Below are 72,089 nucleotides of genomic sequence, written 5' to 3' on the forward strand. Positions count from 1 at the left end.
AAATAAAGTCCAAAGCATGAAACCCAGCCTCGACATATTTTTGTTAGAGATCTGGATATAAATATTCAGCTCAACATAAAATAAATACCACTGCGTATTAATGGACAAAGTTTACATCGTCTTTGCTAAAAAGTCAATTAATTTATCCAATCCCTCTATTTTCAGGTTCTTCGTGTGATGACCCGGGATCGCCTGTGAATGGTCACCAAGTTGAAGATTACCAATTCCCAGTTGTCGCTGGCAGCCATGTTATTTTCTCATGTAACAGTGGTTACAGCATGATTGGGGGATCTTGGACATTTTGTGATGATGGAAGCTGGTCAAATAAGATACCAACTTGTATTGGTGAGATTTAGACGTGTCAGTACTTGTATCTGCTGCTGCTGCTGCTGCTGCTGTTGTTGTTGTTGTTGTTGTTGTTGTTGTTGTTGTTGTTGTTGTTGTTGTTGTTGTTGTTGATGATGATGATGATGCTGTTGTTGTTGTTGTTGTTGTTGTTTTTGTTTGTTTGTTTGTTTGTTTGTTTGTTTTTTGTTTTTTTGGTGTGTTTTTTTTGTCACTATCCTTTGTGTGTCCACAGAGGTGTTATCAACCTCCATGTTAAGACCTGCGTGTTATCAACCTCCGTGTTTAGAAGATCGTGAAGGCGACAATAAACTTGTGTAGTAGGCATAATACTAGCAACAATGGCATCTAAAGTTACATTTTTTGACTCTGTCGACCTAAAGACCGTCCACCAACACCAAGCACAGCAATTAGCAAGACACGGAGTTGCCTTGTATAGGCATATTGATTCATCATTTTTAAGGCTTGCCCAAATGTCTATTTCATGCTTTTTTACTTCGAATTTGTTGTTTTTCTTTTTCCCCATATACTTCAGTGGACTGTCAGGATCCGGGTGTACTCAACCACGGTAGTCGTCATGTTCAGGGACAACAATTTGCTTATGGCACTCTTGTGTCATATGAATGTGATGAGGGTTATTCTCTAGAGGGCGCTCACACCATAACCTGTCGTGGTGAGAAGTGGAGTCATGAGACAATACCACCTAAATGCAAAGGTAAAACCTCTTGTGATGAGTTGCTTGAGGTAAAGTGAAAAAAAAGCCCTCGTATGATAAACCTTAGAAATAGTGTATATCTGAAGGGGGGGGGGGCGCCGCCGGTGAGATTTGGGGAGTAGAAGTTAAACATTAACGTTTCGCTATTAGCCTAAATTTTATCACTGTGTTAAAATCATAGGAGTTGATAATGTTCATCATTAATTGAAATGGAGACGAACCTAAACAACTAGAAATAGACTAGTATAGACTAGTTATATATAAAGAGACACATCTGAAGAAAGAAAACACTCTGAAAGACAGTAAGTAGGGTGATATGTTATTATATTTTGTAAGAGCTGAGAAAAATATGATAAGCCGCCATGAAACATTATATTGTCACATGGCATTCACTTATCAAACATTAGAACAGACGAGGGGTCAAAATATGTTCCTTGAACTTCCTTGTCTGTGGTTTACCTTGTCATCAACCCAGGTCATGTACTACTACGGAAATGTACTATTGACAGGCCAAGACAACATAAAATAAAACTGAAAATATTACAATTGCATGTGGCGTAGTACATATGTGGGTTATAGCTCTGCCTTGTTTATTCGTAACATGTGGATAGAATAACCACTACTTGAGATGAAATGTTTTTATCACAAATGCCACCCTGCAATGTCTGATAGATCATATTAACATGTCACAATTAATTATCACAATTAATTATCATATTTTTTCTGTGTGTTGTTTTCGGATACTTAGTTGATCTACCAGTGTCGTATGACACTTCCACTTGCCAGTAAGATTGTCCTCACTGTTTGTGATAATTGTGTCTTTTCAACGGTTTATTACAGCGGGTTGTGAAGACCCGGGAGAACCAGAACACGGCTTTTCATACGGGAAAAGACAACATGGTGACACTGTACAATTTGGATGTGAGAAGACATTTCACCTCTTTGGTCCTGACGTCACAATATGTAACAATGGCAAATGGTCTAATAGCATTCCAAAATGTTTAAATGATCAAGAATTTTCAGACTTATCTAAAACTTATCTGTAATCTTCAATAAGTTTATGTAACATGATAGGCATGTAATGATGTACGATACTGATGTGTGGAACATACTTTTTAAAATTTTATTTTACATTTATTAACAATTGTTATTCGTACCACTGTGTACTACAACGCACGCACACAGACAGACAGACAGACAGACAGACAGACAGACAGACAGACAGACAAACAAACAAACATAATCACACAGAGAGACAGACAAACAAACAAACAAACAAACAAACAAACAAACACAATCATACACACACAAACAATCACACACACACAAACAAACAAACAAACAAACAAACAAAGACAACCATACACACAGAGACAAACACAATCATGAACACACACACACGCACAATACACATATTGCAATGATACATATACCAGTATTTATCAGTTCTGCCACATATATATATATGGTAACTAATTTGCATTTATATTATAGTAATAATTATAAGCCTTTCGTCAATGTCTAGATCTGATGATTATTATCTGGAGACTATATAAAGTAAGCATTATGTAGCACTTGAACAGATTTGTTAATCTATATAATATATTGAAATAAAATTTTGTCAATATGTGTTTACCACAGTCGAGTCACAATATTACTATTGCCTTGATATTAGGTTATATGCCTGAGGTGCCAAGGTTATGACCGAATCCTTACACCGAGGGCGTATAATCCAATACCAAGGCTATATTAAATATTTTTATTATATGTCACCTGGAAATTCATTTTCATGAAAGGAATTTCATGTCGGGAATAGAACTGAATTCTGTACTAGAACTGCGGTTTCAAAACAGAGTCGCGTGTCAATCATTTTGGTCGCCATCATTGTGTTCGGGATAACTTCAGAACACCGAGTTCACACGCTTATGTGAACAAAATAGCAGTGCTGCCATCAAAATAGATAGATCAGGTATAAAGTTTTATCACAGGGCACCCAGGTTTAGTTAGTTATGTTTACGAGACCAAACAAACAAACAAACAAACAAAATAAATAAATAAATAAATAAATAAATAAATAAATAAATAAATAAAACAGCAAACAATAAATAAATACTGGCAAGCATCAACAAGAGAGTAATTACAAATCATTATCAACCACAAGAATTACTATATATTTTCCTTTATGCGGAATGGTCACAATTATGGGTTTGTTTGTTTGCTTCTTGAAAAGCTTGCCGTTCTCCCAAACAAATCATGCACTGCAAACAGCGTGAAAAGTCACAGAGTGCGACGATCCCATTTACATGACATTCGAAAGTTTATACGAACTGACATTGTTGCAAAGTAGTATTCTGACGCCATTTTGATGCACAGAAATGGTCGTTTTTGTTTTTGTATGTCAAAATAGTTCCAGGTTGATTTCAGTCAATATGAAAAAAAAATTCCTGGTCGATTTCGGTCAGTACCGTAATATACGGACCGCTTCGTCATCATTTTATCCATTGATAGGATGGTCCAATATACTTGACATATAATAATAGTAAATCATGTATGTATGTATGTATGTATGTATGTATGTATGTATGTATGTATGTATGTATGTATGTATGTATGTATGTATGTATGTATGTATGTATGTATGTATGTATGTATGTATGTATGTATGTATGTATGTATGTATGTGTGTGTGTGTGTGTGTGTGTGTATGTATGTATGTATGTATGTATGTATGTATGTATGTATGTATGTATGTGTGTATGTGGGTGCGTGTGCGTGAGCGTGTGCGTGTGCGTACGCGTACGTGCGCTCCCGTTATTCGGTCGGTCTGTCATGTCTGTCCACAGGGAGGCCAGGCTGTTAGTTTTGTTTACAAATACAAACAAACTGTTGCGTGTTTGTTTGTTTGTTTACTTACTTACTTGTTTGTTTGTGTTTTGTTAGTTTGTTTACTTGTTTGTTTGTATTTGTAAACGAAACTAATGGTGACGATTGCGGGGGTAGTGTTTGTTCGTTCATTGGTTTGTTGTTGTTTACTCATGTATGTATCTTCTCATTTGTCGGTTTAATTGTTTTTGTTTGTTAGTTTGGTTGGTTGTTTGTTTGTTGTGAGTGTGTGTGTTTGTTTGTTTACTTACTTACTTACTTACTTACTTACTTACTTACTTACTTACTTACTTACTTACTTACTTACTTCTTTGTTTGTTTGTTTGTTTGTTTGTGTTTTGTTTTTTGTTCACTTGTTAGTTTTGTTTGTTTCCTTTTTGTTTGTTTGTTTGTTTGTTTGTTTGAGTTTGTGTTTGTTTGTCTGTCTGTTTGTTTGTTTGTTTGTTTGTTTGTTTACTTACTTACTTACTTACTTACTTACTTACTTACCTGTTTGTTTGTTTACTTGTTTGTTTGTATTTGTAAACAAAACTAACTAACTGAGCCTGAGCTCCCTGTGGTCTGTCTAGTAATATACTTAGCGGCCTAGTTCCAAACAGGACAATGTATTATGTATTAAAAACTTCAGTACACTTTTCCACTTTTGCCACTTTTTCTTTTGGAACTAGACTAGTCTATAGTATGATGTACATAATGTCCGATGCATCGATGGTGTGTATGCGTGTACGCATGTGTGTTATTTGTCTATTTATTCAGCTTTATTTATTCACTTTTACTGAATACAAACAGCTTATTTCCGAGGGAATTGCTGAAGGTGTAAAACTACAAAAAGAAGAAGTAGTAGTAGAAGAAGAAGAAGAAGAAGAAGAAGAAGAAGAAGAAGAAGAAGAAGAAGAAGAAGAAGAAGAAGAAGAAGAAGAAGAAGAAGAAGAAGAAGAAGAAGAAGAAGAAGAAGAAGAAGAAGAAGAAGAAGAAGAAGAAGAAGAAGAAGAACAACAACAACAACAACAACAACAACAACAACAACAACAACAACAACAACAACAACAACAACAACAAACATGAAACTTCAATTCATCAGAACAAACATGACATAGGGCTATGTACTTAATAATCCCATTCATGAAAATAATGTAGTAACTTTTCTGAGAATTCTTTGGCTATTTCTGGTAATTTGAGGAAACCACCTAATTCTGAAGAAATTATGCCATTTTCCTTATAAGGAAAGCAAGTTTGCCATATACGGATGCGCACCTGGAAGCCACAGCATTTATAAGACTAAGTGCGCCATTGGTCAATATAGATAAGGAATACATTAACTGCCGAAATGGACCAATGAAACGAAGCGTTTCTGTCTGCGTAAGCGGAAATTGCGTAGGCGTATATAGGGTATTCCCCGAATTCACCTCTTCCTGGTCTGCGAAGCGTCAGTTAAGAGATTGGAACGGCTCAAAAACGTAGTCTTACTACCAGTTTCTCAAGAATTTGGTCAGATCGTGGAATTTGTTACAACAAAATTGTAAGTAGAACAGTTTTGATCGTCTTGTGCTGCGATAAACACTAACAATAACGTCATCGATAATCAGTTCATGTCTGTCTGTCTGGGCAGTTTGTTTGATATCGATAGTATGATACTGTTTGAGAGATTCGTGCCAGCCATGTGCAGCTGAGACATGATGTGGATATTAACCACTTCGTGGCTGTTATCCAGAGTTAATATTACAAATTTGTAGATCAAGATCGTTACAGTTGAACGATTTGTAAAAGTTGGGTACATGACATTGCTAATAGTAATACGTGGTTATATTTGCATATAACTTGTTGCTGAAAAGAAAGGGGAGAGAACAGCCAAGGTGGTGGAACGACTTAACCAGCGCCATGTGGTACAGTTTGCTGCCATTGTTAGTTTCCTTTTTAACCATATCTAAAGAAGCCATGGCTGTTATTAGTGAATCTACCCATTATGAGAGTTGAGGAGGATGAAACTATATATGCCACTCAAAATGATAAGGTCAAAGTACTGCATTAACAAACAACCCACACATATACGCCATGATGAATACCTGTCATACACACACTTACACACAATAGCATTACATGAACATGCAACTCTATGTGCATAATATTTTAATAGCAGCTGTGTTTTGAACAGCTGAAATGTCAATTTTAATATCCTCCTTGGAGATATTAAAGATCATAAAAGAACAAGCAAAAACTATAATGATAATACAGGGAAAGAGTAATAAAAAAAATGGCAGCCAAAGTCTCAAAGTGACACTTACAAGATAGAGAGGGTGCACTCTACAAGTATATATTAGCAGTTATAAAAATATGCTCTTGAGCATAGGGGATTTCAGTTAATAAAACAAACCCTAGTGAGGTGACATGACAGTCAACAAAACACAGTAACTAAAGTTTGCAGTAATTTTCTACAACAATCTTCACAGAATAACGTTAAGTATACATTGTTTAAAAAATTTCTTTATTCAGACTTGAAAAATAAGTGTAACCTAAGGGGGCCTTGTGGCAGTCACTTCATTCCAAAACCAATCTGTCCCAAACTAACTAATCCCATACACTCGTCTCATGTACTCATCCCATGGTCACCTTGTCCCACCGTCATCTCATGCCATCTAGATCCCAAAACTTGTCCAACAATTATACCTCAAGTATATAATAGCCTTTTTGATAAATTGTAGCAAGTTGAACTTAAAAAGACTAAAAAAACCCTTACATTTCGGGTCCAGAAATGTGTAGTCAAATGTCCCAGAGCAGTGGACCAATGGCTAAATTACCACATTTTGAAGGCAATGAAATCATGACATATTATTGTCTTGGTAATATTTTGGGATGAGTTGATAGTGGGATAGTGGGATGAGTTGATTTGGTACAAGTTAGATGTGGGACAAGTTGGATGTGGGACAGTGTGCCATCTAAGCCAATTTGACTTGCCACTGACACAATTTCTAGTGACGCACCAAAATTTGGTGTTCCCCTATCTCTTACTATGTGATGACTCACAAGAAATGCCAGTTTTTATCATTTTGACTCGGAACAACAAAATTTGGCTATTATTAGTGGCCACACTGATGTGGGACGAATTGATTTGGTACAAGTTGGCTATGGGACGAGTTGGTTTGTACAAGTTGGATGTGGGACGATTGACTAGCATCCCTTGTTACTATGAGTCAAAAGGCAAGAAGTGAAAAATTCCTACAGTCGTGAGTGTATTCCAGATGAATGAACACAAATATTTGGGAATTATGATAAAATTATACCACATAATTTATGGAAAATTGTAAAAATACAAAAAATTTCACCAATATTCTGATCACTACAAAACCAGTTATGTAAATCATGTCATGATGTAGAAAGAGCAAGTTATAAATTCCATATTTTTAGTACAACTTGGCTTGTGTGAGATCTAATGGTAGTTACATCTTTGTACAAATGCTAAACGTGTGTGTGTGTTTTCTCTTTATTGCAGTGTGGCTTTGAAGACAGTGGTCAAGCGATCACAACCATGGCTCTGTGGTCAAGAGCACAGCATCTTCAAGGAGATAACTTGAAGCAGATACAGGCTATCTATGGCGTTCATTTTCCAATTGAAATCAGGCACCATTGTGCAGATTGGATAGAGTCTCAGGGTTGGTAAGTAAAATGCCACATCATTTTGTCAATATTCCATATTTCATTTACAAATAATTTGCCATTTCACAGCTAACCATCGCAAGACAACACTAGATTTAGCGTACTGAGGACTGAAATTTTCACCATGGCTGCAATAACTCCAGGAACATTACAGTAGTGGTTAGGCATGGTTTGACTACTGGTAGTTACTAAGAAAAACTTTTACACAGAACATGAGTGGTATCTTCGCGTCTGCTGCTACAATACTCAACTAATCTGGCCCCAAAACTGTCTAAAAACAGTGCTCCTAGTAACCAAACCATGAAATTTTCTGTCTTTATACAGCCCTTATATGTAAAAGTTTGATGTGTTTTTGAACATGTCAAAGCTAACAAAAACTAGATGATTCAAGGACTTGAGCTTTAAGAAGTTACATTTAATAAAACAGATCTAGTTTGACTAAGTAGTTAACAGTCCAAGACAGATCTAGTTTGACTAAGAACAGTCCTGGAATGTCCAAAACAGATCTAGTTTGACTAAGAACAGTCCTGGAATGTCCAAAACAGATCTAGTTTGACTAAGAACAGTCCTGGAATGTCCAAAACAGATCTAGTTTGACTAAGAACAGTCCTGGACTGCCCCCAAAAAATCTAGTTTGACTAAGAACAGTCCTGGACTGCCCCCAAAAAATCTAGTTTGACTAATTAGTTAACAGTTCTGGACTGTCCAAAACAGATCTAGTTTGACTAAGCAGTTAACAGTCCAAAACAGATCCACTTTAACAAATTAGTTGTCCAAAACAGATCTAGTTTGACTAATTAGTTAACAGTCCTGGAATGTCCAAAACAGATCTAGTTTGACTAAGTAGTTAACAGTCCTGGACTGTCCAAAACAGATCTAGTTTGACTAAGCAGTTAACAGTCCAAGACAGATCTAGTTTGACAAATTAGTTGTCCAAAACAGATCTAGTTTGACTAAGAACAGTCCTGGAATGTCCAAAACAGATCTAGTTTGACTAAGCAGTTAACAGTCCAAAACAGATCTAGTTTGACTAAGAACAGTCCTGGACTGCCCCCAAAAAATCTAGTTTGACTAAGAACAGTCCTGGACTGCCCCCAAAAAATCTAGTTTTGACTAATTAGTTAACAGTTCTGGAATGTCCAAAACAGATCTAGTTTGATTAAGTAGTTAACAGTCCAAAACAGATCTAGTTTGACTAAGAACAGTCCTGAAATGTCCAAAACAGATCTAGTTTGACTAAGAACAGTCCTGGAATGTCCAAAACAGATCTAGTTTGATTAAGTAGTTAACAGTCCAAAACAGATCTAGTTTGACTAAGAACAGTCCTGGAATGTCCAAAACAGATCTAGTTTGACTAAGAACAGTCCTGGAATGTCCAAAACAGATCTAGTTTTGACTAATTAGTTAACAGTCCTGGACTGTCCAAAACAGATCTAGTTTGACTAAGCAGTTAACAGTCCAAAACAGATCCACTTTAACAAATTAGTTAACAGTCCAAAACAGATCTAGTTTAACTAAGAACAGTCCTGGAATGTCCAAAACAGATCTAGTTTGACTAAGTAGTTAACAGTCCTGGACTGTCCAAAACAGATCTAGTTTGACTAAGCAGTTAACAGTCCTGGACTGTCCAAAACAGATCTAGTTTGACTAAGTAGTTAACAGTCCTGGAATGTCCAAAACAGATCTAGTTTGACTAATTAGTTAACAGTCCTGGACTGTCCAAAACAGATCTAGTTTGACTAAGCAGTTAACAGTCCTCGAGAATTCAACCCTCCCACAGCCATCAACCTACATTACCATCTATCAGGGTTAAATGTTTGACCTGTAAAATGTGTACAAATACTACTTCCTATTACATGTGGGTGTCAGTTAGGAAGTGTGCATTCTAGAAATTAAAGATCAAAATAAAACTGCACAGTACAGTTCTTGGAAATGAATAGACTCATCATGTGACTGGAATTAATGAGGTCCACATAACATCACTCAAGTTGATGAGGTTTGAGGACAACACACAACAATTAGATACTGTAAACCTGGAAATGTTCACGTAAGGTTTATTGTCAATTATTTTGCTGGACAACAAAAAACAAAACAAAAAGTAGTGACTAAAATATCTTCTTGTACTTTAAAATCAGTCTTTTAGAACTGGTTGAGGCTGAAGACTGCAAAAAAAGTGGTGAAAATATCTGGGTTTACTCTACATAACAAACATGTGAGGAACCATAGCAAGAACATGCATGTCAGGTTCATGTGTGTCAATCTTTAACTTCATTGATTCAGATATAAATGTAATGAATAATTACATGGCCTGTAGCTAAGATTTGGGTCGTAGTGCTATTATTTCCAACACAATCTACTATAATTGTGTGTTTGAGAACCCAGTAAAATGGCTGGAGAGCTCGATAGATTTTACTTACTTACTGCCCTTACCAGAATCCCTGGTGCAACAATTGTTGCCATGACGAGGACCACAATGGAAATAAGTTTTAATTGCTTTGTTGTGTTATCCTCGGCAATACTTTTAAATGTATGTTTTTACTTTATTTTATTGCCAAATCAATTCAAATCAATTCAAATCAAATCAGACTATTTTTGTCAGCAGGACTAAACCAGTGTAAATCAATCTACCACCAATCTTATAAAGATGATGAAACAGCCAACACTCAACACTGAAGAATGTTGTCAGTATTTGAATTGTGTCCATTTATATATTCATGGTTTATTAGCATAAGTTAGCTTTTGTCCTTGAAGACAGTGTTATTTCTGTTGTCCATTTTATGAACATGAGAGTGTGAGAGTCAACCCTGAGGAATGTTGTCAGTTTTTGAGTTATATACATGGTTGTTAACGATGTCATCTTTGGTTTTTAACAACAGTGATATTTCTTTCCTCACTTCATTCTCTAGGCATAATGTAGATGTAAACAACCCAAATGATGAAGCAGAGGCCAAACGTCTGTTGGAAGGGTTACTCAACTGTATCAGTCAGAAGAGCACTGATGTTGATTTCATAACAAACATGAAATTAAATGACTTATATCTGCAAATGAAGGTAACGACATAAATCCATGTAAAAATTTCTGTGCGGTTTTATAGGGTATAGTCAAGTACAGTGGATTGCCATGCCATGAAGCTGTAACACTTACTAACAGGCCAAAATCTGACTTTATAGTACAATAAATGAGTATAAACACATCTTTAAAAAGTTTTAACGTCCAATCACATTTCACATTAAGTTGAAGTATGCTTTAAAACACAATAAAATGCAATACTTATGACCAAACACTGTCATAAGGGCTCACAAAACATTACAGAGACATACATTTACATTCATAAAACATTTATTTCTGAGTTTTAAACAACTCATTGGCATGAAAAATTTGAATGTTGTACTTTTTTTGTTTCTATAGCAACAGTATGATGCAAATCCATTTAATTTGGTCAGAATTGTGCAGCATTGTTTGGATAATGAGAGACACCTTGTTGATATGGAAGAAGGGGTAGGTTCATTCTTTCTCATCTCATTTATTGGCTCCCTCTGGTGTAGTGGTTAGACTCGAGCCTAGAATTAGCAGTCAGGACAAGGATGTTTCTGTGACCAACCCAAAGCCAGAGTGAGTGTTCTACAGACTTGATGGGTAGACTGTGTATCACTCAGTCGTGTCTCACTCACAAGACTCAGTGTCAATTTGAGGGGACTCCCGGAGTAATTATTCACATGCAACCCACAGGTGCTATATTTTGGGCCTGGGTGACTCCAGGTTGCAACTGAGATTGCGACTTAGACAACAAACTAGTTAGTAATGACTACAGAAATCAAGCTATAGGCAAGTGTATACAAAATAAAGCTATTGTTGCAACATGTTGATATAAGTGAGCATATTTTGCTGATAGCCTGATTTCCATAGTAGTAATGATAATAATGGGAGGTTGTTTTATGTAGTGTTTTTCTACCATGTGCTGCAAGCACTTTACAATGAATATTCCTGGCATGGACCAATAATAACACAATGAGCCACTTGGCCTCCTGACAAACTAATCAAGTGACCAAATCTGACATGCAATTTGTAAACATTAAAAAAACATAATTCCTTAATGTAATCATCAGATGGTGTGTTGTTTTAAATACTTGTGTAACATGTTTACTTATCAAAAACAAAACACTTCAAAATCAAGAAAAACACCAGGTCAACACAATATTGTTATGATTTACGTTTCGTTTTAACAGACACTTATACATGTAGTCAGTACTTTTGTATTTTCTATCCATATAACTTTGCTGTGTCACTTAACATTTCTTATTGTTCACAGGGTGTTCAGCAAGTGCAGTCCATGCAGGCAACTGGCCAGAACGACCTTTTCAGAGAACTAGCCACAGTATTTGATAAACTTCGCCAGATGACAACGGTTAGTATTCCTGGTCTGTTGTTAATAAATGTGGAATTATTGTCTACTTGAGAGATGTAGTGTTTCAGAAGAGTCTCCACAAATTTGAAATCTTTTTATTTATGGTTGTAGCTAATTTTGAAAGAAGCCGGTAAAATGTGAAAAGTAGGCAGTACTATCTAGGAAACAACACCCATAAATCTACCCACTGATGAAAATATACTGGTTGAAACAAGTAACATTTTAATAAAAACTTGAAAAAGTAGTTGGCAAAACATTGCAGCGTAGCCAGTTATTTTGGCTGGCTACTGCCCTTCAGTGTTAGACAACAAAAATGACAATCTCAATATATTTGACACAATGTGTATGTTTTCTTTGCGTAGAAAGTTTGTGATTATATTCTGTTCACTTAAAGACCCAATATTCATGCTCAAGTTCTCGCATTAATACTATTTTATCAATGGGAACCACTTATTCTTTGTTCTGGACCAACTCTTTGTAGTCTTGTAACAAGACCTCAGATCTGTGCTCTGAAGGTTACTGAACAAAAACTGAGGAGGACAGTACCTCTTGGGCAAGCCCGTGACAGCACCTTTGCCAATATGCTATGTGTAGTCAGTTTTAAAGTTAGCGGAATTGGCCAAGGGTCTAGGAACTAGACTATACTCTTTGTACCAGACAATTTTCACACCATAATTTTAATTCTTTAAACTCTATTTGTGTTTTATTTGTAAATCACATGGTTATTCTTTCAATCTTTTCAACGTGTACTGTTGTTTTCAGTCCAAATCTCGGGTTTTCTTGAAAAAGCCCAGGTAGATGAGAAACTTGTTTGAAATTCAGGTCATTTGTATACTTAATGATACAGATATAATTATTACATTGAAATTGTAAAATTGTACTTTTGAAAATTACAAACTTGATATGAATGAAACAGAAGTATAACTAGAATGCTTTCTGTCAACAGGAGACCGAGAGTGATTTGCAGAATATGCAACAGAAGCAAGAAATGTTTGTTTTTCAGTATCAAGAAAGTTTAAAACTTCAAAGTAAGTTGTATGAGAGATCCATATTCTCACAAACGTTAAAGTGATTACTTAGATCTTTGTGTTGTATCTCCTCAAACTATGGAAGGACAGTCAGTCGGTAACGTGTAAGGAGTGAAGAACACATGCAATTGAATAGCAGTGTAATTTCTTTTGTGTGCACTGGTTTGTTATGGTAAATGTCCAATATTGTTCTCCTTGATTTTATGGGACACTAATTGAACCATTTTGATTCTCGCAGCTGTTCTAAACATTGCAGATTTTAGTTTTAAATTTTTGTGCAGTTATTTCTTGTTTGAAATGGCAATGGCCATGGTGTAGGTATGTCAATTTTGTCATGTTGAAAACTTTTTTTGGTATAATCGTCATACCCAATCAAAACTCATTCTGTCTTTTTATTGGTCAACTCAAACAGCTACAGACTCAGTACCCAATCAAAACTCATTCTGTCATGTTGTTCAACTTTGATAGGTCAACTCAAACAACTACAGACTCAGTACCAAATCGAAACTCATTCTGTCATGTTGTTCAACTTTGATAGGTCAACTCAAACAACTACAGACTCAGTACCCAATCAATGATCCAACCAGACAAACAACAGAGAAACAATTAACAGCTAGGAAGAAAGAAGTTGATACAGTACTACAAACTGAGGCACAACAACTCTTGAAGAACAGAATTGTAAGTACATGTACTCTTGAACATAAACTTCTTGTAGAAGCTTCACTCTACCATGTCACATAGTGTATCCCAAGGACCAAGTTGGAATAATTTGTGTCATGTGAATAAGGCTTCATCAATGTGTTTGTTATCAGTGATAACTTGGTAAAGTGAACTTGAATGACCCAGTTGTCAGTTCCAAGGTGTATCATGCACCTCCCTAAACAGTGCCATGTATTTTTATGCACAAAGGATTGTGCACACACTACAGGAGGGGGGGGGGCATGGCTGTCACCTTACTGTATCCTGGATTTATGAGTGAAAACTGTAAAACTGTTTGTGTCATTAATGGCATTATGGCTTTTCTTGTATAAAATAACTCACCAATATACATGTCACGTGATGCAGACAAAATGAGCCAAAAATTAACCGAACAAGCAACTTCAGTGTTCTCCCAACTTTCGAGAACACATTGTGCTAGGCTGCTAGCACCTTGCCACCCAGGCCACCATGCTTGGCAAGTGTATGCCATGCTGCATTCTCCCTACTGTAGAGAAAGCATGATGCTAATGCCACCTTGCCACCCAGGCCACCATGCTTGGCAGGTAGACAAAACATGGTACTAACATAGTCATTGCCATCCAGGCTGCCATGCTTCAAGTGTTCTACCATGCTTCAAAAGTGTTCTGCCGTCTCTGAGGTTTAGTAATCTTTGAAGGACAATAATTAATACTACTGTACTTTCACATGAAGAAAAATAGCCAATCCCTATTTCCTTTGTATAGTGGGTCAAATATAAACATGTCAAGAGTATGTTTCAATGTCGCAGAAATGCATATTATATGCCAATCATTATGCAAATTACCACATTAATTATTGATATGTAAATTTGTATTCAAATTAATAGCCATCCTTGAAATCTATCCTAGGGAGATCACATCTTGAAACTAGTACCTTGACAATTCATGTTTTATTTTATCAAAGATCTCTGCTAAAAATTCTTTCCACAAAAATTTTACACCTAAAATATCTGAATTGAAACCAGTAAAGCTGCACAAAAAAAATAGACAATATGGCTGACTTCTTGTCTTGCAGGATTTAGCAGAAAAACACCAACAAACTTTTAACATTTTGGAGGAATTACTGAATAGTACCTTAGAAGACCAATTAGTACAATGGAAGAGGAGACAACAACTGGCTGGCATTGGTGGACCTCCAGAGGGCAGTCTTGATCAGATACAGCAATGGTATGTGGTTACCACACACATTAACAATTCTGGTTGCTTTTGTATGGCAGTCCTAGATATTTCAAAATTTTGTCATTTTATGTACATAGCTATTTTCCTGTCATCCTGTACACTTAGTTATTATGTAAAAAAAAAAAGGGGGGGGGGGTTGAATAAGACAAGGCAACGCTGCCAAAGCTATGTAACTGTTAATGTCCTTCCTGAAATTTTTACATTATGAATTATGTTTGGAAATTGTTGATCTGAACAAATTTCTGCATATTCTAGTTTGCTGTATGGATAAAATAGCAATTTGATTGGTTGTAGACCTTTTAGTTGTCACTCTCTAATGTTAAGATCTAAAAAATATGCTAATAATATGCTATATTTTTAGCACAACTGAACTGAGATTTAGTAGTGCTATAGGCATGGTGAAATGTGTGTGTGTGTGTGTGTGTGTGTGTGTGTGTGTGTGTGTGTGTGTGTGTGTGTGTGTGTGTGTGTGTGTGAATGTGAATGACTTAAGTTAAAGTAAAAAGAACACCAGCTCGATTGCCTTGGTATTTGATGGGAACATTACTTATGGTGTGTAGATGGAACGTTGTTCAAATGAAAATGATCACATTGGAGATGTATGTTTTGGGTCAAAAAATGTGATTTTTGGTAAAAAATCTGTAATTCCAAAATTCCTGAGCAGATTGGGCTGAAATTTAGTAGGAGCACCTGGTACCCTTAGGGGTGTTTAGTTTATGAATTGTTCATTACGTGATGATTCCATCAGTGATATGCAAATCAGGTCTAAAAATGTGTGTTTTTGGTCAAAAGTCCCAAATTCCAACATTATTGTGCAGATGGGCGCTGACATTTGGTGAGAATGTTCTTAGGGTGTTTAGATTAAGAAGTATTCATGACAAGATGACCCCATCAGTGATATGTAAATTAGGTCTAAAAATGTGTTTTTTGGTCAAAAGTCCATAATTCCAAAATTACAGATGGGGGGGGGGGGGGGGGGGTGTTCTTAGAGATATTTAGATTAGGAACTATTCATGACATATGCCTAGCAATGAGACCATGCCCATAGCAACAACCAATTGATGGTTTATATTGCAAAAATGCAAACTGGCAATGGTAGCCAAGTGAATAAAGATTCAAAAAATGTATGCAAATATGCCTAGTAACAAGACCACGCCCATAGCAACAGCCAAATGATGGTGTATATCATATAAATAATAATAGGTAAGCAAATAAACATTCAAAAAATATATGCAAATATACCTGGCAAGAAGACCATGCCCATTGGAAACTAGGGAATGTTTATCAGGTTATTTGTTTGCCTGTTACTAGCATTTCAAAACTCATATGAATACTGGGCTATGTTTTCAAAGACAACATATCTAGATTGTATTCAGGTTATTAAATTGTCCTTGTCTTTGTTCAGGTGTGAGAACCTTGCTGAACTGATCTGGCAAAACAGACAACAAATCAAAAAGATAGATTTACTGCGTCAACAGTTACCAATGAAATGTCCAGGACCAGACCTACTGCCACAACTTCACAACACCATTACTTCACTGCTTTCAACATTAGTTACAAGGTAAGGACTTAGCTACTCAGTCTCAGTCAACATTAGTTACAAGGTAAGGACTTAGCTACTTAATCTAAGTCAACATTAGTTACAAGGTAAGGACTTAGCTACTCAGTCTCAGTCAACATTAGTTACAAGGTAAGGACTTAGCTACTTAATCTAAGTCAATATTAGTTACAAGGTAAGGACTTAGCTAATCAGTCTCAGTCAATATTAGTTACAAGGTAAGGACTTAGCTACTTAATCTAAGTCAATATTAGTTACAAGGTAAGGACTTAGCTACTCAGTCTCAGTCAACATTAGTTACAAGGTAAGGACTTAGCTAATCAGTCTCAGTCAATATTAGTTACAAGGTAAGGACTTAGCTACTTAATCTAAGTCAACATTAGTTACAAGGTAAGGACTTAGCTACTCAGTCTCAGTCAACATTAGTTACAAGGTAAGGACTTAGCTAATCAGTCTCAGTCAATATTAGTTACAAGGTAAGGACTTAGCTACTTAATCTAAGTCAACATTAGTTACAAGGTAAGGACTTAGCTAATCAGTCTCAATCAATATTAGTTACAAGGTAAGGACTTAGCTACTTAATCTAAGTCAATATTAGTTACAAGGTAAGGACTTAGCTAATCAGTCTCAGTCAATATTAGTTACAAGGTAAGGACTTAGCTACTTAATCTAAGTCAATATTAGATACAAGGTAAGGACTTAGCTACTTAATTTAAGTCAACATTAGTTACAAGGTAAGGACTTAGCTAACTTAGCTAGGAGTTGACAGAAACTTAAACTTTGAACACAAATAGAAATTGCCAAATTTAAACCCATCAAATAACCTGTATATAAATGATTGACATTTAATAATCTTTTTCTCTTTCAGTACATTTATTATTGAAAAACAACCACCACAAGTCCTTAAGAAAGATACCAAATTCAGTGCTGCTGTCAGGTGAGTGATAAGTGTTAGTCATTTTAATGGTGTATTGTTTTATTATAATGGGACAAATGTACAACAGTATGATTTTCAATGACTTAGATAGACTAATTTGTACAATGTGATTTTCAATGACTTAGATAGACTAATTTGTACAATGTGATTTTCAATGACTTAGACTAATTCATACAATATGATTTTCAATGACTTAGACTAATTCGTACAATATGATTTTCACTGACTTAAATGGACTAATTGGTACAACAGTATGATTTTCAATGATTTAATTCACAAATACATGCCTTGTTTAAATGAACTCTGTAGAATTCATTACCTATTTCCCAGAGTTCAATTTGTGTTCCTGCAGAGTCCCAGGAGATAATGGAAATGTTGACTGCTAAAATCCTGATTTTATCTCTTTTTTAGGAATGATGCATGGGATGAAGCTTCTAAAAAGAAACTTTTTATCAGCTTTAAAACATCCATAATGAATTTATGATAGTTCCAGCCCACATTTTAATTCTCCTTTTAATCGCACACAATTGTAAACATAAGTCAAGTTATCTGTGCTTACAAGCATTATTTTCAGTTCTTATTATTGAGTTGACTGACTATAACATTCATTCCTGTAGATTATTGGTTGGTGGTAAACTCAATGTCCACATGAGTCCTCCTCAAGTTAAAGCATCCATTATCAGGTAAGATGATTTAGATTAGCTTTGGAAATTCAAATTATATATCTGTCTTATACCAAGCACAGTGTTCTTTATTTTACAGAAAATAGCAAAGTTTACAATGTCCATGTTTGTTACTTATTCACTGGCTTAGCGCACTTGTCACTTGTCACTAACTTAATATGTTTAAGAGTTTATATTCAATAGACACCCATGGTATCATTTTGACTATATTTTTAGCTAATTTCAATTACTATTTGTCTGTACTCGAATACAGTCAATTCATTAGTACAAACTCACTTATAATGAAAACCAGGTTAGAACGAACACTATTCGAAGGTACTGATTTCGTGCCATTGTTTACTATGTAAATCGCAATGTTTAGAACAAACTCACTTACAATGAAAACATGTTTACAACAAACTGATGTTCCATCAGAGAACAATGGGTTCTGACACCTACGACAAACATTTTACTTTTATTGTAGCAGTACAAAAATATAAAATGTCACCAACAATAAAAACACAGCTCTTCACATGTCAACAGTGTGAAATGTAGGCAGGATTTGACTTCCTCTGTAAAGAAAGTCTTGGATCTCCAACTATTGTGTGTACATAGAATGGAGATGTTAGGCGGTTAACACCACGTAGTCACAAGTACACAATAGAGGGGAGATTGTCGATGTTCATACACAGTAGTCACAAGTACACAATAGAGGGGAGATTGTCGATGTTCATACACAGTAGTCACAAGTACACAATAGAGGGGAGATTGTCGATGTTCATACACACAAAAATGTTCTTATATCCTATTGCTGATAAAATCTACAATGGCTACAACTGGTGTAACAAAGAATCGTACTGTGACTTTCAATTGCAAAGTTCAATTGATCAAAGCAATGGAGTTTATGTCATGGTGAAGTCTGTCGAAAATTTGATGACAAACACAGTATTCTGTCTACTATCGTGAAGAAGAAAGCTGATGTTCTGAAGATATATGAACACAACAAAATCGAGCTGAGTCATAAGCATTTCCGTTTTTCTGCCGAAGATGACGTTGAACAAGCGTGGCAATTATGGGTATGCCAAGTTGAATAGCACCCCCAGTGTCAATACGGTAATAACGAAGTACAGATATAAAGAACTGAATTCCCTAGTCCCAAGCTGTTCATACTAATGAGGTTTGACTAGTATTCTTTGCAATTCACTGTCATTATCTATTACTATATGTGATTTATGGTGGCCAGAAGACTCCCCAGTAATGATAATGCATAATTATTATGCAATGCATAGAATGACATATATGGATCTCTTTCTGATTCTTCTCATTCTAGTGAAAACCAAGCCAAAGCTCTCCTCCATAATGAAAATGCCAATGTCAAGTAAGTTGTGATGTCATGATTTTAATACACTTTATTATATCAGACCATATCCGATGGTTACATAGTATCATTTCAAACCTGTATCCATAGTTACACAGCTTCATTTCAATCATGTATCCATGGTTACATAGCATTATTTCAAACTTGTATCCATGGTTACACAGTATCATTTCAAACATATGTCCATGATTACACAGCATTATTTCAGACTTGTATCCATGGTTACACAGCATCATTTTAAACATGTTTCCATAGTTATATGTCATAATAATGTCTTTTAGTCATATTGCAAATAGTTGTATCAACTTTGTGACTAGTTTTAAAAAGAGCAGGGCATTCGTATCTCCCAGATGAGGAAAATGTACTAAACTTTTCTGTAGCAATGCCAGTCACATGGGAATACACAAAACAGTCAATAAATTATGGATAAAAGAACTCCCATGGCCAGTCACTGAAATCGTTTGAAACTGTGGATTTGCTCTTTTTCACCAAATGTATTCAGTAAATTTTAGTCAAACTTTACAAAGTCCTGATTAACACAAACATATGTTTTGATTGTTTAGCGACACAAGTGGAGATATTCTAAACAACTGTGGTGTTATGGAGTACCATAAAGACAGTGGGGTACTAAGTGTTAATTTCAGAAACATGGTAAGTTAACATTTCTCTTTTATTAAGTTAGTAAACTACAGTATGACTGTCTGATGCTGTAAGTGAAGTATTATGCTTGTAACCATAGACCTTCCACCCACCCTGATGTAACCAATTGAGTTTCAGTACAAGAATATAGAAATATGCAATAATATTTCATTAGTAAAATCATAGAATTGAGAAGAAGAAAAATTTGTCAAGTACTCTTGACAGAGTAGTTAGGTACGGTAGATTACCATGGCATGGATTAGCCTATTTTTTCTGTATGCATTTGTACACAAAAGCTTATCAAATATCTACATTATCTTATAAAATCTGTTAACCAGATTTCAATACAATCCAGTTCTTTCAATATTAATTACACAGAAAGACCGACCAACAGACAGACATCAGCATTGTCTTATAGCATCCAAAACATAACAAGATACAGGAACTACTATCCATTTTTGCTGTCTGCTGTTCTATTTATTGTTTCATTTATTTATTTATGTTAGTGGATGTTTATGTATACAATTTGATTTTAGAAACAAACTGGCCCTGATTGTGAAATTAACATATTCCTTCTTTCTTACAGTCCTTGAAGAAGATCAAGAGAGAAGAGGGCAAAGGTCATGAGGTAAAGTTTAGATATAGGAAATTCAAAAACCTGCCATCTTGAGTGTTGTATTCTGGGAAACATTGATTTGTCATTCCATTCTAAACATGAATCAATCAGTGTTCTAACAAAAATTTATGCTTATGACTCAGCTCGATTTTGTTGTGTTCATATATCTTCAGAACATCAGCTTTCTTCTTCACGATAGTAGACAGAATACTGTGTTTGTCATCAAATTTTCGACAGACTTCACCATGACATAAACTCCATTGCTTTGATCAATATTGTCTGTAATGCTGAATAATTGTTACCATTACCCAGACCTTTGCAGGAAGGCTCTCCTTTGATTATGACAGATAAAGTGTAACCATAACTAAACAAATCCCACAGTTCTTTGCATCTGAGCATGCTCAGTGTGGATATGAAGTTGGCAAAGTGCCATGACCCAATTATTATATTTTGTTATAAATTGTGTTCATTGTAGGCTGTGACCGAGAAGAAGTTTACCATATTATTCCAGTCTGAATTTAGTGTTGCTGGCAGAGAACTTATCTTTCAAGTCAGGGTGAGTACTGGTATTGTGAATCACAGTCCACGTATATTTACAAGCAGTAGGACATCTCTGTGTTGGTACTAGACAGATTTGACCCTTTTTGTTTATATTGCAGAATAAATTTAGATGATTTTGGTATTCCTTTCATGTCATAAGGTTGTGTATAGTTTGGCATAGAGAGAAAATTACCATTGTTAAGTTCCATTGAATTGTATACTGAAAATCAAATGTTCACAAAATGAAATGTTAAATCCCAGTCATTTTAACTTTTTACTATTTTGTTAATTTTTTGTCAGTGTAAACATACTGCAAACATTTACTGGAATGGTTCAATCCTTGGAATTAGCTGTTCCACAATTACTTCATGATATTTGAAAATCATTTGATGTCAGTATGTAAACTGGATGATTGAAAAAGCAAAAACAATTTAAAAAACTGAAAATGTATGGAATGCTGGTATGGTTTGATCACTAGATATTCATACATGCTGCAACAATTACAATAACATAAATAAGTAAAGAAAACCCTCAACAATTAACCAAAAATGTGAACAGTACGAGCATCTCACAATGGTCTTCCATTTCATGACATTCAGTATACCAGTAGCTCTGGATGTATGCCTTACGATGTTCGACACGTCTTTCCATCTCTGCTATGGTTCTTCCCTGTAGTTTTTAACGGAGACTGCGAACGGAAAATCATGCGCACTGATTTACTAAATAAAATCCACCTAGAACCTTTTTTTAGCTCCGCTGTCAGCGAAAGCTGAAAGCGTAGCTTTAGGTATAGGTGGGTATTGAGGTATAGAGAGTAGAGTGAATCATAGGTGTCCGTCAAACTTTTATATTTTTACTATCTACTCCATAAGTGACAGTCGGAATTCTTCGATATTTGGTGTGCATGTTCCCTGGGGGGAGGCTATTCAGATTTGTTCATGCCAAGTTGATCTGTGCCATTTTCAATTTTTTATGATTTTTTTTCATAAAATGTCATTTTCATCAACTCCTCCTTGAAAACCTCTTATTAGATTGCTTTGATATCTGGCGTGTTGATGCGCAGGGGGTAGCTTACTCAGATTTGTTAATTTCAAATCAGCACATCCTCATTTTTATTTTTTATGATTTTTTTTTTGTAATTTGAAAAAAAATGAATATGTTAATGAGCATAATGACCGACGCCATATTGGAAATCAGTCGACGAGACTTTAAGTAAACTGCCACTTTTCAAAAGACACTATTGACGTCAAACAAGCAATGTAATATGTGCTATAGTCATAATTCTACGCATTGGGCGCCCAAATGACAAGCGTTTGTTCGAAACAGGGTTGTAAACTTCAAATCCAATTCTGCACCCTTCTACATTATCAGCCAATCCGCAACATCCTCATTTGCATACTCTATCCTGATTCGACCAGAAGCTGAAGGTGACCTCATTCGACCGAGCGATTTTCCACAGCAAGTATCTTGAGTATCAACACAGGACGTTCTTAGTACTCACTAAAATCACACTTCAGACCCACTATAAAAGTGTGATGTTTTCAGATAACATGTAACTTGTGGTTAATTCTATATTGTTGTGCAATTTGGAATGACAGTGAACCAGAATTCAGACAACTTGCGTAAGGAAGGGCATGCCAGGCATGCGGTTGAAGTTTAAATATGGCCGACAGTTCACATGTAAAGTTAAACGACATGAACGTGTCTTGCCTTTCCAAAATGCAAATATTTGGCAAGTAAAAATAATTAAAATAATTACAACTTTAATTTGGCTTCAGACTTTGCATTATGTTTTGCGTATCTTTCCCCGTTTTACATGTAAATCCGAAAAGGTTCTCTCTCATCATGTCATCAGTGTCAGTGATCATACCGCGCGGGGTAGTCCTCGGGTGCACGAGTCTGTATTACTGACTTGACTCTAAACACCGGAGGGGGAGGGACAATTGTCAGAATCGAGTCCCGAATTCCTCCGTATGCAAGCAGGACTACGTGCGGGGCTGCTTTGAGTACGAGCGAAGTGAGGCATGTTGAGGTATTTTGTTGAGAATTATAAATATTGCGAAATGTCAAGTACAAGGTTTAAATACAATGGAATGATGAAAAAAATGGCAGAGTCTGCTGACAGGCGCCGGTCACAAAAAACACTGAGAATTAAAATATCAGACGATGTACATGTATGTATTAATCGCCGACAATCCACCCGTATGCACGAGGGACTAACCCGGAAGCAAGTCGTTGTCAGCCATACGTTACAGTGGTAACATCGTCCGAGAAATCGCTGCGTTCAGAGTGTCATTATTCACAGAATTGTTGTTTTCGAGTGAAAACCCGTCTTGAATTGTATAACTCTAACAAATGAAGACATGTCAAGTTATATTTTGAAAGTTGTATCGCTAGTTTGAGACGATTTCCTCACGTACTATAGTACTATCGAGGCTTACTTGGAAGTAGTAGGACCTTCCAGTTCATCGGGAAGTTTAGCCAGTCCGATAATTAGCCCCCGTCGGACGAAGTCCGAGGCGGGGGCTTTATAAATTGGGTTCTGTCCGTGAGTGTGTGCGTGCGTCCGTGCGTGCATGCATGCGCGTGTCCGTCCTCAGCCATATCTCGGACAATCATGGACCGATTCCTTCCAAAATTGGTACATTCATAATTAGATATGAGTTACATATGCACGCTGATTTTCTTTTGGATGCGATGTGGTTTAGCTGATTTACAAACATTTAAAATATTTCACATGTCTGTAACAATAATTTGTAGAGTAAATTGCCCATGTGTATGAACATGGGTTCAGAATTGCAATCATCGAATTCAAATTTAGATTATCGAATTCAAATTCAGATTAGATTCGGATGTTTGTAAGAGTGACTTTTGTTTTTTATATCTGCATCGATAAAAGGTAAGGAGAATTATTATTCTTTATTGTCAATGTGCTTTGGATAATTATTAATCTTTATTGTCAATGCGCTTTGTACCTGTATGAAAACTAGTGCACACTTCATTACATACAATGCATTTCATGCTGTGCCAATCATAATTGTACATTTGTGGTAAATGGTATGTGTGTAAATAAAGCTTTTGAATGAAAGTTGTAAGCGCAAGTATGCATATTTGTTTATCAAAATCATCAAATATGGCCGGAAAACGGTTTATTGTACTTTTTGAGAATTATTTGGTCCCTATCCAATTCGTCTAATATATGAATATGTCTAATAGTGTGAATCCAAATCTGAGAATATTGTGCAAGATCGCCAACGTTATCCAAAAAGAGGCTGATGACGTATGTGCTTTAGATTTCATTCATGAATTGTAGTGCTCGCACAAAATTTCTTCCATTCTCCACGATACAGTAGATTCCGTTGTAAGTTTAACCCTACATTATCAGTGTTCTCCACGAGGGGTTTTTGAGGGGCGCACCGCCCCTCTGTTTGCGTTCAGCGCCCGTTTGTTTTGGTGTGAACGTCTTCAAGAGATTCTATTCAATGCCGTTAATGAAGGAAGTGAACAGCGACACTGCGTCTATCATCATTTATGAACTTATTTATCGCCTTGATTATAACAATGGTAGCCGAAACAAAAACAGTAAATGTAGTACCGTCGTAAAGTAGAAGACGGTATGTTGGTAGTTTCTATGGCCGGGTATATCAAGCCGGTAATTTCCAAGCCTTCCCGTATATACGCAATACAGTACGCATACGATGTACGATGTCACGGCAATTTTCGCGTTGTATCGATAAATACGAACAAAATCCTAAAATTTATACATGTTCTTTAGAAATAACTACTCCGGTACGGTTCCATGGTAAAATTTATGTCCTAAATGATCACGTTTGGATGTGAATCGCGATCGTAGTACCACGAGGTAGCTCCAATGTGGCAGCCATGTTTGTTACTGCACATTTGCACTGAACGTATTCGGTTATTCTTAGCCCAAATTCGTCACATTAAAAATGTACGTATTTCCGGCAAATTTGGATGAAAAATCATTTTCCATTCATGAAAATTAAAAGGATATCAAATTTTAGAGAAATGAAGGGAAATGAATTGTTTTCAATTAATTTTTATGAATGACATGCACCAGATTCAGTAATCAAAAATTGGGGTGAACCTTGATGTATACTACCAATAATTGCAAATTTACCAGGGCAAGTCTGTTTTGGTGTTGGAGGACCTGGGTTTGTTTCTATATCACTTCCAAGCAGGAGCAACATCCTGGTGTAATAATTATAATACAAGTAAAGGTGAAGAATACAAGCGCAGCAGAAGGACAATATCTTTGTTAATTTTACATTGATCATGTAGTGCACAGAATAAAAACTTCCTACAGACTGCCTGTATTGTTGGACACACATTCCCATGATTGTTTTATTGCTAATACCTAGTCAGTAATTTGAAATATAAACTAAGACAATTGAACTTTCTATTTCTAGTTCTTTCAAGTGTTTGTATCCTTGGTACAACTTATATTGTAGTGAGTTCTAGGACAAGTTTCTAATAATGTATGTACTGTCCTATCACCTGTCTTTTATTTTATGTATGTACTGTCCTATCACATGTGTTTTATTAGATTTTGGTTGTTGTCTTTGCTTTTGTTCTCTTTGTGTTCTCTAGTTCTCTAGTGGTCTATGTTCAGACCAGCAGTTAATTTGGGACGGTGCCCAAATCCTACTTTAACCTCCTCAACTGAAGAGTGTTCTCGGGTTCTGAGAATTTTGTTATTGTATTTATGTCTGTTGTGCAAGGTGTGTGCCTTTGTTGTGTCTGTATCCTTGTAAACCAGTACAGGATCCAACAATTTACTCCTACCACTGATATTGAATTTCATAAAATGGAGAGTGTATTTGAGAGTGCTCTAAAAATTTCATCCCAGTGTATTCTTATAGTGAAAGACTATGGTATGGCATTATTTACTCAAGATGACCAGTTCCACTTGTTCGATCCTCATAGCAGAAATGATCAAGGTTATTCAATGCCTGATGTACATGCAGTTCTTATCATTTTCAAGACAATACATGATCTCTGTACCCATTTAAGACAACTAACATCAACATTGACTGAGGATTCTCTTGCAAGTGTGGCTTTTGAAATTACTCCTACACTAGTCTATACAACAAATAGTCCAAGTGATTCCTTTAACCTTACAGCACATTATGGGATATGTTCATCTGCCATCATAACATGTACAACTGAAGAAAAGTATATACATAAGATGAAACAAACACTTAAAGTTGATAATAAAAAAAAATTCTCAAAAACAGAAAGATCATGTGCGCGTAAAATTAATGTCGCGAACCCTGATTTAAAGGAAGTACAAATGTATTCAACAGAGCAAGACACATTAACACAATATACTAGTGAAACAGCTTCATGTAGCGTCAAAAGCATGCCACAGGTGTGTAAAACAGACCAATTACAAAGAACTGTTTCACAACCTTTGTCATGTGTACTTAAAATTAATGTCACAAAACCTCATTTAAAAAAGGTACAGATATATTCAACAAAACAACAAACATTAACCCACAAAAACACTTGTGAGATAGCTACATATAGAGTCCATAGCATGACACAGGTGTGTAAATCAGACAAATTACAAAGAACTGTTTCACAAACAAGTTATCAGCACAGTGATAATGATTGTAAAATCATTAGTGATTCTGCACCAGTTACACATTATTATCATCCAATTGACAAATCATGGCAATTTGCAAAAGCAATACTGTTTTCTTTGTCCCCACCAAAACACACTTTATTTTTTTTTGGGCTAGGACTTTAAGTCTCAAACATCCACTGCGGGGGCTGTGTCATCTTCGATGGCTTGTTCTTTCTGGTTTAGTTTACAACACTTTTGATCACGCAGATTTTGTTGTTGTGATGAAAAGAAATTAAAAAAAGATCATTTCAACCATTTCGTTGTGTTTTCTTTGTGAAAGGTAACCGAACATGAACGAGTGTTACCACTGTTACCACTGTTACCATGGCTGAGAATGACTCTCTTCCGGGTACTTGAGATTGTCGCCGTACGGAAACTAAGATGGCGATTAATACATTTTTTCCCTATATATATCTACCACAACTAGAACAAGTTGAATGTTGTTGACTTTGTAAATTTGTTAGAAAATTGAAATTCAAATTGCCTCAAAATTATTTTAGATCCCTAGTTTATTTCATTCTTCATTAAAATTTTCCAGGGTTACAGCTGTAAGACACTGGAATTACTTATAGCCAACCTCAAAATCCTCTTTTTTTCTTTTTCTTGTGTGCATTTCCCAGTCATTTTTTTCTGAGATTTTGTGCAATTTTTCATAACAGTAGATTTTTGTTATAAAATGGTGACTATGGTATAAAAGTACAATACATTGCCAACTTCTGTGTAAAATGTGTTTTATAGTGAGACATCATATGAAACCACTAACCACTTTATTGCATCGCTAAATCAAAACTGCATAGTGACTCGAAGAGCTGAAGACCTGAACCACTTCTATATGTCACCAAAATAAAAAATTAAATTAAAAAAAAAAACAGCGGAGCTATTCTGACCGATAGGTCGCTTGTTACTATATCAAGTACAGAAAACAAGTTTAGATCATTAATGCAACCTACGTCTGGTCTAATCTGTCCTTTCTTGTCTAACATTCACTTGGGTCGTAACACGGTAAATTTGCCATGTTTGCGCATGCGCACAACTCAACATTGCCTGAGGTCACCTGATTCGCGTCATGTGAGTAACGTTGTGCGCATGCGCAAACATGACGATCGCCAGCCGAGTAGTCAACTGTGTTACGACACAAGCGAACGTTGGACAAGAAATGATAGAATACCAAACATGTAGGTTGAATTTAGTGATTTAAAGTTTATTTCTGTATTTTTTAAAGTCATTACAAAGGGTATGGGCGGTTTTTATTCTGAAAATCCATGCAAATGAGATCTCGCAATTTTCTATAGGGAAGAACCATAGCGGAGATGGAAAGACATGTCGAACATCGTAGCGCATACATCCAGAGCTAGTATACCAGTAGTTCAGTGTTGCATGTTAGTTAGGTATATTAAGTTCAGATTACTGTTGTGTTAATGTACATTATTAATGAAGCCATTGTATCTGATCTTTATGCATTATCATGGACAAGTTCTAACCTAATGCATACTTACTTGTTACAGACACTGTCCCTACCAGTGGTTGTCATTGTCCATGGCAACCAAGAATCCAATGCATCTGCCACCATCCTGTGGGACAATGCATTTGCTGAACCAGTAAGTTATCATTCAGTCTTTGATTACTGTGTAGTCAGGTTGAAAAGTATAATGTATAAGGGCCATTGAACAATGTAGTTTTGGCTTAACCATTATATTTTAAATGAATATTAAAGTCAGACTGGATCGTTCAGAGATTTGAGAATACCCAACCGGTATAGCTACTCAAATGATGTCATAGGTCAATCCTTTTTAATCTCAGTGCTCCACACAATGTCACATTGTGACCTTTTGAGTTTCTTCTTAAAGTTATCCCAGTAGAAATGTATAGTTGCAGTGTCTTTTCAAATGTCTTTGCCTATCTTATTTTCCATTTGTACAATGAATTATTGTTTTTTCCACATCTGTTAATCTAGTAAATATTATCCAGATCACTTTGCTTGTCCATATGCAAACTGTCACATGGTATTTCAAAAAAGTCTGCTTGTAGAGGTCTGTTTGAAAACTAGTGGGTTCCAAATAAATTTCAGTCATAAGTTAGGGATTTCAGAGTTAGCCAGAAAGTTGTCCCAATTCATAGCATTGCTGTCATGCATCAAGGTATGATTAACGTACTTTAAAGGCCAACCTTGAGGAAGGATTAAACATTAGGTGTGAAAAACAGTTGTCCATCAAAGCTATAGAAAAAGTTGGTCCAGAACAAAAGAATAATCCTATGTAATTCTTGAGGCTCCATTGATAAAACAACACTAATGTGAAAACCTTGGATTGAAACCCAGGCCCTTATAATTTATTATAGTATGCAGCATGAACTAGTGTATTAGTACGTGTATGTTTTTGTTATATAACCTGTCAATGTACCACATCATAGCATGGCTGATCTACTGCAAAGAGTTGTTTATATACTACATATCAGGGTTATTGTGTCGTGTGTTCTGTATAAGATATGTTTCAGCCTATATCCGAGTTTAGGTATCTCATAGCAGGCTTCCTGTGCAACATTGCCAAGTTAATGTACCACATTGCATAACTCATGTTTTACACAGCCTAGGTGTAGTGATTTAACGTGATAGGTGTTGCAAGTTCTGCAGACAAACACACACAGACAGATGGGCACAGAAAGAGACATTCAAATATATAGACACACACACATACACATACACACACACGCACACACACACACACATACACACACATACATACATACATACATACATACATACATACATACATACATACATACATACATACATACATACATACATACATACATACATACATACATAGACTGACAGACAGACAAAGCAACAGACAGACAAAGCTATAACATAACCTTCCCTTAACAAAGATAAAACGGTATTTGAAATGTGTTTATTAACTTTCAACAGAGGCTGTTTTTTCCCACATTTCTCGCATCCAGTACATTAGTAATTCATGTGTTCTGCAGCCTGGTTCATGTGCAAAATTACCCAGCTTTATATTTGCAAGTTTTCAGTATTGACTAGATTGCTTGTATCACCAACATTCACTATGCTATCTTCTTTCTGCTTATAACAGTGCTTTCAGCCATCAACTTATTGCCCAGTAAGTTTCATTTTGCATATTATTTTGTGCTTGCACCATATTCATTTTTAAAGTGTACATGCAAAGGTACATACTTTTTTTCGTAATTATGTTTATTTTGCCATAAAAATAAATGAAATTGCATTCATACCTCTAAATATTGCGCGCATTGGCAAGAAAGTCGCAAAAATACTTGCCCCCTTAATCCCCTGTGCTTCGACTAACTTCGGCACTGCAACCAGCTCACGAAAGGTGTCGAGGTCCCACGTGTTACAAAAGCCTTCTAAGCCTTTGTGTAATGTTTACTTATGAATTACTAATTACGCTTGCCATATACTGTAACTGTACATATTGTGGTGTACCAGGTTAGTCTTCCGACAACAATGGTTCCTTGGTGTTTTGTCGGCAGCACCCGCAGTGAAACATCACCCTACACACATTTCCAAGTGATATAACTGAGCAGGTAATAATGGGTGAAGGCAGTTAAAATCACGTAAAAACTGGACAGTGACGCCATACAGTGAAAGTCGGTAAATGTTACCGGGGCCGGGGTTCTCCATGCCACCAGTGTAGCCATGATCATGGAAGTACTTCCATGCCATGATCAAAGCGAAAAAAGGAAGACAAATAAAATAATTTGATGTTTTCAAGAAAGCAAGTTAGCTTCATAAAATATTTTCATTACGATAGCATTTGTTTTTAAACAATGCGTAGTCCGATTGTATGTTTTGATTTCCATGTTGCTGGGAGTCGATCGTTTTCATTGTGAAGTACATCACATACATCGTCGGAATCATATCAAAGTAAAAAGACGCAACGCTCATTATAATGTTGCTATTTTTGTTTCCATTGTTTTGTCTACATGAACAATTACTGTGTCATGCCAATCACATGTCAAAAGTGGATGGACACAGCAAAGTACAGTCAGCACTAAGCTTCATCTTCACGCTCCCAAGTCAATAACTTCCACAACGTAAGACATGTCTATCCATAAAAAAACTCAAACAAAAATGGTCGGAGACAATACACAATACACCACAGTACGGCCGGCTTCTGTGAGCATGGGCCGTGCTTTGAAAGAAGATGAAACCACTTCATGTCACTGTGTGGATGGTAATGAACGCAGTAAAAAATGAAATAAAGTACGTGTACACATAGTTTTCAAGAGGGACGGTTATCCAACAAAATGTTCTGCTCTAAAGAATTTGTGGGTCTACTTTCGCGAAGATTTTGAATGGTCATAGATTGAATGTACTGTTACGACACATGCTACATTTGAACAACATGAGAGAATATTATGGGGAACTCTTGAAGCCATTCTCATTCTCTGTATGTTTGATGGGTATGGAAATATTACATAATTTTCGTTTCGATTACATTGTCTGCAGGAGCTGTTTTCCACCCATTGAATAGTTATGTCAACAAAGGACACATTCACTTTATGTAAACAACACGGCTTCACTAGGACATACTCATTCACTACCAGAGGAACTATCGTTACTGCTAGCGGTCGGTTCGAATGAATTGCTCTACGCTTGAGGAATCTGATCAATATTCAACGTCGGGTTCTGGCGAAAACGGGTTTTGAAGTTGACCTTCTGGTTCGACCGTAATGGCTTTACATGTAAAGATACACTGACGAATGCGTTTGTGTTCCCGAAGTGACGTCATAAAGTTCCAAATCCTGTCCTATCCATATGCAAATGAGAGGTACTTACCTGAAGGTGCTCTGTGGCTGAGCCAAGAGTGCCTCATTTTTCGCGCAATTTCTCGTCTTAGAATTATATTGTACTATTACAAACCCGATTTCCTTTATTTTTAAGGCAAAATAAACATAATTACGAAAAAAAGTATGTACCTTTGCATATACACTTTAAAAAAAACTTGTTTCTTTCTGCATTTTTGTTTGATGTTTATACCTCTACTATACTGTCTGGCATAAACTGAGGTTGTCTTCACTTTGTGGTTTATCATAGCAATCAATTAAAAACTGTCGATTTGTTTTGTATATTTGTCTTTATCGTAGCAATCAATCAAAAACTGTCGATTTGTTTTGTATGTTTGTCTTTTTATATTTAGTAACCACCATTGCATTGCAAAGTGGTAAAAGATAAAAACATTATGTAGACACTTGGAGTTCCTGTGCCTCTGAAAAGTCCAAGAATTTTCTGAAAAGTTGTAACAAAATGTTTTTTCACTGTTGTGTTAAATTGAATCAAACTTCTTAATACAGCTAACAAAAATATGAAACTAGTGAAAGATTCAAATTGTTTTTGTACTAATTTACTGTAAAACTACTGTAACAGTGTTTGACATTGTCAATGACAGATTTACTTTAAAGGGGCACCAGCTGAGTCTGTGTTTTTGGAGTGTAATTTTTGTCTACATTCTGCAGTTAACTGAACTCAAATCTGGTATTAGGATATAACTTATAAATGATACCAATGATGTAATTTATTATATAGTACAGGAACTCCCTCCTATGCAATATACTGTTCTAAACATCATAAACATTATACTAGAATCGTTTAAATGAAGTTTTTAGAAAGTATTTTCATATGAAGAAAAAGCTTATAAACTGAGCTTGTGCAACGTTAATAGTTCAATGGTTAGTCTCATGGTCAGATATTCTACAAACATTTCTGACCACAGAAATTCCTGAAATTTACTCAAATCTCCGGTAAACTCTGAAATTTCAGTGACTTTCATGTGCACTAAGAGACATCAATGTTGAATCAGTGTAAGTTCATCATTGCACTGACAAGTAAGAGTCCATCAGTGTTGAATTAGTGAAACATAAACATTGCACAAATGAGTAACAGTCCATCAGTATTGAATCAAATGAAACAAATATTGAACTAACAATCCATCAGTGTTGAATCAATGAATCATCATCATTGCACTAACAGACAATCAAGTTGAATTAATAAAACATAAACATTGTGCTAACAGTCCATCAGTGTTGAATCAATGAATCATCATCATTGCACGAACAGACAATCAAGTTGAATTAATGAAACATAAACATTGTGCTAACAGTCCATCAGTGTTGAATCAATGAATCATCATCATTGCACTAACAGACAATCAAGTTGAATTAATGAAACATAAATATTGTACTAAGGGACCACCAATGTTGAATCAATGAATCATCATTATTGCACTAACAGACCATCAAGTTGAATCAATAAAACATGAATATTGCACTAAGGGACCACCAATGTTGAATCAATGAATCATCATTATTGCACTAACAGACCATCAATGTTGAATCAATGACAGAACATCGTCACTGTACTAAGAAACTGTCAATGTTGCATATTAAAATGAACCATCAATATCCTATGAATAACACAAGTGTTGTTGTCTATGTTTACATTACAGGGTCGTGTACCATTTGTTGTTCAAGACAAGGTTCCATGGCAACAGTTAGCTGGAGCGTTAAATACCAAGTTTTCAAATGCCTGTGGCAGACAGCTAACACAACAGAATCTGCAATATTTGGCTGTCAAAGCATTTGATAGTCATAACGTCACAGAAGGGTTGGACTCTATGTCAGCAACATGGAGTATGTTCAACAGAGAAAACCTTCCTAACAGGACTTTCACATTTTGGAAGTGGTTTCATGGTATCATGGAATTAACCAAGAAATATCTTAGAGGACCATGGCAGGAAGGGTGAGTGAAATTGACTGTAAATTGACTTGTTATAGACGAACAAACACTATTTTTAGTTTTCACTTGCCGAGTGGTTAAACCCCTTGCCTCTTACCACTGCTGTCAGGGTTCCAAGGCATTCAGGGTTTGATTAAATTTACCACGCTGTAAGTAAGTCCCCGGGCACTCCAGTTTCCTCCTGCACTTACACTGAACCCGCCTGTTATTGGGCAATGCCTGTTGGATGGTAAATAAATAAATAAATATTGTTACAGAATAACAAACACTATTGTTACAGACAAACACACACTATTGTTGTAGACTAACAAACACTTGTTACAGACTAACAAATACTTATTACAGACTAACAAACACTATTGTTGCAGACTAACAAAAACTTGTTACAGACTAATGAACACTGTTGTTGCAGACTGCAAACACTTGTTACAGACTAAAAAAAACGCTTGTTGCAGACTAACAAACACTTGTTACAGACTAATAAACACTATTGTTACAGACTAACAAACTCTTGTTACAGACTAACAAACACTTGTTACAGACTAATGAACCCTTGTAGCAGACTAACAACTTGTTACAAACTAACAAACACTATAATTGTTACAGACTAACACTATTGCATGAAGTAACATTGCAAGTAATGTGTCTACCGTAGTGGTATGAATTGATTGTAAACTACATATTAGTATTCTATGTGTTAGATGACCATGTTAGATAGTCAGGGATAAGCTTTCCTTTACTGTATACATGTTCCTCAACATGAAAGAATAAAATGATTGAATTAGCATGTTAATTAATGTAGTTGTGTGAGCACCTATAAGTCACTTTAAATAATTGACAATAAATGCGACAATTTTTTTGTTTAATGGTTTTATTCTTTTCTCCCCATTTCAGTTTCATCATTGGGTTTGTAAGTAAGACACAAGCACAGGAGTTATTATTATCTAAACCAAATGGTACCTTCTTACTACGATATAGTGATGGTTCCATTGGTGGTGTCACCATTGCATGGGTTGCTCAAGATGTTAACACAGGTAGGAAAAAAAAACATACTTCTCCAGATGCTTTATATGTAGAAGGTTCCACCCTATGATTTCCCCAAAACAGTAAAAAAAACAAAAACATTTGTATAACAACATATTCTGTGTTCTAGTGTAACCATGATATAGATTTATAATTAACTAAACTAAGTCTACTGATGAGACATATACTGGAAAATACATGTACTATGAGGAAAATAGAAACAAAAACTGTTATGAAATGACTTTGAACATTTAGTAATGAGATTGTGTATCACAGTGTACTTAAAAAGTCACTTACAGTAATTGAAGAATCAAAAGTACTAAGAAGGTCAAGAATGTAGAAAAGTGGACTGATTGTACCACAGACATACATTTTGTATTCAAGCTAGGGAGTCTTGGTTAGAGTTAGGCTAGGGATAGGAATAGAGGATTGGAGTCCCTATCAAAATAAAAATTTTAGGCTTATTTGTTGTTTCCGTAATACTATAACTTACAGGAGAACGCCAAGTGTGGAATCTTCAGCCTTTCACCACAGATCAGTTCAACATTAGATCACTTGCAGATAGAATCCTAGACCTGCCACAGTTAGTTACTCTCTTTCCAGATGTACCAAAAGAGGCAGCATTCAGTAAATTTAAGAAACCCTTGGAAGGTAAGTATTAAAGTAGTGATTTGTGAAAGTCATGTTTGTTATGTACATTGATCTTTTACCTCAGTCAAAAATAATGACAATCAACTCAGTGACTTGAAGTTGTTAAATAAATAAGACTACATTCCAGTGTAATGTTGATGTTGGTTCATGTCTTCTATAACATTACGATAATCTTCTGACTTTTTTAGAACTGTTGATTGCATAGTAGGGATTTCTTGAATGTTTTTGATACATATAATAAATTATGTCAATGGATCATTTATGGGTTATATCTTAACACAAGGTTTGAGTTCAGTCAATTGCAAGTAGTGGTTAAATAAGTACAATTACTGTGAGTACCTTTTAAATATGCAGCAAAATCCATGCTAAAATACATATAAACTCAGCCTGTGCCCCTTTGACTGGTTATTAGATACTTTGCTTTGTTTCAGCCTAACCTTATAATATATAATATATAATTACTTCGTATCTTACACGTTTTACATATTTATTTTGTCACAGCTGAACAGCCAGGCATTAAGGATGGTTATGTTCCTACAGGCCTAGTCAGCACTATAAACCTGCCACCTGGGTAAGTCAATATTTACATATTATGCATATACTTAAAACTTCCACCTGTGCAAGTTTTTATGAGCATAGAATTCATAGCTATTAGCCCATAGGGGCGTGTAATATTTCATATTATCGGTCACCAAAAGTGAAATCAATTCCAGTATACATAGACTGACAGTTTAACACAATAAAAATGCAGTTGTATTGGAAATCATAGAAGTAAACTCACCAGGAAACTGTCTAGAACTTTTGGCAATCCATGGTTCCGGGTTTAGTGATGAGATGTACTTTTGATTTTGAAATACAGCGGTCGTCTGACGTTGTTAGTCAATGCCTCTTTCTCAGCCCATCAGCAGTGAACATTTGACAGTTACGTCACTTGACTTGCCTTTGACATACAGAGGACTTTATACAACACTCGCTCATTATAAAAGGTCCATTTTTCTCGTTACAAAAGAATTTTTTGCCCCTAGTGGTAGTGTGTAACTTCACTTGGCACCTATTCTTCATGCAGGTTTGTTTTTGTAATTCATACGATATTTTCCTAAGAAAACGGCAATCTTAGCAAAAATATGTGCCCCTGTATATTAGCCTGTTGTGTACACTAGTTCATATAGTGTACATGTATACATAACATGGAAAATAGCGACATTGGGTAGTTTATATTGGCATAATATGTATGCATTAAAAATATTACTAGTCTGAGAGTAGTTTATATTAGCATAATATGTATGCATTAAAAATATTACTAGTCTGAGAGTAGTTTATATTGGCATAATATTCATGTTAATTATCTGTCACCTAGATGACTTAATATTAGCATATCTTTCACTTTGGTAAAAGCATATTGATATATACATATCATTAAAAATGTAAGTTTGGTGTATATGTATATTATTGCATGATGTTACCAAAATTTGGAAATATATATGTTTTTTGTGATGGTCAGTTCGCCGGTACAAAACACCGTTCGATGGCACAGAAGTTGATGTTGTCAGCCATTTTGATTTCTCTACTGCTGCAGCTCTTCACAAAGCTTCTTCCTGATTGGTTTAAGGCAATGAAACAAACATAACTCATGAGAGTACAAGCCATATAGATGAAACAATAGTAGTTTTCTGAAGAGATGGGTAGGAGTTGAAATCGTTGAAACCATTCCTTAACAAGACAAGATGCCCTCTGAGTGAAAGAAGTTCATATTAACTTTGTCAGCTATCTTGATTTCTGCACTGATTCAGCACTTTACAAAGCTGCTTCCTGATTGGTTAGTCAATGAAATAAAGCAAAAGTCACGAGGGCACCAGTTAAGAAAAGATGATTTAGGATATACATGACATATGGTTTTGACTTTTATATCATCAATACATGGTATTTGTTTTACATGTTCTAACTACTTTTTTATGTTTGTCAGTACAGTAACATTCCTAAACAGTCAAGTGTTGAGAAATCACGATGTTCGACAACATGTTGTGTCCATACATAAACATTGAACCGCAAGGGAACATAATTATTCATAATTCATAGCACATAGAAATTTTGTTATGTAAACTGATGTTTATCTTCAAAATTTTGAAAACATTTGCTTTAAATCTAATCAGATCAAACTGTACAAATAACAAGAGACAAACTTTAGTTTTGGATATGTATGAATAAGACTGATGAATCCTGTGATTCAAATCTTACATGAGTAATGCAACAGCCAAATGAAATGACTAATTAGGGGGTAGAACAGAGGTTTCTCCATTAATCTTAGCATGCAAACAGAGGTTTACACAACTGTGTCAATTTCAGTATCCAGAAAAAAATAAACTGACACAATAAAACACATCAAATGTTACACTTGATCAATGGTATTTCTCAAAGAAACGTTGAAAGATTGTCATAAATTTGTTGGTCTAATGTTATTATGGATCAGTGTTCTACAATATCTTTTGAAAAACAAAAAAATACACTAGTAAACTGGTAAGAATTCAAACCAGCATGATAGTAAAGATTTTGATAGAGGTAAAGTCTAGTATCACAGTATTGACTCATTGCAACTAAAATAATGAGACAATGAAGCAGAGATTAAGAGAAATATAGACAAACAAATTGATATTTTCAATGTTGAAAGTTTGCCATAATAACCAAATAGCTAATGTTTTTTTGAAACCAATGTCTTACATAGTGTCCATTGTCTTTAAAATGTTTTGTGACATATTGTGGGAACCCTTGTTGATTACTTCTTGTCCATATTAGAGAATTAGATGTCATTGAATAAATATATTTTAGTGGTAAAACCCATGGAAAATGGCCAAAATTAATACTAATGCACCTGGAAAACTGACAAAAAAAACTCTGGAAAATGGGCAAAATCAATACGAATGCCCCTGGAAAACTGACAAAAAGCGCTGGATTTTGTAAGTGTATGAACCCTGATATCAGTTTATTCATTGTGTTTTTCTGTTGGCAGTATGGGTGATGGTGGGCCCATGAGTCCACCTACTCCTAGAGGTATGGAACAACCATTGTCACCAGCATCAACCATTGGAAATCCAGGCTCAGTTCAAAGTACAGACACAACAATGACAGACATGAATAGGTAAAGCCAAGCCTTTTGACTTCTAGTTTATGTATATGTATTCGATTGACTTGATCATCTATGTAAATTTGTGTATTCAATGTGGCTGTTATGTAAAAAGTAAAAGAAATCAACCCTCAATCTGACAAACACACAGCAGACAATACACACAAAACACATATTCTTGTATACCTTAAACATGGGATACCAGTTAGCAGATACCATGCACACTCAGCTAGGGATGCCTGTTAACATTATGCACACTCAGCTAGGGATGCCTGTTAACAAATATTATGCACATTCAAATAGGGAAACTTATTAACAGATATTATGCACACTCAACTTGGGATGCCATGCACACTCAGCTAGGGATACTTGGTTATAGAAATATTATGTATTCAACTAGGGATGCATACTAAGATGCCACACACACTCAACTAGGGAATACATACTAAGATGGATACCGAACATGTACACTGTGCTAAGGATACCTAACATTGAGACAATTCACACTGAGCTAAGGATACCAAACATTGAGATAATGCACACTGAACTAAGGATACCTACCATTGATATAATGCACACTGAGCTAAGGATACCAAACATTGAGATAATGCACACTGAACTAAGGATACCTACCATTGATATAATGCACACTGAGCTAAGGATACCTAACATTGAGATAATGCACATTGAGCTAGGGATACCTAACACTGCGATAATGCACACTGAGTTAAGGATACCTAACATTGAGATTATTCATTATGAACCACAGTCATCTGACATTTGATAGTATATCAGTTATTGAGATGTAATCATCATTAGAATCATTAGATAAAGCAGTTAAAGAATGTTGAGATGTAATCACCATTAGAATCATTAGATAAAGCAGTTAAAGAATGCTGATATGTAATCACCATTAGAATCATTAGATAAAGCAGTTAAAGAATGCTGATATGTAATCACCATTAGGATCATTAGATAAAGCAGTTAAAGAATGCTGATATGTAATCACCATTAGGATCATTAGATAAAGCAGTTAAAGAATGCTGATATGTAATCACCATTAGGATCATTAGATAAAGCAGTTAAAGAATGCTGATATGTAATCACCATTAGAATCATTAGATAAAGCAGTTAAAGAATGCTGATATGTAATCACCATTAGGATCATTAGATAAAGCAGTTAAAGAATGCTGATATGTAATCACCATTAGAATCATTAGATAAAGCAGTTAAAGAATGCTGATATGTAATCACCATTAGAATCATTAGATAAAGCAGTTAAAGAATGCTGATATGTAATCACCATTAGAATCATTAGATAAAGCAGTTAAAGAATGCTGATATGTAATCACCATTAGAATCATTAGATAAAGCAGTTAAAGAATGCTGATATGTAATCATCATTAGAATCATTAGATAAAGCAGTTAAAGAATATTAACAAGCCACCTTTCCTTTCTCTTTCTCCTCCTCCCCTTTGTATATGTCTTGTCTTCCTCCAATCCTCTCCTCATCCATCCTCCTCATCTCCTCTTGCTGCTTCTATTTGCATCAGTTAATTGCAATCGACTCCAAGAGGATCTATAATCAAATCATTTTCCGCTCTTCCCTGTATTTTTCAAGCACAGCTAATGCTGAAGGAGAACTGACTCAACTCACAGCCGATGACATCAGTGTGCTAGCTAATATCTCATTCACCGATGACTTTGGTATTGAAGGCACTGAAGATTTCGAAGCCATTATGGCTGAGGACGTGGAGAATTTGATCAGCCGTGCCGTTGGAGGACAACCTTTGCCATAATTACAGTGAAGCAAGCTTTCTCTTCTCTCACTCATTATTATAGAGTTGTTTGAAAAAAAAATTGAAGTAATCATAAAAATGTATTGTATATTTTGTTATTTTCTTGTAAGAAAATTCATTCAGACATCACTATAGCATATTTTATCAATGCTTTATCATTTCACAACCATATTTGCCTTGCATAGTGAGTACCGGGGGTATTAAGACATAAAGTAATTCCATCATGGAAATGAATTCTACTATAATTCATAATATAGTAAGTCTCCAAGACCTTTTGAACGGTGGAGGGGTGAACTTTGGGGAGAGGTGGCGTGAGGAAGAGTGTGGAAGAAGGTTGAGGTTGAGGATGAGAAAAATCAGTGTTGTATAATCATCTCATAGCCATACAGGAGACTGGAAGAGTAAGGCTACGATTGCATGGTGGGAATTCAGTCTAGAGATACTGAGGGGAGTGAATATGTACAACTGACTGTCCCACTGCTCATCATGGAGTTAGCTAGTCAAGGAAGGAATGATTTAGCCAGGTGTTAAATTTTATAGTAAATTCAATGTTAAACTTGTATTTGCAAGTTTAGATCTTCAATTGCTAATGATTTGTGACAAGGAATTTTTATGTAGCAATATTTTTTCAAAAAAAAAGATAAGAATTTTTGTAGTTTAGAGGGCAGTATACAAGACCAGGAAAAAATCGGTGCACTGTAGGAATGCAGTTGTGTCCATTGATATGTGCGTTATATAAGTCAGTTTTCAAGGCTTTTGAGAAAGACTTGATAAATTTGACATTATAAGTGGAGTGAGGTATTGTCTTATGGTAATGTAATGTCTAAAGTGATTAACTAAAGGAGTTACGCTTTTTGAGTTAGTTTTATGAGTCAATTTTAACCCCTGTTATAGCTTTAATAGTCAGCTAATTTTGGTTACGTAAAAATCAATTAAAAACTTCACAAATATGGTATAAATGTCATCTAGTGGTAGTACCAGCTATAGAATGGTCACATGACCAAGAAGAGTAGTCATTTACAATACTAAAGACATCCAAGTGATTCTCATAAAAAGAATAATTCTAGTTTCAAATTTACATTTTAAGCCCAAGTTGCTGTAACTATAATTATTTTTTCACAATTTGTATTCTTATTTACAACTCAACAATGTTGTTGTCCTTGCTGAAATGTGTATGTTTGTCTAGTGCCTAATCCTATCATTATCCTACAAAATTTATATTTTCTTATGAAATGATGGTCTGAACTGTTTATTTGTACTGTTTTCATATGGACGTCAAGTCAGTGTACACAGTACCATCAACAACAAATAGCCAGGTACTTCAACTTATTACAAGATGTCAATCACTTCCAGTAAAGGCTTTGTGTATTCTTCAGTGGGCACAAAATAACAACAACAAAAAAGTGAAAATGTTGTAGTTACTATAAGGCTTTAAAACTAGATAACACAATTCTTGGTTTTTTTGGAGATAGTGCTTCGTTTTGTACATGTATTGTTTTACAGTATACCATAGTATGAGTTGTGCTGTAAAGTATGTACATGGATTTGTACTATGATACATTGTATTACACTCTTTTTTTTTTATAATTCTTGTATTTTCCATAAGTAAAGACTACTAGATCTAATATATAGATTATCTGTGTATTTTATGTGTCTGTGGCTTGCTTCACATCAAATCAAATTATGGCAAAGCATTGGAAAATCTTGTGGCCTCATTTAAAAGATATTTCATCTATTCCTAGTGGCATAGGAACAATAACTGAACCTGAAGTGCTGTGAGAAATGGGCATTATTCCCTGTTACCATGGTAATAATCATGGCAACTTCTTAGTCTAAAAATATCAGTACAGTATAAGCAATAGTTTTCTTAATTATTTTGCACAGGTGTACATACGCTAAAAGACATGCTGTTGATAATAGTAAACAAGTTTCAGTGTTTCAGTCATTTTCACCAAGCTTTGTACTTTTGTGGTCTGTCTTATTCCAGATATTTAGGTTTTTATTTTCACTGCATGGCAGGAAATTAGTGTAGGTCAAATTCCACCATGTCTGGAATACAGTCATGCTTGCCAATTTATGATTAGAATAATTCAATACCCAAGATATACAGGACTATATCATTATTCCAAGTTCTTTGTACAATTTGACCATTTGTGTCATATTTTTTCTTTTGACTTGAAAGAATGTGTATTGTGATATAAAGTGTTTCAATGAATACAAAGATTATATTGCATTGGTGTATTCTTATCTGTAATGGTAGACATATTGAATGATGATTCATGGGTAATCTCTGGCAGTCATTTTGGAATAATGAACCATGGATAGCCAACCAAGGCCAGGTAAACTATGTGTGACGTGCAGTCGTGCAGAAGTCAAAATTGTGTGTCGTGAAAATCATGTGAATGCAGACGAGTACATTTTTGTAGGATTTTACAGCTGTCGATCGTAGATTTTATGTATTAAAATATCATGAACTTATATTTGTGATCAGAAGTCTTTTTTTTCTTCTCTTATAAAAGTGGCAAAGAGTGTATTGTAGTATGTTGCAGCTAGTGCTTGACTTATCAAAATGAAACTACCAAAAAAATTGTAATGACTAAAGAGAGCCTTCAGTAATTAAAAGGGGAGGGCCAGAGCAAATCAAGCCCAGGTTGTTGTGTAAAATGTGACCTTTCCGTGAACCTGGTGTGCTAAAACATGACCCTCTCCCAGCTCAGATATATTTAAAACATGGTTTAACTGGTTCCTGGTGGTAGAGAGTCCAGGATTAGCAGTCAGGACGTCATGGGTTCAAATCCCACTAGAGACCAAGGATTTTGTCTATGACCAACTGAAACACAAGGTGAGTGTTCTACAGACTTGATGGGTAGGCTGTATCATAGCCCCAAACCTGAATGGATTTCTGTTGAAAGTGTTGTTGTGTTTATGTGTGTATTCATCTGCATAAAAAGGGATTCTAGGATTCCCAGCTCAAAAAAAAGTTTGAAAATCAAAACGTTGAAATGCTGTCAGACATCAAAAAGGGTCACTACTTTTATCACAATGGCAAGCCATACAGGCCAAAAGTATTGTTCTTTTTTCAGGTTGTATTTTTTGGTACTACAGACTAATTTTAACCATTTCTGTTAGTTTTTTGAAGGAATCAACTCTTCTTTTAAAAACAAAAACATGTTTCTTTCCGATAAACATGACCAGGAAATTGACTCCCCAAGATACAATAAGGTACTCATCAATCACAATACTTCCATAAGAGTTTGATAAGGTGTAAATGAAGACAAGTACACATGTAAGTTAATTAGATCATTGAACACATTATGCAGACTACTGTTCTGGTCTAAAAAGACCTGGTTTCTCTGCAATGTGACTTTTCTACTTGAATAAACAATGAAATAACATATACCAAGTACTGTTTGTAGCTCCATAAATTGCAAAACATTTTAAAAATATTATGTGTACAATAAACAAACTTTTTACATATTTTGCATCTTTTTGCAATGTATTGAGTTATGAACACATAATTGGTATATGTTGTTTTACATTGTTTTTTCATGTAGAAAAACATAGTAAAGTTTTATCAATTAAAAACCCAAAATAAATACCCCACTTCTCATCCATATGGCCACTTCAAGTAGGGAAAGAGATAAAGGCGAAACATTCAAATGTTTTGACTGGTCACTTTATTGTAACATTTATACATACACATAATATTGAATTGAAATTTGAAAACAAAGGAATAAAAGTACATTAAGATTGCCACACAAAATGAATGAATAATGGCTTTTCAGTTCCATATGCAGAAAATAACGATCAACCTCTACCATTTCCAAATTACTCTGTGCACATCCCAACATTGTATTAAATATATGCAGGGTGTCAAAAAAAGTTATTGTATTCCATGCATGCAGGGTGTCAGAAAAGTTATTGTATTCCATGCATGCAGGGTGTCAGAAAAGTTATTGTATTCCATACATGCAGGGTGTCAGAAAAGTTATTGTATTCCATACATGCAGGGTGTCAGAAAAGATGTATTCCATACATGCAGGGTGTGACATCAGAAAAGTTATTGTATTCCATACACGCAGGGTGTGACATCAGAAAAGTTATTGTATTCCATACATGCAGGGTGTGACATCAGAAAAGTTATTGTATTCCATACATGCAGGGTGTGACATCAGAAAAGTTATTGTATTCCATACATGCAGGGTGTCAGAAAAGTTATTGTATTCCATGCATGCAGGGTGTCAGAAAAGTTACTGTATTCCATACATGCAGGGTGTGACATCAGAAAAGTTATTGTATTCCATACATGCAGGGTGTCAGAAAAGTTATTGTATTCCATACATGCAAGGTGTCAGAAAAGTTATTGTATTCCATACATGCAGGGTGTCAGAAAAGTTATTGTATTCCATACATGCAGGGTGTCAGAAAAGTTATTGTATTCCATACATGCAGGGTGTCAGAAAAGATGTATTCCATACATGCAGGGTGTGACATCAGAAAAGTTATTGTATTCCATACATGCAGGGTGTCAGAAAAGTTATTGTATTCCATACACGCAGGGTGTGACATCAGAAAAGTTATTGTATTCCATGCATGCAGGGTGTCAGAAAAGTTATTGTATTCCATACATGCAGGGTGTCAGAAAAGATATTTTTGATGAATAAATAAGTTTTTAACATTAAATAGGTCAAGTTTATAGTGCCTTGTCATCATTCTCAAAAAAATTACTAGTTTTTATAGGGTTGACATGTTCAGTAGTTCAATATACCACTTGATGAAATGTAATGAAAGCGATATTTTTGAAATATCTGAACAATCATGGAAATGGCTGATATCTGGCAATTTAAGTGATCAAGCTAGGACGGAGTCTTCTGTGTATATGTTGATGTCTTATGCCTACAACAGATAATGCCCATACCATTGAAACATGAGACTCAGCACACAGAGACTTCCTATATCAGTGTACAAATACACACTGAAATCAATGCTGACAGATACTTTAAGGCAGATAGTTTCTGACTTTATAGCCACTGGGTGTGTAATGTTCTACCCTTTCCATACAAATAACTCAAGAAGTACATGTCAGATCAAAAATGAAACACAGTTTTGGAAAGATCTAAAAAAAAAAAGCCAAAACATTTCACCTGACAAGGCACTATAAGTTAAGTCAGACCATAAATTCATTGAACCAATCGGCCTCACTGTCACATATGCACTAGGTGCTGCAACCTGCATTGAAAAATACAACAGTTCAATCTAACATCTAAATTTTCATGTTTGGAAAAAGTGAAATACGTGTACATACAAAAAAAAACAATACCACTTGTGACATCATCACAATACCTAGATTGATGTGATTGAAAAGAAAGTCATACTGACAAAGTATACAGCAGAAATTATAATTGCAGTCAGTTTCAGTGATCAAACATTTTTTATAAGATCTACATTCAACAAAGAAAGATCAACAAAAACGTAGTATAAGTTATAGCATAGATAGGGTCTATGGTTATAGACCGTGATGGTTGAGCAAATCTAGATCTGTACTACAAACAGTGAGCATGAAATTAAACCCAGCCCAAGTGTATAGTATAGATCTGTTGGCACCCACCACAGACAAGTAACATGCAGATTGGAAACAAGCCATCTAACATTGTCCGAACGTAGCTTTGCGGGTAAACATTAATCTATTGTCATAGAAATAACTTTCAAACGCGTGAATCTGCCCGAATTCAATATAGTCTCGCATAAATCAACAAACCACATGATACTACACGATATTTCGATGGAAAAGTTTGCAATTCTACTGACAGAATCATCAAATGTAATAGATGACTTCCAACACTTGAACTCTAACGCAAACTTGGAGCCGACTAAGATCAAATATCGTTGACATGTAAACACATACCGTCTTGTGTTTGTCAACCGATACTATATACATAAACATGTGTTTGGCATGATGCAGGTAATTTTCCCAGTAGACACAACACTATTTTTTTATATTGATTGCGACAGGGGTACATGCATGTTTTGAATCAAAATAAAAACAATCAACTCTCAGTACCATGCTGGAAAGCAAAACATACAATCAGATGACGCATTATTTTCCAAGAAAAATTACAAGCATACTGAAGATGTTTTACTGATGTGAAGCTAGCTTGCCTTCTTTATCAGTTAAAACATCATTTTCAACACATTTTGTATGTTTTTTGTTGTACAGTTTCACCTTGATCATGGCCACATTGGTACCGCTGTGGGGCCGGTGGGAACTCTGCTCCAGTAAATTGATCAGGAAACCCGGTAACAGCTTGTGTGTTCATTTTGACATGGGTAATGAATGCATAGCTGTTTCAGCAGAAATTGTCGGCTTCTGGTTGAAAATAACACTATCAGACCTTTGACCTTTACCGATGAAGCGGTGCTGTTTAAACAACAAAATACTGATAGTACCCGAAGAGGGACTTCGGTAGCTTTCGATGTAACATTGAAAGTGCAAGAGACTCTTGTAGCGTACCCGAGGCAAGGATCGAGCTGTTAATCCACAGATTAACACCTCGAACAATAGCCATTACCAATCTGTGTGTTACTTATCTGTGCACCCACCAACTGTGGTTTATTGCTTACACTAACTGGACATATGTCACTTATCTAAGTATTTGTTGGTGTTACAAATTGAACAATGTTACTTATTTTGTGTTACAAAATGGTGAAATGTTACTTATCTAAGTATTTGTTGGTGTTACAAACTGGTGAGATGTTACTTATCTAAGTATTTGTTGGTGTTACAAACTGGTGAGATGTTACTTATCTAAGTATTTGTTGGTGTTACAAACTGGTGAGATGTTACTTATCTAAGTATTTGTTGGTGTTACAAACTGGTGAGATGTTACTTATCTAAGTATTTGTTGGTGTTACAAACTGGTGAGATGTTACTTATCTAAGTATTTGTTGGTGTTACAAACTGGTGAGATGTTACTTATCTAAGTATTTGTTGGTGTTACAAACTGGTGAGATGTTACTTATCTAAGTATTTGTTGGTGTTACAAACTGGTGAGATGTTACTTGAAGTTGAAGAAGGCTTTTAATATCAAACTTGTTGATCATTAAAATTGAACTCAACTATAATTTCCACTGTACCTGACACTGTACTTGAGTTGAGTTACTTCAGACTACAAAATACCAACTATACACATTTTAGACTACAAAATACCAACTATACACATTTTAGACTACAAAATACCAACTATACACATTTTAGACTACAACACATTTTAGACTATACATTTATTATTTAAAGAAACAACTACAGTACACTGGAAGTATATAATGAAGTAAAGTGTAAATGTCGGTTCATACTTTATACATCAACAAACATCAGTACACATCAAGAAAAACTACCTTTAAATTCCTACAGGAATCTTTCTCTTGATTGTTTTAAAGTGGAAAATTACCTTTACCCTGTTTTGTATAGAAACTATAATAGCCAATGTGATTATTACAGTGTATATTAGTTATTTGTCATTGACATCTAGACCTTTTAAGAAAGATGAAATCTTAGCACCCTCTAAAAACCAATTTACCCTATCTTGCCACACACAAGATAATCCAATACTTGTACTATAGAGGATACTTTCTGTGTTGAACATCAAACTACAAGTATGAACTTAGCCCTGAAAATGTACCTTGATAGAGACAGGAATTGGATTGTTTCTTATGCTGAGGAAGAGAAATCACTTGTTTGGAAAAAACTTCCTCTCCTAAAATGAATAACATATACAAATGCTGGGACTGGAATTGGAATAAACACAGTAAAGTAGAATTTTCAGCTCATAGAGAGATTTTAACTCATAGAGAGGTTTTAGCTTATAGTAGAGAGTTTTAGCTCATAGTAGAGAGGTTTTATCTCAGTGGAGAGTTTTAGCTCATAGTAGAGAGTTTTAGCTCATAGTAGAGAGATTTTAACTCATAGAGAGGTTTTAGCTCATAGTAGAGAGGTTTTATCTCATAGTGGAGAAGTTGTATCTCATAGTAGAGAGGTTTTATCTCATAGTGGAGAAGTTTTATCTGAGTGGAGAGTTTTAGCTCATAGTAGAGAGATTTTAACTCATAGAGAGGTTTTAGCTCATAGTAGAGAGGTTTTATCTCACAGTGGAGAGGTTTTATCTCATAGTGGAGAAGTTTTATCTCATAGTGGAGAAGTTTTATCTCACAGTGGAGAGGTTTTATCTCATAATGGAGAAGTTTTATCTCACAGTGGAGAGGTTTATCTCATAGTGGGGAGGTTTTATCTCATAGTGGGGAGGTTTTATCTCATCGTGGAGAAGTTTTATCTCATAGTAGAGAGGTTTGATCTCATAGTGGGGAGGTTTTATCTCATAGTGGGGAGGTTTTATCTCATAGTAGAGAGGTTTGATCTCATAGTGGAGAGGTTTGATCTCATAGTGCGTAGGTTTAGCTCATAGTGGGGAGGTTTTATCTCATAGTGGGGAGGTTTTCTCTCACAGTGGAGAGGTTTATCTCATAGTGGGGAGGTTTTATCTCAGAGAGGTTTTAGCTCATAGTGGAGAAGTTTTATCTCATAGTGGAGAGGTTTTATCTCATAGTAGAGAGGTTTTATCTCATAGTGGGAAGGTTTTATCTCACAGTGGAGAGGTTTATCTCATAGTAGAGAGGTTTTATCTCATAGTAGAGAGGTTTTATCTCATAGTGGAGAGGTTTTATCTTATAGTAGAGAGGTTTTATCTCATAGTGGAGAGTTTTTATCTCACAGTGGAGAGGTTTATCTCATAGTAGAGAGGTTTTATCTCACAGTGGAGAGGTTTATCTCATAGTGGGGAGGTTTTATCTCATAGTGGGGAGGTTTTATCTCACAGTGGAGAGGTTTATCTCATAGTAGAGAGGTTTTATCTCATAGTGGAGAGGTTTTATCTCATAGTGGGGAGGTTTAGCTCATAGTGGAGAGGTTTTAGCTCATAGTGGAGAGGTTTTATCTCATAGTAGAGAGGTTTTATCTCATAGTGGGGAGGTTTTATCTCATAGTAGAGAGGTTTTATCTCATAGTGGAGAAGTTTATCTCAGTGGAGAGGTTTTATCTCATAGTGGGGAGGTTTTATCTCATAGTAGAGAGGTTTTATCTTATAGTGGAGAAGTTTTATCTCATAGTAGAGAGGTTTTATCTCATAGTGGAGAAGTTTTATCTCATAGTGGGGAGGTTTAGCTCATAGTGGAGAGGTTTTATCTCATAGTGGAGAGGTTTTATCTCATAGTAGAGAGGTTTTAGCTCATAGTGGAGAGGTTTTATCTCATAGTAGAGAGGTTTTATCTCATAGTAGAGAGGTTTATGCTCATAGAGAAGTTTTATCGCATAGTGGGGAGGTTTAGCTCATAGTGGAGATGTTTTATCTCATAGTAGAGAGGTTTTATCTCATAGTAGAGAGGTTTATGCTCATAGAGAGGTTTTATCTCATAGTAGAGATGTTTTATCTCATAGTGGAGAAGTTTTATCTCATAGTAGAGAGGTTTTATCTCATAGTGGAGAAGTTTTATCTCATAGTGGAGAGGTTTTAGCTCATAGTGGAGAGGTTTTATCTCATAGTGGGGAGGTTTTATCTCATAGTAGAGAGGTTTTATCTCATAGTGGAGAGGTTTTATCTCATAGTGGAGAGATTTTATCTCATAGTAGAGAGGTTTTAGCTCATAGTGGAGAGGTTTTATCTCATAGTAGAGAGGTTTTATCTCATAGTGGAGAGGTTTTATCTCATAGTAGAGAGGTTTTATCTCATAGTAGAGAGGTTTTATCTCACAGTGGAGAGGTTTTATCTCATCGTGGAGAGGTTTTATCTCATAGTAGAGAGGTTTTATCTCACAGTGGAGAGGTTTTATCTCACAGTAGAGAAGTTTTATCTCATAGTAGAGAGGTTTTATCTCACAGTGGAGAAGTTTTATCTCATAGTAGAGAGGTTTTATCTCATAGTAGAGAGGTTTTATCTCATAGTGAAGAAGTTTTATCTCATAGTAGAGAGGCTTTATCTCATACTGGAGAGGTTTATGCCCAGTCCATCATCTTTTCTTACAAGTAAAATCATTATTTGACAACAAACATTCCAAAATACAGTGTGAAAGTTGTCAACAGTGCTATAATAATGCCAGATGATTTTTTCCAACATGAACTTCTGCACAACACTGATATTTTATTCTATTTTGCAATTATTCCTTACTACAATTTAAATACATAAATAAAATGAGCTTTGATGGTTGATCTTGGCCATGTCCATCAGTCAAGATACTAAGCTACAAAGAAGAGAAATATTATCATTCATAAATTTTGTCTGTAGGTATCATTTTGAGATAAATTTTCCTAAAATGTATTAAGTGATTATTGAAGTTGAAAAAAACACAACTTAGCTACAAACCCTCCATTAAGAACAGAACTATTAATAAGTACATGTACCTCAAATGAGCTACAAACATTCTCTCCTCCACTATGAACAAAACTAAGTACAAGTAGTTCAAATGAGTTATAAAGACTCTCTCCTCCACTAAATGTACACAATTCACATCCTCAGCATACAACGAGACAGTCTCCAAACAAAAGAAACCAAAGTTTGTGCGCAAATCCTTCCCTGAATGTATGGGTACTTATTTCCATGTGGTGATGGAAAATTCTAGTCAGGGTATTAAGTTATACCATTGTCAATAATTTATATCTATATGTATCTAAACAGAGCTTTCTCGGGGTAAAAGCTGAAAAGTTGAATAACAACAAATCTTTGTGTCTATCTCAAACACTGTCTTGGTTATAATAAGGTGTACAATACACCTGTGTGGTGTAAGGCCTCACTTTGATTAATGGGAAAAAAGGAGGAGTGGAGGGAAGGAGAGGGGAAGGAACTTACTCTTAATGTTGTTCAATAAATTTGTGAAATCAAATAATAATGACAAATTTATTATCCTCCTGGAACAGTAACATATCAGGAAAAGATCACATCAAGATGGTCAGAGCATATAATAAACTTTACCGTATCTAGAATATTTATATCTTTTTGAGTATCTATTTTTCAGAAAAATAAAAATACATTTTCCCGCCAATAAATCATTTGAAAAAGTCAATTTCTTTGTTTTACATACACCATAGACCAAATAGATTCAATTTTGAATGAAGTCTGCCAAATTTCATTCATCTGAGTGTCACTCAAAAGACAATGACACATGTTACCTTTTAACTTGTTAAATATTGTCTGGGCAGCTTCCAACAGTCACTGTCTGTACATGTGTACTACTTAACTTACTTCAAAATAGTATGTGCCTATTAGTAATCATGGAAAAATGTAATGTCCTTTCAACACATAAAAATTAATGTTACACTTAATTTCTCTAATCTGTTATCCAATTTTGTGGGTGATGCTGAATACATTCATTTTGATATTTTTGAGTTCATACAGATGAAACTTTTCAAAGATTGATCCCAGAAAATTTTAATTTTGACTTACAGTCAATACAAAAGACAAGGGGTAATTTGTAACAGTGTTGTCAACACTCATCCTTTTGAGCCAACACACCATAAAACAAATTGTCATGTGGTTAAAAAACTAAACATTTCTGTTAGACTTTGTGATATCAGAAATTCTTCAAAACTTGGAGAGGGACGGATAGTCAAGCAGAAGTAGAGGCTCTCTGTTGTGATGACAAAAATTTCGATGAAAAACTAAAAAATCGCTTCAATATAGCAAAAATATTCAACAAAATGTTACTTTCCACACTTGATGGGTATCTATACAATGTGATATCAATGGCAACTTTTACAAAGATAAACAAGATCCCCTATTGAAATTTGATGGTCTAAAATAAAGAGTTGATAGAGAGAGAAGTCAAGACTATTTGGTCTAAAATGTTATTCAACCATTGTACTCTCAGGATTGGATGCACTCACTTCATTCCATAGTGGATATTTCACCTTGATGTGTTGAATCTTGTCTTCGATCACTTCAAATAGATGTTTCTCTAACAGCTTAGATCCTTCTACAGAGAGGTGAATACCGTCTGGTAGCAGGAATCGCTCCCAGTTCTGAAAATATAACAGGAAGTTGCACAAACTGAATATAGTATGCACCTCACAAACTGAATGTAGTATGCACCTCACAAACTGAATATAGTATGTACCTCACAAACTGAATATAGTATGTACCTCACAAACTGAATGTAGTATGCACCTCACAAACTGAATGTAGTATGCACCTCACAAACAAACCTATTTTTAGTTAATCATGAAAAAACATCACAGTTTGCCATGCATATTTTGAAGCAGAGGTCAAAATTAACTTAACAAGGGGGAATTTGTTTGTACACAAATAAGTACTAGTTGAACAAAAGAGGGTTTTAAACAATTTTTAAATTCAAAATGGCTGCTAAATACTCATTTCCTTGAAATAGGGTAGGGAAATAAGCATGCTCAAGGATTATGGGATTATCTGTAGTTATCGTAACCTGTGCCAATCAATAATGCTCCTGTAATGGTCAAGATAATCATGACTAGATTATTTGTCTTATAAAGAATGTGACAAGCTTGTTTGCAATAGTGACTGAGTTGTGTTACCTTCATATTTCCCATAATGCACCATTCATAATATTCACGATGGTGGGTTTATCCCTAATGGGGAGAGTTTCATCAAATTTGTCTTTTCAGCAATTGCAACATGAACCACAGACAAGGGAGAAACAGATCAGCAACAGACCCTCTCCCACTGTCCAAATGTAGTCTCAAGTAAACATTACTCTATTGTCATGGAAATAACTTTCAAACGTGTGAATCTGCCTGGTTTCAATATATTCTTGCATAAATTAACAAACCAGCATAACCATACATAATAAAAGGATAAGTTGTTTATTATTATTTTACTGGGATATTGTATTGGCATACGGAATAAATATAATCCCTATATATATACAGCAAATGCGTTGTTTCCACTCCCAGGTTTCCACTTGTCTCCAGTATAGTTGTAAACAAATAACAAGTATTCCCTTATCAACAAAATTGTTACAATTTCAATCGACCAAAAATACATGCATTCGACTGACAATGTCATGAGAAATTTGAACATACCACTAGTTTATGCATGATGTGGGTTTTGTGTTGCCTGCTTTACATACTCCCTGGCTAAACTACATGTACAACAATCACAGCCACTAATAGATGTAAATTCATTACCCATGTCAAAACACACACACATAAACCCTTGTGTAAACATTGGCAATGTCAGTGGATAGGACGAAAATCCCAGAGCGTGACTTACTAGAGAGGCAACTTGACCTATCATCAGAATTTGTCGTACAGTGCATAACTTTTTGCATATTTCTACATTTTTCACTCAAATATGCTCATTATATAATCATAAATTTGACAGTTCCTAACAAGTAAGATTTTAAAAGGCAATAACTCAAATAACTCTTGTTGAATTTTCAAACTATTTGCGCAGAACTGTCTGCTTCCACTTAAAGATTACGCATTTACCAATGACAGTGTTCCTATAAAAAAACAAAAACTGATGGTTCCGGTAGAGCAACTCACGTGTCACTCAGTAACTTTTGGCATATGTTTGACACAAAAGAGACCCTTGCAGCCTACCCAAGATGATAACTGAGCTCGTAACCCCTTTATAAACACTTCAGAACAATACCCATTGCTGATCTGTTTCTTCCTTGTCTGTGCATGAACACAACATACCTGTTCTCTTGACATAATGTTGAATAAATCCACGACACTGACATTCAGATCTTTACCAAGTGTGCAACAAACTTCAGCATACTTGGCAGTGATTTCATTACTTTTGTTCTTTCCATGACCTATTGAATATAATCAAAAGCTAATCTATTTCAACATTTATTTGAACTTGTAAAAAACTAAAAAACTTTAGCTTTATGTCGAATTTTGCAAAAAGGTGTTTTTAATAAAAATTATATAATAAGTGACATTAAGGGTTGCTATAGGTGTGTGTGTGTGTGTGTGTGTGTGTGTGTGTGTGTGTGTGTGTGTGTGTGTGTGTGTGTACAGTCTACATGTCTTAGCTGATTGACTTAACATTTGATGGCAATGTTGCTTAGTGTGCCTCATCTGAAACTTGTCAAAATCAAAATGATCCTACTAGCAGATAATGCATACGTGCAATTATGCATTTTTATGCCAAAATTGGCCACAATATAAAGGATGAAAGATGCATTTCAAAAAAGCTTACAAAACAACATATCAATCATGTTAATTTGTACTATACCATGTTTTAATCTTGTGCCAGGTTTGAAAGAAGTCAGGCTATATATATGGAGAGGAACTTACAGACTCATCTTTGTGCTAATAATGTCTCAGGTCTGAGACCACTATAGAAAACAGATATGAAACACCTTTATAGGTTTGCCAGATGGTAAGTGCTTAATATATACCAGTGCTAATCCCAACTTTAAACAGAGGCAGTCCTAAGTACAATGGAAATTACTGCATGGCATAACTGTTTTGTATACCGATCTGAGGCTATCTTTATATTTACTTAAGTATAGGTAAAAGTTGAGATCCTCAACTGTATGTGTATTGCACAGGACACGTATAAATATGATTGTAGTGAAAATGAACTTACCTAGATTCTTTTTACATTCGGTATTCCATGCCGGTTCATTTACTGTTGGTGGTGATATTAGAATAATCTTTTTATTTCCAACACCAACAGAATTCAAGTACTGAATCATTTCCTGGTTGTGACAAATAAATAAACAAATAAAGAAATAAAGAAATAAATACTAGATAAAGATGAGGTATTTTTTCTCAGTCAATAATTAGATATCATTCTCCATTATTTTTCTTCATTCAACCAAGTAAAACATGAATGGCCTAAGGGGCCTTGTCATTTTGAGTCTGCAAAGATGGAGTACTGACAAAACCCTTTAATAGGTCATGAGTATTTTCCAGCTGAAAAAAGAAAAATACATGTAAATAACATAACTATACTTGTGTAGTACAAAAATAAATGAAAAAGAGTCAAATGGGAAATAATCATTAATAACCTACGATCTTCACCTTGTGGTAACAATGACACGGTCAGTGTTTTGGTTCACCCCATATCTTGAAAACACAAGAGTACTTAAAAGTGAACTTGGAACACTATTTTATCTAGTCTCGTTACCCAGACTCTAACAACTGGGGCTCTACTATGAGCCCACCCAGACGAGAGTCTGGGATAACGTAATCCAAAGTAGTCTCTGTTACCCAGACTCTTACGACTGGGGGCTCTACTATGAGCCCACCCAGACGAGAGTCTGGGATAACGTAATCCAAAGTAGTCTCTGTTACCCAGACTCTTACGACTGGGGGCTCTACTATGAGCCCACCCAGACGAGAGTCTGGGATAACGTAATCCAAAGTAGCCCACAGCAGATCTCTTTCCGAGAGCAGTGCATGCCAAATGAATGAATGAATGAATGAATGAATGAATGAATGAATGAATGAATGAATGAATGAATGAATGAATGAATGGATGGATGAATGGATGAATGAATGAATGAATGAATGAATGAATGAATGAATGAATGAATGAATGAATGAATGAATGAATGAATGAATGAATGAACGAATGAATGAATGAATGAAATTTATTTCACCAGATAACAAAAATAAGCTACACTTTCAACAAATGCTGGGGAATGTAGGTACCTTTATAACAGGTTACAATGAAAAGGCCTCATAAATCCATCTTTCATGACTTGGAAGAAATGTACTTTTTGACTTCAGGTGTGGGCAACTTTGGATTATGTTCCCCAAGAATCTTGTCTCGTTGGTTGGTCTCGTAGTAGAGTGCCAACCCCCCCCCCCCACCCCCCTCCCCAGTAGTGAGAGACTGGACCAAGACCAAGACAAATATAAAGCTTAACTGGTATCAATATACTTATGTTTATGTGTATCAAAATGAGTGTAACATTTCACTATAGCAATATTAGGCTTAAGCATGATGTCAGTGGTCAACAATTCTACTTCCACAGCATCATCGAATTGGTTTGCAAAACATGGAACATTCTTACCTTTAAATTCAGCTTGAATTTGTCAAGTGGTACATTTTGTACATAGCCTTCAAAGACAGAGTCATTGGTTCCTAAGAATATTGTCACTATGGCAACACTGTAGGTGATTTCCTTGGTGATGAGCTGAGGTAGCATAATATTGCACCATGTTGAATTATATCCACCAAATCCCCTACACAAGACATCACATCTCCTGCAAAAGAGAACAAAACATTTACTTGTTACTTTGTAAGTTTATTGTCAGACTGTATTGAGACACACCTCATCCATTTCCTATTTTGTGATTTGTCAATACATGGTCACATGGTATGTCAAGTTTTTGCATGATTCAACACAAATTATGTTTACCACTCAATGATGATGCCTGTATGGGTATCATCACACACAAAAAAACTGATGACTGATGACATCATTTGCACATGTGTACATGTTTTCACAACTGACAAATATGTTGTCACCTTCTGTAGGTGGAGTAGATGCTAGCGTAAAAAGTTCACTGTTTTACAATTTTCAGAAAGGATTTGTATAAACACAGTTGGTAACTTTTAAAGGAATAAACTTTTGCAGATTCCTGTGTTGTGTTTTGATCTATATTCACTATTGTTATATTAAGCCTATGGAAACCCTATAGTGTACAAGTATGCCGTATGTACTTTTTGCACGGCATACAATGCAGTAAATGATGTGGTGTGTTACAACTGCAAACATCAGACTGTGGATGAGCTGTTTAGATTGCGGTGTCCTTTTGGAATTACAAGGGTTATGACAGAGTTGCAATTTTGGGTCTGTTGAAAAAACACACTTTACCTTTGTAATCTGTTAGCCAATGAAGCACCCCAATGTCCATCACCAAAAGATCGCTGAAATTAAAGAGAGAGAAACCAAGTATCCATAAAGGGTAACCAAAGAAATCAGCCCAGAACAGACTCAAGTGTATGGATACAAAGTCCTATACAATTTCGTATCTAGGCTGAATCCATATTTTAGTTGATTTCACTAACTACACTAACTGTAGTGGTTTCACTCCATCACTCTCAGTCCTCTGCTAGAACCACTACAGATCGACCACACTAATGCTCATATCAAAAATGTGTTCAGGATCCTCAACACATATTTGATTTTCTTTGCAACCCCATAAGAAAAAAAAAATCAAACGAAAAATGGTGAGTCACGCAAAATAAAACATGAAAAAGAATAAAAAGTATTGTAAATAAAAACAAAGCTACAATTATTGCAGCTAATGTGACTCATTCTCAAAGTGATGTCAAAATAATTTAGGCTGTAGCGATTTACCTATAAAACACTTAATAAAACAATGTTACAAATCTCAACAAACAGTAAATGTACAAAACATTGTATGAATGTGAAGATATCAACAAATGAATGCATGAACAGATGAATGAAAAATATCAACATATAAATGGAATGAAAAAAATATTTGATGTAACTGTTGAATGACTGTATATATGTGATGGTATAATCTCACTGATTAAAGATCCATGTGGGGCAAGTGAAGAATGGTGGCAAATTCATGGGGGGGGGGGGGGGGGCAACCAATTTAAACGCTAATGTAATGATAACACTAACTCCCTAGCTTCAATACAAATGTGACTCGTACACATTGTCTCCCTTTCTCTTCAATCATGTCATACATGCATCACATGTGAAAACATGACAACATTTCACTTCTTTGTGATAAACACATGAAAAAAACTAGGCTCATAAAAATAGATAAAGTCAGACAACGAAATCAATAATCTATGCTGAATCATAATTTGATACACGAGACATCAGGCTTTCAAATACTGATGTTGAACTCGGATTTTTTTAAAAATCTGAACAATCTGACTCCGTTTACGTGTCCCTGGTAGTTCTCAACATTTCTGTCACAGCGACAGATCTCGTCATTCATTGAGAAAAGAGAGCGAATTACACCGGAAATCAATACCCATATATGCGAATCTCCGAAAAGCACAACTTGCGGCCACATGTCTTCCCGCTTCGTTCGTGTTGTAACGTATCCAAAATCAAAATGAAAAAATGTGAAAAACGTAAGTGATGCTGATGAGGTCGCCAATTTAATAACATATAAAATACAATACAATATACAATTATTATGATGAGCAAGTGACAGTGTGAGACAGCTGGCTGACACGGATTCGGATTTTGGTATCGGATGTGGAAAAATCCGACTAATTACGAATCGCGCATCTTTACCGTTTACTCATCACTCATCATATTTCATATTTTAGTCAATAGTGGAAAAGAGAATAAAGAAATTCATACCTGTGTGAGAGAATCTCCGAACAGGATAACTTGCGGCCACATGTCGATTTCCGCATTCAAAGGTCGGAGGTTAAAGGTCATTTAAGGTAACGTTTTACTTCCTGTTTCCATTCATATTCGGACATGTCGACAGTTCGTGAGAGCTAGAATTTTAGAAAAACGATAAATGAATGAGAAGTTCTAGAAGATAGAGTTTGAAGAGTACTTTAAAAGATTCAAAGCCACAATGAAGAACGGAATTCATACAAAGAAAGGACCAAAAACACGAAAGAAATTGGCCAGAAAAAAGGTATATAGACACATATGCCATAAAGCAGATGCTTGTGAAGTTGTTGAGATGCATTTGTACTTGGTGTACACGCTATCGCGGTGGGGGATGTGGGGGAGGGGTGTTAAAATACAATCTCTTTTCTGTAGTTATATACCATTTGAATTAACAAAATGTATGTCATAGTCTGTAATAAACATTGTGGTAGTGAGAGCTTTAAAATTAGATAATTTTAATTTGTTTGTTTTTTTAAAAGTTTTCCATTTAATATTATTATTGATATTATTATTATTATTGTTCCAATTTATATTAAATGATATCATTGTCTAATAACTGGTAGCATTCATACCAGGAATTCAAAATATGATATGACATGATATCATATCATATCAAATTGCAGGCTAGTAGCCTATGAGCTGATCAGTGTCAAATTGTCCATAAAAAACAATCACCCAAAGAAAGTGTGTGTATGTGTGAATAAGTTCATGGTCCCAGTATTTATCACAAAGACCAAGTTTTTGCACAGTTCAAGATAGTAATTGCCTATAGAGTTCAGAATGATAATAACATATATATACAACGTTATTTGAACTGTGATATGATATGGTAAACAAGATACTATAAATACTGATTAGTGCATAGTGGTCAAAAACACTGGGGTCTGTTATATACTTATACAAGTTATAGTCTTAATATCTGTATCAGTAGTATTTTCACCTTTTATACATTTCAGGCTTTTGCACTATTTGTGAAGACGTTACAATACAACAAAGCTAATCAAACATGGAGTTGCTGTGGTGAAGTCCTTCCAGAATTGGTAGCAGTACACAAACATGTGGCAGTAGTTCATAAGAAAGACATTGAAAGTAGAACTGAGGATATTCTCCGAAATGATACAAAATTTCCTGAAGATGAAATTGATGTTACTGTAAAACAACTGACCTCTGACCCTTCAGGTGAAAGGTCAGATGATGTGATGGCAACAGATGCAGCAATGTGTTGCTATGGTGATTCTGTATCATTTCCATGGTTACCAACTGATGAGGAGACAGAGCAATGTCAAAAGGAGACAGGTGATGGAAGAGTTCTTCTCTATTACTGCTATACTGAAATAGATCAACCACAGCAAGTTTGCAGTTGGCAGCAAGAACTTTGTAAAAGACTACAGCTGACAGGCAAGGTGAGGTTTCAGTATGGTTACTTCCAGTCTTCCAAATAAATTTCTAAATCCTAAGTGTCAAAGGTCAAAGGTATACCATCGCTGGTGTTTAAAATATAAACCCCAAATCAGTAGGCCTGTGTTCCTAAATCACATGATGGAAGGGAGTGGGGGAGCACGTGATAAAGTGTTATTTGAAACACCATCTATTCCAATCAATAGTTAGAATATACTTATCTTTAGACTAGTGTATTATCCCATGTTAATGCATGCCTTGAAGTGACTATAACACCATCCTTAGGACTATGTGTCATTCATATTTTTTGCTGTGCAATTTTTCTATGATTCTAAGATTCCACTAACATTGTTACTGGGGGGATAGCATGCTGCTAATATGTAAATATGTTAACTTCTATTTACTAAAATAAATCTATGGTATATCGAAATTATAAACAATGAAACAAAAGTATTAAAAGCAGAGAAATGTCCTTTGAAGTCAGTCACATGACCACTATGCATCACCAATAAAATTGTGTTTTGTTTCATGTTAATTATAGATTCGTAAAGTCAGTCACATGACCACTGTGCATCACCAATGAAATTGTGTTTTGTTTCATGTTCATTATAGGTTCATAAAGTCAGTCACATGACCACTATGCATCACCAATAAAATTGTGTTTTGTTTTATGTTAATTATAGATTCGTATTGCCAGTGAAGGTTTAAATGGGACAGTAGGAGGATCAATGCTATCAACACAACTTTATATCAAGTACATCATGTTGCATCCAATGTTTGCTACCATGGCAACAGAAGATTTCAAGGTAAAACATGGTTTTCGATCTGAGAGTTATTGATATAGAGGATTCACACAGCTGTATCCAGGTATCTAATATACAACTTGCTGTACAGACTTCTATATTTGTACAACTTGCTGTACAGACTTCTATATTTGTACAACTTGCTGTACAGACTTCTATATTTGTACAACTTGCTGTACAGACTTCTATATTTATACAACTTGCTGTACAGACTTCTATATCTGTACAACTTGCTGTGCAGGCTTCTATATTTGTACAACTTGCTGTACAGACTTCTATATTTGTACAACTTGCTGTACAGGCTTCTATATTTGTACAACTTGCTGTGCAGGCTTCTATATTTGTACAACTTGCTGTACAGACTTCTATATTTGTACAACTTGCTGTACAGGCTTCTATATTTATACAACTTGCTGCACAGGCTTCTGTATCTGTACAACTTGCTGTACAGGCTTCTATATTTGTACAACTTGCTGTACAGACTTCTATATTTATACAACTTGCTGTACAGACTTCTATATCTGTACAACTTGCTGTACAGACTTCTATATTTGTACAACTTGCTGTACAGACTTCTATATTTATACAACTTGCTGTACAGACTTCTATATCTGTACAACTTGCTGTACAGACTTCTATATTTGTACAACTTGCTGCACAGACTTCTATATTTCTACAACTTGCTGTACCGACTTCTATATTTGTACAACTTGCTGTACAGACTTCTATATCTGTACAATTTGCTCTACAGGCTTCTATATTTGTACAACTTGCTATACAGACTTCTATATTTGTACAACTTGCTGTATAGACTTCTATATTTGTACAACTTGCTGTACAGGCTTCTATATCTGTACAACTTGCTGTACAGACTTCTATATTTGTACAACTTGCTGTACAGACTTCTATATTTGTACAACTTGCTATACAGACTTCTATATTTGTACAACTTGCTGTACAGACTTCTATATTTGTACAACTTGCTGTACAGACTTCTATATTTGTACAACTTGCTGTACAGACTTCTATATTTGTACAACTTGCTGTACAGGCTTCTGTATCTGTAATTATAAGTTTAGAAAGACCATTGAACTTATGAGACAAATAACTTCACCTGGTAATAATTACACTGTAATGGTCCAACTTCAAGAGCACTCGCAAAAAATATATATATTTCGCTATTAATTGGTAAGTTTTGAACTTTGTCTCCTAGAAATTCCAATACCACTCCTTTTTTTTAACAATTTCAATTTCAGAAAGAGATGTGGAAACTGTTACCATGCCAATGTGATCAGTAGTTAACAGTGGCTGTAGTATACAGAACATTTGGTGCCCATGCAATGCAGAACTGTGTTTTATGGGAAATTAAAGATAACACAAAATAATCTGAGACCTAGTTTTATTTGTGGCCTGGTTGCAAGTGTGAGGGTCGTGTATACATACCATAGCATCAGATTCTGCCCTATACTAATCCATCTTATAAACTTTTTCCCCACTGTACAGACAAGTCCTGGTGGTAGGCACAGCTTTCCCGTCGGTTTAAAAGTCACTGTCCATGAAGAAATTGTACCAATGGGTGTTGATCCAACCAGAGTTGGTCATCATGAAGCTGGTGAGTACTATGACAAAAGTGGTAATGTTGTGTTTTGACATTTCAGGACCTCATGTCTCACACCTGTGTAATATTGTGTTTTGACATTTCAGGACCTCATGTCTCACACCTGTGTAATATTGTGTTTTGACATTTCAGGACCTCATGTCTCACACCTGTGTAATATTGTGTTTTGACATTTCAGGACCTCATGTCTCACACCTGTGTAATATTGTGTTTTGACATTTCAGGACCTCATGTCTCACACCTGTGTAATATTGTGTTTTGACATTTCAGGACCTCACTTATCAGTAGATGAATTCCATGATGTGGTATCTCACTTGGACAGTGACAAGGACAAAGACACCATTTTGGTTGATTGTAGGAATTTTTATGAAAGTAAAATAGTAAGTTTTCATTTGGGTTCTTCAGTCTTTCAGCTGAGCCATCTTATACTAAATCAGAATATAGCTAACATCATATTTTATCAATGTACACAACATGATGAACAAATGACATACAACATGGCTAGACTTCCATAACCAGCAGTCTCTTCTTGGCCAACTCCAGGTGTTGAGGGTGCTCTTACCCAGACCAGACTGTGTATGTTGTTACTCAATATTTTCAAACTTCACTGAAAAAAAAAATATTGGTCAACCTTGTCTCCGAAACCTAACTTATCAGAAAATTCCTTGTGCTTTCTTACAAGGGAAAATGTAATTTGTGGTAGAAATGACTAATTTTTTTGTTTTGCAGGGTAAATTCAAGAATGCTTTGGCTCCAAATATCAGAAAGTTCAGCTATTGGCCAGAATATGTTGACAAAAATCTACATATCTTTGAAGACAAGAAAGTGTTGATGTACTGCACTGGTGGTATCAGATGTGAAAGGGGATCAGCATATTTGAGATCAAAGGTGAGAAAACATCCCATAATACCCATCTTTTTTTTAGTATAAACAAGAAAAAAAGCTTGCATTCTCAGTAGTATTTGTTATAGTTATGTTAGTATGGATGTGTAGAAGAAAGACATGCAACAGATAGGTATTGTCATGAAATCGACACAGTGCCCTCAGTGACTGATATGGTCTATGGGTTTCCCTTGGTTGAAGCATGTGTGGCACATGGCCATCACATGAAGGGCTGATGGCCCACAGACAGATCATGTGATCCTGGTCCTGAGGGGCATTCCCCAGTGGTCGACAAGTTAGTTTCCATCTTACTGTTGTGCTGTGTGGGTCATCCTCAGCACCTGAGCATCATTTTCTTGTAAACCCCATCCAGAGATCTTGTGTTTTGATCTGCTGCACTTTTAATGTGTCAGGGAAACCTATTAAGGAGCCAGTAGTCATCGTTGGGCCTGGTTATTGGGTTTTGGGGCAACGCCCCAATTCCGCAACAGTATTTAATAAAAAATGTTCTCTTCTTTACTTTCTTGTTGACTATTAATGAGATTACTCTTTAGATATTGCCTGAAACAGTCATAATGTACAAATATACCAGTAAGCTGAAACTCTGCAATAAATATGTTATACTTATGCTGGAGTAGAATTCTGTACAAAAATCAGTAACAACAAAGAAACTTTACGAATTGAAACACTACGCACTTGAAATTGTGAAAGCAAAACTGAAGCTGTCATTTGCACCCTTTGGACTTTTGTCTGATGGGTTGTTCAAATGACTCAACACTGGAATCAGTTATGCTTGCATCCTTTGGACTTTTGTCTGATGGGGTTGGTCACATGACTTATGATTTCACAAAATTTAAACTGAGAGTAGTTTTTCAATTATTAAAATTCTAATGTTGATGTAGTAATCTACATAGATAAGCTTGCTTCAATGGATATTGAGTAACATTGAGACATTTCAAATTTTCTCTCTTTTTCTTTGGTAGGGTGTATGTAAAGATGTACTTCAGTTGAAAGGTGGTATTCATAAATACATTGAAAAGTACCCCAATGGATCATTCCGAGGCAAATTGTTTGTGTTTGATGATAGATATGCCATTCCTGCAAATTCAGATATAATATCAAGTAAGTTGTTCCTATGTTCCTATTTTGATGGCTTAGCTATCTGTCTGTCTGTCTGTCTGTCTGTCTGTCTGAATGTCTGTCTGTCTGTCCTTAGTGGTGGCTTAGCTGTGTCTGTCTGTCTGTCTGTGTGTGTACCTTTAGTGTGGCTTAGCTATCTGTCTGTCTGTCTGTCTGTGTACTTTTGGTGGTGGTCTAGCTGTCTGTCTGTCTCTGTACCTTTGATGGTGGCTTAGCTATCTGTCTGTCTGTGTACCATTGTGGCTGGCTTAGCTGTCTGTATGCATGTGTATCTTTATGAGTGTCTGTCTATACCGTTATGGGTGGATTAGCTATTTGTCTGTGTGTACCTTTATTACTGTATGTCTGTGTCCATCTGTGTACCTATGTGGGTATCTCTATGTATACACCTTCCTGGTCACCTGTCTATGTTCCTAAGTGCATCTATAGTATGCCACCTGGAAAGTCTTTTCTCTACTACAAGCAAAAAACATAATGTAAATGCACTTCATAACTATTCACTACTCTCTCCCTCTCTCTCGATATATACAATTCATATTTATTTTCAGGTTTTTTCTGAATTTTCCAAACATTACATTTATATGATTTTATGGTGAATTGTTTGTGAAGTTTATAAAATCAGTCATCACAGACAAATTTACATTTGCTAAGTATAACCGCAGAGATATTGCAATGTAACTCAAAGTATAAATAATTCCTCTTTTTTTTCAGAATGTACATATTGTAACACATCATGGGACCAGTACCAGCCATGCACCAGTAACCACTGTCATCAACTTGTGTTATCATGTACTAATTGTCAACATAGAGGGCTCACTTCATGCTGTCATGAATGTCAAACAGGCAATGACAAAATGGCATCTAGAAGTGAAATAGCCAATGAAACAAGGGAAGAATGTTCCTGTACTAAATCAAGAGAGAGAATTCCAGTTGAAAATTTGGACAAATATCTCTAATGTCAAATATATGAGGAAATCTTGCAAAGATATAAACTTCTTTTCAACAGTCAAACATCTAATACTTTGAGTCTTGTATTGCAGCTTGTAAAGCACCTGGTGATTTCATTTTTAGTACAACTCAGCTTAAGAGTATAAGGTTCTCATCAACCTCCTGAGGGGTTCGAATTCCCAACCTTCTCATTCCAAGTCCAAAACTCTCACCATTATGTAACAGGGAGTTGTTGATTAATACGACTCATATATTAAAGTCATTTGATCTTTTCAGCGTCTTCAACCCCCCCCCCCCCCCACACACACACACAAATACTTTGCATATGAATCAACCAGAATAAAATGAAGCCACTGCACAGTGTAGCCCTAACCCCACCTTGTTCCTCTCTCCTGTGTCTGTCTGTCTCTCAGATAATTCTATAAACATGTAAACTAAATGCATTGTAATAATTTGAATATTAACCAATCAAACTTCTGAAGTTATGACTTCATATTTACTTTTGCCCAAAAAAATAAAATACAAAAACAACACTACTGCATGTACTTTAATGCTTATAGCAAAACAGGTCCATTTATTGATATTTTTGTTTTCAATTTTACAATTTTTAAAAATACACCGATGTGAAAATGGCAGGCAGGATGCAAATACAAATTACATACATTACAATGTACTACTTTAATTAGACAGGTATAAATGTACATAGATTTAGTGAAATCTTTGGGCAAGAATAGGCTAACATAACCTATCACAGACTTCACATAAAAGAACAAATATCACTGTGAGTGGAAGCATACAACACTAGCAAAAATGTACAATACAAGAATCATTATAAACTTGATACTCTTATTTTCCTATCTTGTATGTAAATCAAAGTTTCATAATGGTCTTTTATGACATTGTGTTGTACCTTACATGTGTAAGGTTTATGCAAATTAGTTGAATATATGTAAAATGAAAATGAAAATTGATTAATTAATATGCATAGCCATGTTTTGACATGAAGACTGTGCATCATTACTACATGTTTCTTTTTACTGTACAAATGGCATGGCCAGAAAGAGCAAGTAATGCTACTTTTTAACACTTTGCCTTTTTTAACCAGTGTGTTAGTACATCAAATTTAATTTAAAACACTTCTGTACACCATCTGTCATTCTCACATAACTGACATTTGATACTTAGATTTTCAAATCACAGATATTAGATATTTTTACAGCCTTGTTTTCAACTTTTCAACTGTCCATTACAATACCACATTCAATATAGTAAACATTTTCAAGTTACAGATAAAACAGCTATAGGAGGGTACTTTAATATGCTGTAGGACAAGTTTGCTTATAATGAAATTCCCCTCAGCTGTAGCACATCTTGGTAGGAATATATAAGAACTTTGGTTTCTATTGTGATCATATTCTCATTCAGATTGGAGGTCAGTGAATATGATTGTGAATATGACTGATAATAATTTCACACTAGGTATGTTGTTACGATTAGGAACACACCTCAATAATATATTCCTGTTCACATCACAACAAAGTATTCCTGCACCCGAATTTTACATGTACTATAACCCTAACAAATTGAACTGAATTTACAAGTTCTTACTAGACTATCGAGGTACAAATACCATAAACCACTACCAAATACGAGTTGTTTCCTTATGTATGGCTTTATGTAAAGTGAATGAATGTCTAGTCAAAGTTACTACATGTATGTATCTAATTAATCCATTGTATGTACAAAAGTTGATTGTTTCTACATATCTCTGTGGAGGTTAAACCATAGATGTTGGAGTTCTCCAATGTCTATGGTGTTAAACTGAGATCTGTACATACAGCTTAATATATGAAATGTCAACACAGACTTGCTGGACTCTCAGTCCAGTACAATCCACCTGAAAGTCTACATCCCGCTAACTTGCCTACTAGTGTGAAATAATTAAATGTGAAGGGATAGCATATTTCATATTGAAGAAATAAAGCCCTGGTAACAATGCTTGGAATGTTATTTTTCTTCATTTTTGATTATTTTCTCTTTATGTCAGTTTGTTATCTCAGAAGCGTGAATCATCACCTAGTAATCAAACCTCGTCAACATTCAAAAAATTACCCTCAACATACATTACTAGAGGTATGCATGAGAATAAGTCAACCTTCTTATTCTATTTTGACCCTCTATCATGATGTAAAATATGCTATTGCAGGTAATGAGAATTTACTCACGAATGTTTACATCTTAACAATGAGCCAGGATTTACTCACAAATGTTTACATACAGAGAATGAGCCAGTGCATGTACACATATAATAGATCTACCCGTGGTACTGAATCACCAGTGAAGAGGTATCTTGAGATTTGATGCCTAAGATAGCATTAGACTAGTGTATACAGTACCGTTACAATGATTTCTAAAGAGCAAAATTGGCTTATAAATAGGATTCCACAATTTCCTGTAAATGTTTAGTGAAATCCATGACTGGCAAAACGAAAAATAATAAAACCTTACTGCTACTAGTGGCTTATTTTGTGCTGGGTGAATCAATCATCAGAAAATAATGTATTCCACTATACATAGACAAATCTAAGCTTATTAGCTACACGTGTACCAAAAATTATTACAAAATTTAAGGATACTGTTTTTCATATTGAAAATGAATAAAAAGAGTCAGTTACATATGAGTAGTAATGTGATTATGGTCTTTTCAGTCTATATGTTCTAATATGTCTGACATATGTCACAAGATATGTAAATTGTACAATCACACATTTCATATTTCAAGGTGTAATCAAATAATGCTGCAACTTTAACATTTCTGTAGTATGGTAGGAGTATGTGAAATAATGCTGCAACTTTAACATTTCTGTAGTATGGTAGGAGTATGTGAAATAATGCTGCAACTTTAACATTTCTGTAGTATGGTAGGAGTATGTGAAATAATGCTGCAACTTTAACATTTCTGTAGTATGGTAGGAGTATGTGAAATAATGCTGCAACTTTAACATTTCTGTAGTATGGTAGGAGTATGTGAAATAATGCTGCAACTTTAACATTTCTGTAGTATGGTAGGAGTATGTGAAATAATGCTGCAACTTTAACATTTCTGTAGTATGGTAGGAGTATGTGAAATAATGCTGCAACTTTAACATTTCTGTAGTATGGTAGGAGTATGTGAAATAATGCTGCAACTTTAACATTTCTGTAGTATGGTAGGAGTATGTGAAATAATGCTGCAACTTTAACATTTCTGTAGTATGGTAGGGTATGTGAAATAATGCTGCAACTTTAACATTTCTGTAGTATGGTAGGAGTATGTGAAATAATGCTGCAACTTTCACATTTCTGTAGTATGGTAGAAGTATGTGAAATAATGCTGCAACTTTAACATTTCTGTAGTATGGTAGGAGTATGTGAAATAATGCTGCAACTTTAACATTTCTGTAGTATGGTAAGAGTATGTGAAATAATGCTGCAACTTTAACATTTCTGTAGTATGGTAGGGTATGTGAAATAATGCTGCAACTTTAACATTTCTGTAGTATGGTAGAAGTATGTGAAATAATGCTGCAACTTTCACATTTCTGTAGTATGGTAGGAGTATGTGAAATAATGCTGCAACTTTAACATTTCTGTAGTATGGTAGAAGTATGTGAAATAATGCTGCAACTTTAACATTTCTGTAGTATGGTAGGAGTATGTGAAATAATGCTGCAACTTTAACATTTCTGTAGTATGGTAGGAGTATGTGAAATAATGCTGCAACTTTCACATTTCTGTAGTATGGTAGGAGTATGTGAAATAATGCTGCAACTTTAACATTTCTGTAGTATGGTAGGGTATGTGAAATAATGCTGCAACTTTAACATTTCTGTAGTATGGTAGAAGTATGTGAAATAATGCTGCAACTTTAACATTTCTGTAGTATGGTAGGAGTATGTGAAATAATGCTGCAACTTTCACATTTCTGTAGTATGGTAGGAGTATGTGAAATAATGCTGCAACTTTAACATTTCTGTAGTATGGTAGAAGTATGTGAAATAATGCTGCAACTTTAACATTTCTGTAGTATGGTAGGAGTATGTGAAATAATGCTGCAACTTTAACATTTCTGTAGTATGGTAGGAGTATGTGAAATAATGCTGCAACTTTCACATTTCTGTAGTATGGTAGGAGTATGTGAAATAATGCTGCAACTTTAACATTTCTGTAGTATGGTAGGAGTATGTGAAATAATGCTGCAACTTTAACATTTCTGTAGTATGGTAGGAGTATGTGAAATAATGCTGCAACTTTAACATTTCTGTAGTATGGTAGGAGTATGTGAAATAATGCCGCAACTTTAACATTTCTGTAGTATGTTACAAATATGTGCACTATGACTGATACACTAGCCAATCACACACTTTTATTTCTGTACTGAACATACAAATATTACAAACACCTGTCATGAACTATAATCACTTTCTTCAAAGACGATTTCTTTCTAATTTTTCTCATAGATTTGGTTGGTTTTCTTGTTCATATGTCTATAGTTGCTTCCTGTACTATAGAAAGTAATCTAACATTTCCAGTCATTTTTAGACACTTCTTTTCACCTATGCTATCGGTATCTCAATGAGATTGCTGCTCACATTGGTTGCCACTTGATAGGAACTACAATGTACACAACTAGTTGGTACAGAAAAATTTGGATATATTACTTTGAGTACACCTCAATATGATTGTGACACCCTTAGTTTAGACAGGCTAAAACATAACTAAAACCATGATGTGTCATTCTGTAGGGTGCATAAATGAGTGATAGTCTCCACAATAAAACACTACATGGGTCTTTACAGAGACTGAATTATTCTACTCTGTGTGTGTGTGTGCTTCAATAACATCTTGACAACTATAACATTGCCCTTATAAACAACTTTCCATTTCTCATTCATAAAATATCTTAAATCCCATTATCTAAAATTTAAATCACAAATTCATTTCCTTTGTGAGGTTAGATATAATAGTGCTGGGATTCAAATTAATACACAGATATGCAATCTTTGACTGCCTTTAAATTTCTCTGTATAAACTTATAAAAATATGCAAAATGTAAAAGAAAATCTCTGAAAATGAAACAATATGAAAGGCACTTCTTTCAAGATGTGGTACAAAATATATGAATAATACAAAAAAAAGCCTCAAAGTAGAATTGGTTCTACAAAAATAAAGAGTCACTGACGCAAAATACAAGTACAAGTTAGGGCAAAGAATACCAAATAAGTTTGTTTTATAGTCTTTGCAATTAGATTATATATTTTTCTGATTATACAAAACTTTGAGTAAAAATTTGCATTATTTCACAAATATTGGCAAGTGATTGATAGCGTTAAGTTGGCAGAGAAGAACTGACTTGACTAAAAGTCAATTTCATATATGCATACTTTTTTAAGGCAAGAAATCCAGAAAATGTGTTGACCAATTGAATTCAATGTAACCAATGACATAGAAGTTTGAAAACAGCCTGACTCTGCCAATCACATTCACTGTTACAGTGAATAGAGCACTGCAATGGAAACTTCAGTAAATTGTCTTGTTGTAGACATTAAAAAATGTTTGACTTGAGACATACATGACTCTACAAATTCCAACTGGTTTTACTATAAACAAATATAGATTGTAGAGAAAACAGGATTTCTTTTGTAGATCTACTGTATAAATAGTTACTAAATATAGAGTAACTACGGACAGGAAATATCAAGTCAGTTTGTGATAAGGAGTCTCTACTACTTATATTCTGTCTACCTTGGTTCTACACAAACTCTAAATCTATACTCTGTGCATATAAAATAATAATATTCATAAATTCACAACAACTAAATGTTGTTGTTTTTCTTCTTGAAGTAAAGCCTCAACACAGTGTTGACAGTAATGTACAGTTTACACCACAGTACTAGATTGCACAAATAGTCTCACAATTTACGATTTCCATTTTAAAATTGTCAAATGAATTAAACGATAACTTACATTTCAAAATTTCAAAAAAATCACATTCTGATTTACAATTATTTACGAAATTTTGGCAAATATTACTTCAATATTGGCACCAAAAATAACTTTACAGATGTACCCTGTAGATGGCGGTAGCAACCATCGTGGCAGGAAGTGATGTCACACCCCTAACAAAAACAGAAAGTGACATTACAAATACAACACAGTGGAAGTTTCCATGTCACAAGTAGCTAAATTTGTTACTTTTTTTCTCTGATTTCCTGCCAATATTATTTCTGAAGAAAAATAGAACGGAATGTACTCTGAATTGCTTTATAATTGATACACCGTAAAAACAAATATAATCAGAACATAAAATAATTTTCATGTTATCTAAAATAGCAGAAATATTATGTACTCATAATTTCTTCTTGATATGAACATACCCTTTGCAACCTTTTTTTAAAACACTTCTGCATTTTTGTTTATGCCACTTGGCGGAAGTAAACAATGTACTGTCATTGCTTCTGGAGAAGGAATTCAGGATATACTTACTATCAACTAAAAAGATACCTACTTCCAATGCTGAAATGTGGGTTGAATAATAAAAGTCTTTTCTGATAAACAAAACTTTCAATGGGATTCCTAGTTCTTTT

The 72,089-nt window shown here is 35.1% G+C and overlaps 3 protein-coding genes across 5 annotated transcripts; 2 read left to right on the forward strand and 1 right to left on the reverse strand.

Moving 5' to 3' along the window:
• The first annotated feature begins 5,330 nt into the window (after positions 1 to 5,330).
• On the forward strand, positions 5,331 to 42,768 carry LOC144447756 (signal transducer and activator of transcription 5B-like). 2 transcript variants are annotated; one of them, XM_078137839.1, is made up of 22 exons: positions 5,331 to 5,462; positions 7,431 to 7,594; positions 10,501 to 10,645; positions 11,004 to 11,093; positions 11,905 to 12,000; positions 12,947 to 13,028; positions 13,567 to 13,706; positions 14,781 to 14,932; positions 16,350 to 16,505; positions 17,371 to 17,439; positions 18,057 to 18,122; positions 19,432 to 19,479; positions 20,043 to 20,130; positions 20,705 to 20,746; positions 21,210 to 21,290; positions 28,430 to 28,522; positions 33,410 to 33,702; positions 34,594 to 34,733; positions 35,218 to 35,373; positions 35,875 to 35,944; positions 38,378 to 38,506; positions 40,113 to 42,768. In XM_078137839.1, the coding sequence occupies exons 2-22, from the start codon at positions 7,467 to 7,469 to the stop codon at positions 40,288 to 40,290; spliced, it is 2,442 nt and encodes an 813-aa protein (XP_077993965.1). In that variant the 5' UTR covers positions 5,331 to 5,462; positions 7,431 to 7,466; the 3' UTR covers positions 40,291 to 42,768. The 2 variants fall into 2 exon arrangements, with proteins under 2 accessions (XP_077993965.1, XP_077993966.1); XM_078137840.1 differs by having other exon boundaries at positions 40,118 to 40,256.
• Positions 42,769 to 51,374: 8,606 nt separating this feature from the next.
• LOC144447469 (isoamyl acetate-hydrolyzing esterase 1 homolog) lies at positions 51,375 to 58,678 on the reverse strand. Of its 2 annotated transcripts, none has more exons than XM_078137502.1 (6): positions 58,630 to 58,678; positions 57,151 to 57,203; positions 56,344 to 56,536; positions 54,909 to 55,020; positions 54,008 to 54,126; positions 51,375 to 52,351 (listed from the first exon to the last, which is right to left on the reverse strand). In XM_078137502.1, exons 1-6 carry the CDS (start codon positions 58,669 to 58,671, stop codon positions 52,178 to 52,180), a joined length of 693 nt encoding a protein of 230 aa, XP_077993628.1. In that variant the 5' UTR covers positions 58,672 to 58,678; the 3' UTR covers positions 51,375 to 52,177. The 2 variants fall into 2 exon arrangements, with proteins under 2 accessions (XP_077993628.1, XP_077993629.1); XM_078137503.1 differs by lacking the exon at positions 58,630 to 58,678 and adding an exon at positions 58,292 to 58,406.
• Positions 58,679 to 58,752: 74 nt separating this feature from the next.
• Positions 58,753 to 65,562, forward strand: LOC144447468 (thiosulfate sulfurtransferase/rhodanese-like domain-containing protein 2). The gene is made up of 8 exons (XM_078137501.1): positions 58,753 to 58,918; positions 59,631 to 60,077; positions 60,756 to 60,878; positions 62,379 to 62,487; positions 62,764 to 62,873; positions 63,223 to 63,381; positions 64,359 to 64,497; positions 65,227 to 65,562. Exons 1-8 carry the CDS (start codon positions 58,856 to 58,858, stop codon positions 65,469 to 65,471), a joined length of 1,395 nt encoding a protein of 464 aa, XP_077993627.1. The 5' UTR covers positions 58,753 to 58,855; the 3' UTR covers positions 65,472 to 65,562.
• Positions 65,563 to 72,089: the final 6,527 nt, after the last annotated feature.

This window comes from Glandiceps talaboti, chromosome 16 (genome assembly GCF_964340395.1).
Source record: "Glandiceps talaboti chromosome 16, keGlaTala1.1, whole genome shotgun sequence".
In the NCBI taxonomy this organism is placed as follows: domain Eukaryota; kingdom Metazoa; phylum Hemichordata; class Enteropneusta; family Spengelidae; genus Glandiceps; species Glandiceps talaboti.

Bases quoted from the DNA above. Each gene is read 5' to 3' on its own strand.
- LOC144447469 (XM_078137502.1), bottom strand. From the start codon at position 58,671: ATGTGGCCGCAAGTTATCCTGTTCGGAGATTCTCTCACACAG. The intron at 57,204-58,629 runs GTATGAATTTCT...CTTTAATTTCAG, and splicing joins TCGGAGATTCTCTCACACAG to CGATCTTTTGGTGATGGACA. The intron at 52,352-54,007 runs GTATGTTGTGTT...TTATATTTTCAG, and splicing joins ACATTATGTCAAGAGAACAG to AACTGGGAGCGATTCCTGCT.
- LOC144447756 (XM_078137839.1), top strand. From the start codon at position 7,467: ATGGCTCTGTGGTCAAGAGCACAGCATCTTCAAGGAGATAACTTGAAG. The intron at 19,480-20,042 runs GTAAGTTGTGAT...TTGATTGTTTAG, and splicing joins AATGAAAATGCCAATGTCAA to CGACACAAGTGGAGATATTC. The intron at 20,131-20,704 runs GTAAGTTAACAT...TCTTTCTTACAG, and splicing joins GTGTTAATTTCAGAAACATG to TCCTTGAAGAAGATCAAGAG.
- LOC144447468 (XM_078137501.1), top strand. From the start codon at position 58,856: ATGAAGAACGGAATTCATACAAAGAAAGGACCAAAAACACGAAAGAAA. The intron at 62,874-63,222 runs GTAAGTTTTCAT...TTTGTTTTGCAG, and splicing joins ATTTTTATGAAAGTAAAATA to GGTAAATTCAAGAATGCTTT. The intron at 64,498-65,226 runs GTAAGTTGTTCC...CTTTTTTTTCAG, and splicing joins AAATTCAGATATAATATCAA to AATGTACATATTGTAACACA.